This window comes from Triticum aestivum, chromosome 4A (genome assembly GCF_018294505.1).
Source record: "Triticum aestivum cultivar Chinese Spring chromosome 4A, IWGSC CS RefSeq v2.1, whole genome shotgun sequence".
NCBI classification, from domain to species: Eukaryota; Viridiplantae; Streptophyta; class Magnoliopsida; order Poales; family Poaceae; genus Triticum; species Triticum aestivum.
In genome coordinates this window covers 115679827-115751915 of record NC_057803.1, presented here as the reverse complement: position 1 = coordinate 115751915, position 72089 = coordinate 115679827, and the positions used below count along the sequence as shown (strand labels likewise).

The 72089-nt window shown below is 48.3% G+C and overlaps 2 protein-coding genes across 2 annotated transcripts; one reads left to right on the top strand and one right to left on the bottom strand.

Moving 5' to 3' along the window:
* Positions 1-32853: 32853 nt before the first annotated feature.
* Positions 32854-38727, top strand: LOC123085497 (calcium-transporting ATPase 4, endoplasmic reticulum-type). The gene is made up of 8 exons (XM_044507139.1): positions 32854-34459; positions 34629-34695; positions 34800-34924; positions 35367-35645; positions 35746-36123; positions 36932-37041; positions 37145-37373; positions 37894-38727. The coding sequence occupies exons 1-8, from the start codon at positions 33035-33037 to the stop codon at positions 38467-38469; spliced, it is 3189 nt and encodes a 1062-aa protein (XP_044363074.1). The 5' UTR covers positions 32854-33034; the 3' UTR covers positions 38470-38727.
* A 134-nt stretch (positions 38728-38861) lies between these two features.
* Positions 38862-41857, bottom strand: LOC123085498 (receptor-like protein kinase HERK 1). Its single transcript, XM_044507140.1, has one exon. It carries the CDS (start codon positions 41597-41599, stop codon positions 39050-39052), a length of 2550 nt encoding a protein of 849 aa, XP_044363075.1. The 5' UTR covers positions 41600-41857; the 3' UTR covers positions 38862-39049.
* Positions 41858-72089: the final 30232 nt, after the last annotated feature.

Here is a 72089-nt window from a genome sequence, read left to right as displayed (position 1 = left end):
CTGACACGGAGTTTTTTTAGTCCCTACACCAAAATGTCCCTGTAAACAAACACCATCTAATAATGACATTGGAAAATTGATGCAATGCCACAGTTAAAAGCAAATTACATGTTTAACGACTTTTATTGTTAATATAATCTCTATGTTAATATTAATCAATGCCACCGTTTGAGAAATGTTACTGTCTTGCTTTCTTTCCCATTTAGATAAGGTAGATGCTTCTTTTTGTTGGCTTTTGTGTCATCCACCATTATTGAACACTATTTGTTTCCTTTGCACCTCTGTGTAAACAAGGTTATCTACTTCACCTTGTTGCCATTGTGACCTTTTGTTGCATTGCACAAAACACTTTTGTTTTAAGAGTGTTTTGTGCAGTTCAACCAAAATGTCACACTGACAACGTTGCTTGATTGCTTGATCTTAGTGGAACTGCACAAGAGGAGATCTTACTTCCTATCCGTTAAGGCAAATTTGGTTCAGATCTTCTTCTTGTGAGTTGTTTGAATTCTGCATCATGAGAGGTCAGTACTAGCCTTCTTTCACATGATTCTGCAGTGTGCTTTCATATGTTGTGCTACTTGTACGATAATGTTGCTTGATTTTAGTGAACTGCACAAATGGAGACAAGACTTCCAATCTGTATGTGCACCGTAATATCCCATTGAGGTAAGATAAGGATATTTCACAACTACTGGCCTGTATTTTGCCACTTTCATCAGAAAATTAAGTTTAGTACTATACTTGTGCTCCCTAATTGACATGCCAAATCTTATATTGAAGGCGAAGCTTGTCTGTTATTGAACCAAGTGATGAAGGGGAAGAACAAGCGGAAGAAAAACAAAAATCAACTCCCGGTGTTGTAATGAAGCACTGGAACTGTGATGACACGAGTAATGATATAGTTTTGCATCTTAATTTATTGCTATGGATGGAACGAGCAATTGTTTTGCCACTGATTTGATGCCACTCTTAATGTAATATGTAATTATCTCTACTTGTGCAAACAAGGATCTTCTTTGAAGATACCATATATTTTAGTGGAACTGCACAAGAAGATGTTGGAAACATTAAACTGATCGAGGAGTATATAGTAAGCATGGCCACCACCATAGATAGCAACAGATGGTTCTGGAGAAGTGCTTCATCTGTATGCTCTATACAATAAGCCTCCTGACAAAGGTTGGTACTCGCCCACTGATTTCATCCATATGATTGAGCTTTGTCATCTCTATTGGTGTTGTGCTACTATTTAGATATTGTCATGAAAAAGTGGTATTGTCCTTGAGAAGTGCTTCATCTGTGTTGTTTTAAATATTTCCTTTCCTTTTTTTTCGAGCAAACAGGGATGCTAGCATTTAGTAGTCCTCTTGTCTTTGCACAACAGGATCATCTTCCTATGAAGAAGAATATGGAGTACGTGAAGTGACTAGTTCCGATTATGCCAGGATGAAGAAGCCCTGTCTATCTTCTCATCAGAAGGAGCAGTTGAAGGATGGTTACATTACTCCCCACAAAACCAAACTAACTTCAGCTCAGAAGGACTGACAAATCTCCATTTTTTTGTTGTGATGCGCGAGTACAATGTTGTTATAGGATTCTTTCTGGTGAGTTCCATTTTTCTAAAAGTGTGCTCTACATGGACCATGTATGTGCCTGTTGAAACTGTCAATTCATAGTATAGTTTGCTTTATACTAATCACTTTTTTGTATTTGTGCAAATAGGGGTGCTTAGCTTGATTTCAATGGGAACTGCACAAAATGTTCATGAATACATCGAATCATTCATTTCCACCACAAGAAAGGAGGTGCCAATAAGTTCAAGGCGTTGGAACATATAAGGGCGAAATCATACAAGCTACGCGCGAATTTGGTTGATTTTGGTGGAACTGCACAAAAAGAACAGTTGGTTTATTTAGCACGAGGTGCCATGTCAATGTCCTAACTGATGGCAAACCCTGCCCATTCCACAATCATATGCATTTGATATTTTGGAATGGGTCAACCTTGTTAAATTTTGCTCATTGATTTTAGCAAGACATGTGTTTGATATTTTCGAATGGGACGCCCTTTGCTGTTAGCAGCGTCGATCAATTTTTTCTTTATTCTTCAATTGTGAAGTAAATATTGCCTCTAACATGTGAGTCGCTGAGATGCATAATCATCGATTGTTTTGAATGTTCTCTATGAATTGCTAAGCCTGTGTGTTTGATTGCAATGTACAGAAACGCTAAAATGCTGCTCAAACTCTTTGTACTCCTTCTGTTCCTTTTTACTTCGCACATTGTGAAAGTGCATACTTTTTTGTATAAGATTGGTCAAAGTAGAGATACTTTGACTGCAGACAAAACTTCTATGCAAACTAGAAAGGACCGGAGGGAGTACATGTGAAACTGCTGCAAACGAGGTGATCACCCTGGGAATAATGCTAGTACGTATTGTTTTGCATGTTCATCCAATGCCAGTGATACGGGAATTTGAACTAATTGAAATAAATTCATTCATACATGGTCGGATTTCATATAAACATGCCGGATTTCATTACATTTCATACATTCTTCAACTAAAAAGGGGTGCGCTGGAGGTATAATTAATTAACCGAAGCTACCCACTGATAACCCACAAGTATAGGGGATCACAACAGTTTTCGAGGGTAGAGTATTCAACCCAAATTTATTGATTCGACACAATGGGAGCCAAATAATATTCTCAAGTATTAGCAGCTAAGTTGTCAATTCGACCACACCTGTAAACTTAATATCTGCAGCAAAGTGTTTAGTAGCAAAGTAATATGATAGTAGTAGTGATAACGGTAGCAAAAGGTAACAGTAGTAAAAGTAATGTTTTTGGTATTTTGTAGTGATGATAGCAATAACAACGGAAAAATAAATAAGCGAAGCACAATATATGGAAAGCTCGTAGGCAATGGATATGTGATAGAGAATTATGCCGGATGCGGTTCATCATGTAACAGTCATAACCTAGGGTGACACAGAACTAGCTCCAGTTCATTGATATAATGTAGGCAAGTATTCCGAACATAGTCATACGTGCTTATGGAAAAGAACTTGCATGACATCTTTTGTCCTACCCTCCTGTGGCAGCGGGGTCCTTACGGAAACTAAGGGATATTAAGGCCTCCTTTTAATAGAGAACCGGAACAAAGCATTAACACATAGTGAATACATGAACTCCTCAAACTACGGTCATCACCGGTAAGTATCCCGATTATTGTCACTTCGGGGTTAACGGATCATAACACATAATAGGTGACTATAGACTTGCAAGATAGGATCAAGAACACTCATATATTGATGAAAACATAATAGGTTCAGATCTGAAATCATGGCACTCAGGCCCTAGTGACAAGCATTAAGCATAGCAAAGTCATAGCAACATCAATCTCAGAACATAGTGGACACTAGGGATCAAACCCTAACAAAACTAACATGATTACATGATAGATCTCATCCAACCCATCACCGTCCAGCAAGCCTACGATGGAATTACTCACGCACGGCGGTGAGCATCATGAAATTGGTGATGGAGGATGGTTGATGATGATGATGGCGACGGATTCCCCTCTCCGGAGCCCCGAACAGACTCCAAATCAGCCTTCCTGAGAGGTTTTAGGGCTTGGCAGTGGCTCCGTATCGTAAAACGCGATGATTTCTTCTCTCTAATTTTTTTCTCTCCGTAACTCAATATATGGAGGTGGAGTCGGAGACGCAACAGGGGGCCCACGAGGTAGGGGGGCACGCCCCCACCCTCATGGAGAAACGGTGGGGCCCCTGGCCTTCATCTTTGGCAGGTATTTTTCTTATTTTCTGAAAAGTGTCTCCGTGAAGTTTCAGGTCATTCCGAGAACGCTTGCTCCTGCACATAAATAACACCATGGTAATTCTGCTGAAAACAGCGTCAGTCCGGGTTAGTTCCATTCAAATCATGCAAGTTAGAGTCCAAAACAAGGGCAAAAGTGTTTGGAAAAGTAGATACATTGGAGACGTATCAACTCCCCCAAGCTTAAACCTTTGCTTGTCCTCAAGCAATTCAGTTGAAAAACTGAAAGTGATAAAGAAAAACTTTTACAAACTCTGTTTGCTCTTGTTGTTGTAAATATGTAAAGCCAGCATTCAAGTTTTCAGCAAAGATTATAACTAACCACATTCGCAATAACGCATAGGTCTCAAATTACTCATATCAATAGCATAATCAACTAGCGAGCCATAATAATAAAACTCGGATGACAACACTTTCTCAAAACAATCATAATATGATATAACAAGGTGGTATCTCGCTAGCCCTTTCTAAGACCGCAAAACATAAATGCAGAGCACCTTTAAAGACCAAGGACTGACTAGACATTGTAACTCATGGTAAATGAGATCCAATCAAGTCATACTCAATGTAAATTAACAATAATGAATGCAAATGACAGCGGTGCTCTCCAACTGGTGCTTTTTAATAAGAGGATGATGACTCGGCATAAAAGTAAATAGATAGGCCCTTTGCAGAGGGAAGCAGGGATTTGTAGAGGTGCCAGAGCTTGGTTTTGAAATAGAGGTGAATAATATTTTGAGCGATATACTTTCATTGTCAACATAACAACCAAGAGATGGCGATATCTTCCATGCTACACACATTATAGGCGGTTCCCAAACAGAATGGTAAAGTTGATGCTCCCCCTTCCACCACAAGCATCAATCCATGGCTTGCTCGAAACGACGAGTGCCTCGAACTAACAAGATTCCTAGGGGGAGTTTTGTTTGCAATTATTTTGATTTAGTTTGCATAAAGCATGGGACTGGGCATCCCGGTGACCAGCCATTTTCTCGTGAGTGAGGAGCGGAGTCCACTCCTCTTGAGAATAACCCGCCTAACATGGAAGATACAAACAGCCCTAGTTGATACATGAGCTATTAGAGCATACAAAATAGGATATTTATTTGAAGGTTTAGAGTTTGGCACATACAAATTTACTTGGAACGGCTGGTATATACCGTATATAGGTAGGTATAGTGGACTCATATGGGATAACTTTGGGGTTTAAGGGATTGGATGCACAAGCAGTATTCCCGCTTAGTACAGGTGAAGGCTAGCAAAAGACTGGGAAGCGACCAGCTAGAGAGCGACAACAGTCATGAACATGCATTAAAATTAATCAACACTAAATGCAAGCATGAGTAGAATATAATCCATCATGAACATAAATATCGTGAAGGCTATGTTGATTTGGTTTCAACTACATGCGTGAACATGTGCCAAGTCAAGTCACTTAGATCATTTAGAGGAGGATACCACCCTATCATACCACATCATAACTGTTTTAATAGCATGTTGGCACGCAAGGTAAACCATTATAACTCACAGCTAATCAAGCATGGCACAAGAAACTATGATCTCTAATTGTCATTGCAAACATGTTTATTCATAATAGGCTGAATCAGGAACGATGAACTAATCATATTTACAAAAACAAAAGAAGCCGAGTTCATACCAGCTTTTCTCATCTCAGTCAGTCCATCATATATCATCATAATTGCCTTTCACTTGCACGACCGAACGATGTGAATAATAATAATAGTGCATGTGCATTGGACTAAGCTGGAATCTACAGGCATTCAATAAACAGGAGAAGACAAGGCAATATGGGCTCTATTGTCAGATCAATAGTAATGCATATAAGAGCCATTTCAACAATTTAATCATGGTCTTCTCCTATCGACCCCCAAAGAAAAGAAAAGAAATAAAACTATTTACACGGGAAAGCTCCCAACAAGCAAAAGAAGAACATGAAATCTTTTTGGGTTTTCTTTTTAATTACTACTACAAGCATGGAAAGTAAACTAATTAAAAGCTATAGCTAATTTTTTTTGGTTTTTTCTTAAGGTTTATCAAACACACAAGAAGAAAGCATAAAAAGGGAAATTAAACTAGCATGGATGATACAATGAAAAAGTATGAGCACCGACATCTAGCAATGAGTGTGTGAACATAAATATAATGTCGGTGGGAAATACGTACTCCCCCAAGCTTAGGCTTTTGGACTAAGTTGGTCTATGGCCACGGCTGGCCTGGCGGATATCCATAATAGTAGCTGGGGTCATACTGTGATGTAGATGAGGAAGGTTACGATTGCCACTGGCTCACAATCATCTCCGGATCCCACTGGTAATTAGACTGTCGTGAAGGATCGAACTGTGGTTCCGGCTCTGGCTCCTCGGCTGGTGCAGGGTTTCGGTAGGCGTGGATAACCGTCAACGGAACAAGGTACGTGCCTACAGTCAAATCAAACAAAGAAGGAGCGGGCAAGGTAATAGTCTTAGGATGATGTTTATTAAAGAACAATTGATATTTAAGCTCTCCTTCCCTATTCTTAACAGTAAAATCATGTGCTACCATACTTTTATAATCTAGATAAACACGGGGCAGCACTTTTTCTTCCTTCTCATAATGCCTAATAGGTATGTTAAAATGTGCAGCTAGGCGTGTAGCATAGATGCCTCCAAAGATGGGGCCCTTGGTACGGTTCAGACTTAACCGTTTGGCAATAATGCTGCCCATACTAAAAGAGTTATCACCGTATAAACTGTGGTGCAAAATAATAATATCAGGGATACTCAGGTTTCCACAGTTTCCGCAACCAATTAAGCAACGACTAGCAAATAATGCTAAATAGTGTAAAATAGGGAAATGTATGCTAGTGATTTGTGCATCGGAAACCTTCCTTGTTTCCCCTACAGTGATAGTGTCAATAAATCCCCACATCATCACGATGTGGTTCTTCTGTCTTGCCCCCAAAAGGGACTAAATAGATCCGACAAAAATCATAAAGTGACATCTCCTTATGCTCATCATATAAATGAAACTCCACCGTAGGTGGTGAGTTCCTAGAATGAAAATGAAAGTTTTGCACAAAGGTATTTGTGAGCAAGAGATACTGATCGCATTGGTCGTGGAGGAAAATGGTAAGGCCTGCAGTCTGAGCCAACTCATGAAAATCTTCATAAATCCCGGTTGCTCTCAAGAAATCCTCGGAAGGCCATTCACACGCCCGAACCTCCGTGGTGCGAGGTAAATTATACTTAGGCTTCGGTGCCTTCTCCTTCGAGCTTTGCCTCGATGAGCCCCTCAAAAGTCTCCTCATCATTTTCGGAAAAATTCTGAAATTTTTAGTAACTTCAAAATAAAAGTAAACCAAACTCAATAATATTGATAGTAACTACTCCTACAAGTGCCTAGGGCCTATATCATGCATCAAAACTACTTGGAACCATATAAATTTGACATGCAAGCTCAAGAACCGGGTCACCTAAGCAGCAAAAATTTGCAATGAATAAAGCACTAAAACAAAAACTAATTGGACCAATGGAGGAGTCACATACCAAGGAACAATCTCCCCAAGCAGTTTTGTGAGAGGTGCTTTGAGCAAGGAGATCGAAAATGGCAGCAAAGTGAGCTTGGACTCGGCTTTGAGCTGGTTATTCGTGTTTGGGGAGGAAGATGAAGTGTGTGGGTGCAGGAATAAGTGGAGGAGGGCCACCGTGGGCCCACGAGGCAGGGGGGCACGCCCTAAGGGGTGGGCGCGCCCTCCACCCTCGTGGCAAGGTGGTTGGCCCCCCTGGTGTGTATTCAGTTCCATAAATCCTCAAATATTCTAGAAAAAAAATCATATTTAATGTAACATCCCAAATTTTCAATTTGGAATGTTATACATTAGATCATCATGCATATTTTAGTTTTCTTGCATTTTGGTCGATCCTAGAAATTTCACGCAACTCAAGGACCTTCGGAGAGAGTTGGAGATTTCGTTATTTTCATATTTGAGAGTTTTCTCGAATTTTAAAAGAGGATCATTTGATTTATTTATTTCATCTTCAATTATTTTTCCGATATCAAAATATGAGAGAGGGAATAATATGACTTTCCCAAAATTTAGGAAAAATGAAGATTTAATAAATAGATCAATTTTGGTTTTGCCGGAGTTTATTTGCTTTTTTTGGATAGGGAAAAATGCGTGTTTTCAAAAATTGCATTTTAGGTCTGGAGTAAAGTTCATTTTGTTCGACTCATTTTTAGGAGTCGGGGAAAATTTACTTTAGAAATTTTGGAGTTCGTTTAGATTTTCTTTTCTTTTGTTTTCTGCGCGCGAAACCGATTTAAAAAAAAGGAGCCAGGCCAGCCGGGCCAAGGCCCAGGCCAGCCGCCCCAGCGGGACTCCAGGAGCCGGCCGCCCCTCCCTTGCCCCTTGGCCAAGTCGGTAGCCCCTACCCTTTCCTTTGTTTCGTTTTCTTTTCATCTAGGATTCCTTTTCCTATTCTATTTCTTGTCCCCTACCCCAAGAAAACCCCTCCCCTCCCCAATATAAATACCCCCATAGACCCCCCTCTCCTCACACCAAAAACCCAAACCCCCTCTCCTCCCCAAGCCGCGCCCCACCCCACGCCCTACACCGCCACCGCGCCACCCCACACCCGCGCCGCCGCACCTTGCCCACACCCGCACCGCCGCCCTTGTGCCCTAGCGCCGCCGCCACCCCACACCCGCGCCGCCGCACCTTGCCCACACCCGCGTCGCCGCCCTTGTGCCCTAGCGCCGCCGCCGCACCTCGCCCACGCCGCCGCCTCCCAGCGCCGCCGCCGCCGCCCTAGCACGCCTCCGTCGCCACCGTTCGCCCCACCTCGCCGGAGGTAGCGCCGCGCCTCTCTTTTTCTCCCTCGGTTCAGTTTTCTTCTAAACCGTTCCGGTTCTTTTCTTAACCGTTCCGGTTTCTAGATCCGTTTTTTTCGTTTCGGTCTTTTTCCCCAAAAACCCTAGATCGGTTTTCGTTCTTCTTTCGGACCGTTCGTCTCAACGAACGTGATCACCGATTTTTTTCCCCGGTTAACGACGCCCGTTTGTTTAACCGTTCCTCTCTTTCTTTTCGTCGGATTTATTCCGCGATCGCGATCTCAGATCCGATCTTCGTTCTAGTTTATCTTCTCGCTCGTTTATCGGAATCAGGTGATTCAAGCGCCTGGAGTTTCGTCTCGAAACCGCCGTTCTGTCTAATCAACTTAAACAAGTTTTTGCCCCGGTAAAATTTGACTTAGATTCTACTTGCTAGAACCGAGTTGTTTTCTTCCACCGTTTGTTTTCCGTTTCTTTGTTGGTTCGTTCTTTCTTTGCAACCGGAGTTCTTAAGTTGAACTATCTGGTTTGTTCTCTTGTTCGAGTTTTACTTGTGCATTAGATGAGTACTTATTGTGTGGTTACTATTGCTTGCTTACGATAGATTGACCGGAGTGTGACGAGTAGATCTATCAAGAGATTTTGAGTGCGAATCGTCTTCATCAACCTTGCAGGCAAGTTCACACTTTGATCATACCTTTTGTACAAACCAGTTTTATTGCATTAGATCAATCCTCACACATTGCATGATTAGGATCTAATTAAATTGTGGGATGGGAAGTAGATGAGGTAGTACCTATTACCTGTATTACTATGAAACCTTTGGGAGTTACTTCTACGTTTGCTTATTATGCCATGCTATGCTAGTAGACGTGGATTGGGTGAGTGATATCCATGACAGATGTGAGTTGATAATTTTTAATGGTTTATCTAAGGTGGCAACTTAAACACACATCTGGGTGGATTGAGGCACCTGATGTCTATCAGGACTTGCCTGTTTTTTTTGGACCGCCACCCAGGCTCAAAGGGATCATAAGATCTTTCATGCTAGAAACTTCCGTGTGCAGCCACAAGCCATTATGGGCTCTGGCATAGTTGACTAAGTTGTGCGAACTCTTACAGTGGTAGACTAGCAGATGTAGGGGATGTAGGTGTACCGGTCTACCCATCGTAAGGTGCTAGTGCTTCTGAAAGACTGTGTCTCGGTCATCCGTCTTCTCAAACACCATGTAGTGCGAGAAATCAAACGGAGGCGATCGAGTCTTGTGGGGAAAAGTGGGCAAACCTCTGCAGAGTGTACAAACTAATCATGATTAGCCGTGTCCCCGGTTATGGACAACTTGAGTATCTAGTACTTGAATATCATGTGAATCTCAACATGTTACTTCTAATTAATGTTGTTGGGTTTTAATTATTTTTAATTGGGATTGAGAATGCTGTCAACCATTCTCAATGTTTAACAACCACCATGATAGTAATTAATCTTATTCCTTTGCAGTAGGGAAAAATTGGCTTTACGCAAAAACCTTATAACCATAGAGCTTTTCCACCAGCCAAATATGCATGTAGTGATAGTCCTTATTCATTATTCTCTATGGTGTGAATTTGCCAGTACATTCAATGTACTGACCCTCTGTGGCTGCAACGTCTCATGTTGCAGGAGTATCTTACGACGAGTAAGTGATATGTTAGGGTTACGATTTCTACACTCAACTTTGCCGTTGGTGTTGATGGGAATCCACAACCTTGTTGCTTCCGCTATAAGGATTGAGGTAATAGTACTTACGTTACTTTATACATGTGATTTACCTCTGTTATAAATCCTTCGAGTACTGTGTGTGTCAGCATACTGATCCAGGGATGACACATAAGCACAGAGACTTGATCCATTCGGGTCGGGTCGCTACATTTAATTTTTAGGGCATTTGGAGAACTTTTATTTTCGAGGTATTTTTATATTGCACGGATAATCAGATAACAGACAGAAAAATATTTATTTTTATTTAATTTAATATAAATAACAGAAAGTTAAAGTGCGGTACAGAAGTTGTGCCTTCTAGTTTCATCCTTCTCATGATCATCAAAAGGAAGCCACTAACAAGGTTGATCAAGTCTTGTTAACGAACTCATTCCGAATAACATGGAACCGGAGAAATTTCGAATAACACTATGTTACCTCAACGGGGATATGCACATCCCCAATAATAAGAATATCATATTTCTTCTTGACAGTAGGAAGAGGAAATTCAAAACCTCCAAATATAATTGATGGAATTCTTCCAATAGAGTTGATACTATGAACTTGAGGTTGTTTCCTCGGAAAGTGTACCGTATGCTCATTACCATTAACATGAAAAGTGGCATTGCCTTTAGTGCAATCAATAACAGCCCCTGCAGTATTTAAAAAGGGTCTTCCAAGAATAATGGACATACTATCGTCCTTGGGAATATCAAGAATAACAAAGTCCGTTAAAATAGTAACATTTGCAACTACAACAGGCACATCCTCAAAAATACCGACATGTATAGCAGTTGATTTATCACCCATTTGCAAAGATATTTCAGTAGGTTTTAACTTATTCAAATCAAGTCTACGATATAAAGAGAGAGGCATAACACTAACACTGGCTCCAAGATCACATAAAGCAGTTTTAACATAGTTTCTTTTAATGGAGCATGGTATAGTAGGTACCCTGGATCTCCAAGTTTCTTTGGTATTCCACCCTTAAAAGTATAATTAGCAAGCATGGTGGAAATTTCAGCTTCCAGTATCTTTCTCTTATTTGTAATAATATCTTTCATATACTTAGCATAAAGATTGGTTTTGAGCATATCAGTTAATCGCATACGTAAAAAGATAGGTCTAATCATTTCAGCAAAGCACTCAAAATCCTCATCATCCTTTTTCTTGGATGGTTTGGGAGGAAAAGGCATGGGTTTCTGAACCCAAGGCTCTCTTTCTTTACCATGTTTCCTAGCAACAAAGTCTTTCTTATCATAACATTGATTCTTTGATTGTGGGTTATCAAGATCAACAACAGGTTCAATTTCTATGTCATTGTCATTACTAGGTTGAGCATCATTATGAACATTATCATTAACATTATCATTAGTTTCAGTTTCGTTACCAGGTTGTGTTTCAGCATCAGAAATAGAAATATCATTTGGATTGTCAGGTGTTTCAACAGTAGGATCACTAGAAGCATGCAAAGTCCTATCATTTTTCTTTTTCTTCTTTTTAGAATTGCTAAGTGCATCTAAATTATTTCTCTGAGAATCTTGCTCAATTCTTTTAGGATGGCCTTCAGGATACAAAGGTTCCCGAGTCATTCTACGAATTCTAGTAGCCACTCTAACAACATAATCATTATCTTTATTATTCAATTCATTGAGCAAATCATTTTGAGCTTTAAGTATTTGTTCTAATTGAGTGGTAACCATAGAAGCATGTTTACTAATAAGTTTAAGTTCACCTTTAACATTAGCCATATAATAACCCAAGTGTCCAAGAATATTTGAATTGTATTTTAATTGTCTACCAAAGTAAGTATTAAAATCTTCTTGCTTAGCCATGAATTTATCAAACTCATCTAAACATGGGCTAGCAATTTTAGTAAATGGGATTATAGCTTTATCATATCTATAGAGAGAATTTACCTTTACTACTTGTGTCGGGTTATCAAGAACATGAGTTTCTTCAATAGGTAAAGGATTGAGATTATATGTTTCTTCAACATGCGGTAAATTAAGACCATGTATTTCTTCAATAGGAGGTAAATTCTTAACATCTTCAGCTTTAATACCCTTTTCTTTCATAGATTTCTTTGCCTCTTGCATATCTTCAGGACTGAGAAATAGAATACCCCTCTTCTTCTGAGTTGGTTTAGGAATAGGCTCAGGAATTGACCCCGGAGATGTCCAATTATTTTCATTTGTCAACATATTATTCAATAGAATTTCAGCTTCATCCGGTGTTCTTTCCCTGAAAACAGAACCATCACAACTATCCAGGTAATCTCTGGAGGCATCGGTTAGTCCATTATAAAAGATATCAATTATTTCATTTTTCTTAAGAGGATGATCAGGCAAAGCATTAAGTAATTGGAGAAGCCTCCCCCAAGCTTGTGGGAGACTATCTTCTTCAATTTGCACAAAATTATATATATCCCTTAAAGCAGCTTGCTTCTTATGAGCAGAGAAATATTTAGCAGAGAAGTAATAAATCATATCCTGGGGACTACGCACAAAACCAGGATCAAGAGAATTAAACCATATCTTAGCATCACCCTTTAATGAGAACGGAAATATTTTAAGGATGTAAAAGTAACGAGTTCTCTCATCTTTAGTGAACAGGGTGGCTATATCATTCAATTTAGTAAGATGTGCCACAACAGTTTCAGATTCATAACCATGAAAAGGATCAGATTCAACCAAAGTAATTATATTAGGATCAACTGAGAATTCATAATCCTTATCAGTAACAAAGATAGGTGAAGTAGCAAAAGCAGGGTCAGGTTTCATTCTAGCATTTAAAGATTGCTTACTCCATTTAGCTAATAATCGTTTGGGTTCAGTTCTATTTTGGAACGCTAAAATAGCTAACGAAGCTTCTTGATCAAAGACATAACCCTTAGGAATAATAAGTGATTCTTCATCATCATTTTCATCAGTATCATAAGATTCAATATTTTCAATCTCTCTAGCCCTAGCAAGTTGTTCATCAAGAAAATCACTAAGTGGCATAGTAGTATCAGGCATAGAGGTAGTTTCATCATAAGTATCATGCATAGCAGAAGTGGCATCATCAATAACATGCGACATATCAGAACGAACAGCAGAAGCAGGTGTAGGTGTCGCAAACTTACTCATAACAGAAGGTGAATCAAGTGCAGAGCTAGATGGCAGTTCCTTACCCCCCCCCCCTCGTAGTTGAGGGATAGATCTTGGTTTTTTGATCTCTCAAGTTCTTCATAATGATAAGCAGATATATATCCCAAGTGACTCAAAGAATAGAGCTATGCTCCCCGGCAACGGCGCCAGAAAATGGTCTTGATAACCCACAAGTATAGGGGATCGCAACAGTTTTCGAGGGTAGAGTATTCAACCCAAATTTATTGATTCGACACAAGGGGAGCCAAAGAATATTCTCAAGTATTAGCAACTGAGTTGTCAATTCAACCACACCTGGAAACTTAATATCTGCAGCAAAGTGCTTAGTAGCAAAGTAATATGATAGTAGTAGTGATAACAGTAGCAAAAGGTAACAGTAGTAAAAGTAATGTTTTTGGTATTTTGTAGTGATGATAGCAATAGCAACGGAAAAGTAAATATGCGAAGCACAATATATGGAAAGCTCGTAGGCAATGGATCGGTGATAGAGAATTATGCCGGATGCGGTTCATCATGTAACAGTCATAACCTGGGGTGACACAGAACTAGCTCCAGTTCATTGATATAATGTAGGCATGTATTCCGAACATAGTCATATGTGCTTATGGAAAAGAACTTGCATGACATCTTTTGTCCTACCCTCCCGTGGCAGCGGGGTCCTTACCGAAACTAACGGATATTAAGGCCTCCTTTTAATAGAGAACCGGAACAAAGCATTAACACATAGTGAATACATGAACTCCTCAAACTACGGGCATCACCGGTAAGTATCCCGATTATTGTCACTTCGGGGTTAACGGATCATAACACATAATAGGTGACTATAGACTTGCAAGATAGGATCAAGAACACGCATATATTGATGAAAACATAATAGGTTCAGATATGAAATCATGGCACTCGGGCCCTAGTGACAAGCATTAAGCATAGCAAAGTCATAACAACATCAATCTCAGAACATAGTGGACACTAGGGATCAAACCCTAACAAAACTAACTCGATTACATGATAGATCCCATCCAACCCATCACCGTCCAGCAAGCCTACGATGGAATTACTCACGCACAGCGGTGAGCATCATGAAATTGGTGATGGAGGATGGTTAATGATGACGATGGCGATGGATTCCCCTCTCCGGAGCCCCGAACGGACTCCAAATCAGCCCTCCCGAGAGGTTTTAGGGCTTGGCGGCGGCTCCATATCGTAAAACGCGATGATTTCTTCTCTCTGATTTTTTTCTCTCCGGAACTCAATATATGGAGGTGGAGTTGGAGTCGAAGACGCAACAGGGGGCCCACGAGGTAGGGGGCGCGCCCCCCACCCTCGTGGAGAGACGGTGGGCCCCCTGGCCTTCATCTTTGGCACGTATTTTTCTTATTTTCTGAAAAGTGTCTCCGTGAAGTTTCAGGTCATTCCGAGAACGTTTGCTCTTGCACATAAATAACACCATGGTAATTCTGCTGAAAACAACGTCAGTCTGGGTTAGTTCCATTCAAATCATGCAAGTTAGAGTCCAAAATAAGGGCAAAAGTGTTTGGAAAAGTAGATACGTTGGAGACGTATCACCCACCTGTGTCTCGCTGAGCCGAACAGAATCTTCAGTGACTTAACTACAGGTGCAGTTGCGTAACTGACATGTGGCCTGTTGGGCCCACATGTCAGTCAGCCAACTGCACCAGCAGTTAAGTAGAAGCAGCGTTCTTCTCCAGCGCGGCTCTCTGACTCCACGTCGCCGCCAAGAAGCTAACCGGCTGTCAATGGTCAACCCGCCTAGCTTGGCTTCAACCGGAGGGTAGCAACGGTGGCCTTACTTGGACCCGAGCGGCGGCGACCTACCGTGTTCTACTCTTCCTTGTTTTCTATGTGGCGCGGCCTCGTTGGCGTCGGGGCGGGGCCTCGGCGGAGCCGGCGATGTCCTCTGTCTTGTTGCCGGCAGGGTGGGCCTCGGCTAAACTGGCGATGTCCTTTGCCTCGTTGTTGGCGGGGCAGGGCCTCGATGGAGCCGGCGGTGTCCTCTGCCTCGTTATTGGCGCCGCGGGGCCTCGTCGACGCCAGCGGAGCGGGGACTCGTCGGAGCCGGCATTGTCCTCTACCTCGTCCTCGGTCTCGCCAAACAGCCTCACCCGCTTCATCGCCCTTTTTGCTAGCCTCTTTGTAGGCGGGCGCAACCTCTGCCACCTGCATGCGGTACCGCTAGCGCTCGAGGCGGCCCTTGCGAGCGGAGCAGTATGAGTCGAGCAGCGCCTCCTGCTCCGCCCGCTCCACGGCGATCTGCTCCTCCGCCTGTAGGTGCTCCTGGAGGAGATGGTGGTTGTAGGCGGCGGTGGCTTGCGCCTCCCAGAACTGCTCCTCACGCATCTGCCTCACCCTGTCCATATATTGGGCACAGGTCTCACCGATGGTCATGGTGCAATGCACCGGCGAGGATGGCGCGAAGGAGGGGGTTGGCACCAGATCGTCGACTACCATGTTCTCCATTGGGACGTCGTCGTCCTCCGACTGCCTGCCGGCCAGCCGGTCGACAACAATGGCTGCCATCTCCTTGTGGTCCGTCGTCCGCCCGTCCCGAAGAGCGCTGGAGCGCGAGGAAGCCATGGTGGGCAGTAGCGGTGTGGACAGGAGAAAGGGAATGGATGCGGATGACTGCGACTATGGCCGACGCAGCAGTTTATATTGCAATGGTGGGCGAGCGAAGGGACGGACGTGTGGCGCCGGAGTAGCCACCTCGGCAACCGCATATCATTAATGTGGGCGGTAGATGGATGGACGGACAACACTTGTGTCGTTTGAAGGCGGAGCAATCACCTGCACCGGGAAGCAGGGCGGGCGGGGCTGACTGTTTCGGACGGAAAGCGCGCACGGGCAGGAGATGACTTTACTTGAAGAGGATGAGAATGGGGACCCACCAGGTCCATAGCCTCACGTACGCAAGTGCCTCCTTATAATATATATGTATATAATTTATTTATTTTCCTCCTGGTTTCCTAACATCACGGTCCCACACCATTGTCAACCTATGTAGTAGTAAATAAACGAGAGAATTGCACAAGAAGCGGCCGACAACTAGGACCAAGCAGCTCGAGCAGTATTTGTGTTTTTGAGGTGTGAGCACTGCAGAGTTTTTCGATGTTTAGCCCAGATATTAATTTTTCTCCTCCGAACAACAACGAAAACATCGCTGTAGGTATTAACTGGGCGGGCTGTGGCCCGTCTAGCCCAAGCCAGATATCCAGCCCAGATATTATTTTTTTTCAAGCTAAAAATGGCTAGCCCAACTATACTTTTTTAAAGGAATACCCAGGCAAGGTCAAGTTGTTATTCTCCACCCCGTTGGGCTGCAAATCTTTCCTAGGAGGGATGCATTAGGCTTAACAAGAAAATGGGCTTTAAGAAATAATAAATGGATGTAATTATAAAAACTAGGCAGTAACTACAAAAAATGCACCAAACACATGATTACTTTATAAAATATTATTTTTGGATATTGAAAATTTTAATTTCATTAATTGTTGCGAGCGCAATGTTTCTTGAATTTTTACGTAATATAAATTTATATTAAAATTGTATTTAATCTGACTAGAAATTTCGGGATAAAAATATTTTGGATCCCATCAAAATGTGGGAAATTTTATTGAATTCTGTTTTGAACGGTTGGTTGAAATGGGTTGTAGTAAATTCCATTAGAATTCAAAAATGGACTACACATTCTTACAAATCTCAAATGGGCTATAAGTTCTCTGCCACACACTTCTGGCCTTACTAAGTTGATGCGTCCCAAAAAAACAGAGTTGACGCGTATGCAAGGCTTTGTCAACTTATAGTCAACACACGGTTCTAGCAGCAGTGGCTGTTGGATGTCCATCCAACGGAGCCGTGCTTCTTCTTCAATCTCGGATATTCTAGCTTCACCCGCCCCAAAAATGATTCCTCCCCCTGATATCTGGGGTGCACCGTTTCGGAAGCTGACCTATGGGCCTACTAAGTTGACGTATCAAGGGCTTTGTCAACTTAGTCAATATAAACGATTAGCTGCACTGACCGTATGATGTTCATCCAACGGTCGTCGTGCTTTTTCAACCTCTGGTCTTCTTGCTACAGCCGCTTAAAGCAGCGCCGGTCGTGCCGCCTGCTCCTGCCTCCCATGGCCGGCTGTGCTGCCGCGGAGGCCTCACCGCCCCCTACTACTCCCACCGCTGGCCAGGCCATACCTCCACTCACCCACACCCCCTGTTATTCTGCGACGACGGCAGCGCAGCCGAACCAGTGAACCCTTGTACTCCTCTCCGCATGTGCATCCACTGTCGCGTCTTCCCCGGCTCTGCGTCCTCCCCTTCTTAGGCCTCGCCGTCGTCCACCGCCCTGGTGCTCTCGGCGCAGCGTGGTCAACATGGTCAAGGAACGACTTTCATCGGACGTGGACTGTACGTGGAGAGGCTGACAGCTGGGTCCATGGCAGCCGCAAGGAAGTGCCTCCTTATTACGCACAAAATAATTATTCCTCCACCTGACAGCGGGGACCCACCGGACGGGCCACCGTATTTCGTGAAAAAAATGATTCGCCCCCTGACTACTGGGACCCATGAGCTACATCTTCACACGCAAGGAAGTGCGTCCGAAAAAAAACGATTCGCCCCCCTGACTGCTGGGACCCACCAGCTACATCTTTGCATGCAAGGAAGTGCGTCCGAAAAAAAACAATCTGCCCCCTGAGGGAGTCCTGGATTAGGGGGTCTCCGGACAGCCGGACTATATCCTTTGGCCGGACTGTTGGACTATGAAGATATGAGATTGAAGACTTCGTCCGTGTTCAGATGAGACTCTACTTGGCGTGGAAGGCAAGCTAGGCAATACGGATATGCATATCTCCTCCTTTGTAACCGACCTTGTGTAACCCTAGCCTCCTCCGGTGTCTATATAAACCGGAGGGTTTTAGTCCGTAGGACAAAAAACAATCATACCATAGGCTAGCTTTTAGGGTTTAGCCTCTCCAGTCTCGTGGTAGATCAACTCTTGTACTACTCATATTATCAAGAATAATCAAGCAGGACGTAGGGTTTTACCTCCATCAAGAGGGCCCGAACCTGGGTAAAACATCGTGTCCCCTGCCTCCTGTTACCATCCGCCTTAGACGCACAGTTCGGGACCCCCTACCCGAGATCCACCGATTTTGACACCGACATTGGTGCTTTCATTGAGAGTTCCTCTGTGTCGTCATCATTAGGCTTGATGGCTCCTTCAATCATCGATAGCGATGCAGTCCAGGGTGAGATTTTTCTCCCCGGACAGATCTCTGTATTCGGCGGCTCCGCACTGTGGGCCAACTCGCTTGGCCATCTAGAGCACATCGAGAGCTACGCCCCTGGCTATCAGGTCGGATTTGGAAACTTAAACTACACAGCCGACATCCACGGAGACTTGATCTTCGACGGATTCGAGCCCTTGCCGAGTGCACCGCACGGTCACGATGAGCATGATTTAGCTCTACCATCGGACAGTGTTTGGGAGATCGCACTGGAGACCGCTCCGACCCTCAATTCAGAGCCAATTGCACCATCCAGGGACGGGTGGATAGACCCCGCCACGAAGGCCGCATTTTCATTGGCGATCGAGCCGAGTATCGACCTTATCCTTCACGAGAGCCGTGGCACCAAACTGCCGGATTCTTCCCCGGCCACGGACTCTGAACCGCCTGCGCCCGTACCTATCGGATCCGATTGGGCAGCGATCATGGAGTTCACCTCCGCGGATATCTTTTAGCGCTCGCCCTTCGGTGACATACTGAGCTCATTAAGGTCTCTCTCCCTGTCAGGAGAGTCCTGGCCGAACTATGTTCGGCAGGATTGGGATGCGGATGACGAAGAAATTCGCTGCCCACCCACCACCCACTTAGTAGCCACCATCGACGATTTGACCGACATGCTCGACTTCGACTCTGAAGACATCGATGGAATGGACGACGATGCGGGAGACGAACAGGAACCACTGCCCACAGGGCACTGGAAGCCCACTTCATCATATGATGTATACATGGTGGACACACCCAAAGAAAACGACGACAAGGAATGGAAGGATGCAACGAAGGATTGTTTCCTCGAGAAGCAGTCAAAGCGGCGGTGTAAGCGCCGCTCCAAATCCCGCATCGGCAGAAACAACGATCATATAGACCCAGCGATAGAGCAAGGTGAACCATCGCCCGACCACGGCAACACGGAGAATCAAACCGAACAACCCGACTCCGTCGAAGATAACAGTCCGGACGACATCACACCGGACAGGCACCCAGAGCAACAGAATGCCCATCAAAGGCTTGTTGCCACTGTGAGGAGTCTGAAAAAGCAGAAGCAAAGGCTTAGGGCTGCACAAGACACACTCAGAATCAGATGGAGTGAAGTACTCAACACTACAGCGAAGTACGGCAGTAATCGCCACACCAAGAGCTACCCGAAGCGAAAGTTGCTACCGGAATTCGATGAGGAGGCCTTAGATCCCCTGCAACCAAAAAACAAAACGGCCATCCGGTCGGATAGACGACCTCGTGGCCAACATAGAGCGGCAAACGACGCCGCACATAAGCGAGTACGCGATCCACGTGAGGGCTCGCATCAAAAGGATGGCACAACCAGATCCATCTACGGGCCACGCAAGCGCGCTCCAGCATGCAATGCGACACAACAAACATCCCAACACCACGGTACACCCAAATACAGGGGTGCCGCACACCCCCTATGTTTCACCGATGAGGTGCTGGACCATGAATTTTCAGAGGGATTCAAACCCGTAAACATAGAGGCGTACGACAGAATGACATACCCTGGGGTCTGGATTGAGGACTACATCCTCCATATCCATATGGCTCGAGGAGATGATCTCCACGCCATCAAGTACTTACCCCTCAAGCTCAAAGGGCCAGCTCGGCACTGGCTTAAAAGCCTCCCCGAAAACTCCATTGGAAGCTGGGAAGAGCTCGAAGATGCCTTTCGGGCAAATTTTCAAGGGACCTATGTCCGACCACCGGATGCAGACGACTTAAGTCATATAACTCAACAACCCGGAGAGTCAGCCCGAAAGCTTTGGAACAGGTTCCTCACTAAAAAGAACCAAATAGTCGACTGTCCAGACGCCGAAGTCTTAGCAGCTTTCAAGCACAGCGTTCGAGATGAATGACTTGCCAGACACCTCGGCCAAGAAAAGCCAAGAACAATGGCAGCATTAACAAGCCTCATGACCCGCTTTTGCGCGGGCGAGGACAGCTAGTTAGCCCGATGCAGCACCAGCGACCCAAGTACATCCGAAGTCAGGGACGGAAACGGGAAATCACGACGCAGCAAAAACAAGCGCCAAAATAAAGAAGACAACCCGAAGAGCACGGCGGTAAACGCCGGATTCAGAAGCTTTCGGCCAGTTCAGCAAAAGTTGCCCTCCAAAGGCAACAGAGACGAATTGTCCAGCCTAAACAAGATTCTGGACCAAATATGTCAGATCCATAGCACCCTCGATAAACCTGCAAATCATACCCATAGAGAATGTTGGGTCTTCAAGCAGTCGGGCAAGCGCAACGCCGAACATAAAGGGCAGGATACACCAAGCGAAGACGAGGACGAGCCTCACAAGCAAAGCACTGGGGAACAAAAGAAATTCCCACCAGAAGTCAAAACAGTAAATGTGTTACATGTGACAAAGGGGAGAAACAAAGCGGCACTCCTAGAGACACATGCCCCAGGGCCTATCACCGCGGAGTTCTGCCACTGGTCGTCTCAACCGACCACCTTCGACCATCAGGATTACTCGGCAACTATCCGGCGTGCAGGATGAGCTGCCTTGGTATTAGACCCAATAATTGATGGATACCACTTCACACGAGTCCTGATGGACGGCGGCAGCAGTCTAAACCTGATATATCAGGACACAGACCGCAAAATGGGGATAGACCCAACAAAAATTAGCCACAACAATACTACCTTTAAAGGAGTAACGTCGGGCCCATAGGCCCATTGCACAGGCTCCCTGCTACTAGAGGTTATATTCGGCTTTCCCGATAACTCCCGCAGCGAAAATTTAACGTTCCACATCGCTCCGTTCCAAAGTGGTTATCAAGCATTACTCGGACGCGAAGCTTTCGCTCGCTTTAACGCAATACCACATTACACTTCTCTCATGCTTAAGATGCCCGGTCCACGTGGCATCATTACAATAAATGGAAATATTGAGCGCTCCTTGCGCGCGAAAGATCGTGCGGCTGCCTTGGGAGCCGCACACTAAACGGCCTCACCAACTAAAGCATCTGATAGGTCGTTAAGACCACGGACGCAGTTAGACGAGTCCGACGCAGCTATATATGTAATTGATACAAGTTTGATGGCTATACCCCTATTACAATACAAGGGGCTCAACGCGCGCAAACAAGTGGCAATTAGGCTCAACCTTACTCATTTTGAACTGTACATGGTTTATTTAGTATAACCTACCTTTCGCACGACAACTTTTCAATTAAGTTCCTTTATTTTTCAGATGACCATCATGCTACACCGATCCAGAATACGGCACAACGGAGACACATGCGCAGACGTGCAGCAGGGACCCGTTCCAAGGATTCTTTTTAGATTAAGACCCTGCGTAAACCTTTTTTACTGTCTTTTGTTGATACACATCCCTCGGATTCTCAGTACAATTGAGAAGGATGTTGACGTATTGGCATGTGGCCACGTCAGAATATTGCACGTACCTGGACACCAGGGGCTTATTACAAAGGGCATTGTTTAGGCCCAGTTTACATCATAAAGACCGAATACCTTAGGGAGTGTTCGACGTCGCGAGTTTGGCCTTATACGCATCAGCTCCGAATCATGTCTTTGGTCAAATGTTGGGTTTGCCCAGCTCCTGTGTTTTGCTGCCTTACGTTCTGCTCTATCGGCTAAGGAGGCACCATAAGAACTACTGCGATTGTGCCCTGGTTAATCCGGATGAGCACCTCAGTAGAGAAAGCCGAAAACTGACTGTCATGATATAGCATGAGACTGGTCAACCACTCGATGACCTAGCGGAATCTTCGGGATTCCTCCGCCTTAACAAAGGGTCGTTTCTCGGCCAGGCATGTACGCGCCCCGAATCCGGATGAGCTCGGAGCCACCAGGGGCTATATAGTAGCCCCACTGTCAAACTCCTCTGCCTAAGTGAAAGTGTTAAAGCATTATAGTCCGGTTGCCTAGTTCACTGCGCTATCACCTCCTTAATGGACCAAGACGTTGGATCAAGTGTGAACATGTGTCTTCTGCGAACACCCCCGCATTATATGCGTGGGGTCTGAAGCCGACGACTGCCATCTTTCAGGTTATATACATATGTACATAAACGGCCGCACAGGAGGCATCATAGCACTTTCGGGCAAAAGTATAAATACAGCCTTAATAAATTCAATAAAACATTGTTTGTACAATGGGACTACATGTCACTGGAAAATAATATTCTTCGAGCACTGAGCCTCTATCGAACGAGCGCCTTTAAGGACTTCTTTAAAGTAGTGCTTGGCAGCCACTCGGCCTATGGCCGAACCCTGTGCCGCAACAGTGGTGGCCTCCATCTCCGCCCAGTATGTTTTGACACGGGTAAGGGCCATCCGCGCACCTTCTATGCATGCTGATCTCTTTACAGCATCGATGCGTAGCACAGCTTCAAGGAATTGTTGCACTAAGCTAAAGTAGCTACTAGGCCTTGGCCCTCCTGGCCACAGGTGATCCACAACGGACCTCATGGCAAGTCCAGACAACCTATGGAGCTCGGCCCAACCGGTCAATCGCTCATTCAGCAGCAGCGGACGGACTGGAGCGTGAAACTGTGACCAGAACAACTTTTCCACTTCGGGACCTTTCTGATCCTTGAAGTACTCGGCTGCATCAGCAGCACTTGCAGCCAAATCCATGTACGCGTCCGCAGAACTCCATAGCCGGTCCAGAGGAGCATACTTCGGATCTCCGAACTAAGTCTGCAACAAGAAGGGCTTCCCAGACACGATATCTGCAGCTTGATTCAGCTCCTCCTTCGTCGCTCTAATTTTGGAGTGGGCTTCCTTTGCAGCCACCCGGGCCTTCTCTAGGTCCGTCGCCTTCGCCCGGTTTTCCTCTTTAAGAAGCCGGTAACGGTCAGCAGCATCTTTTAACTCCACGACCATCTTGGCAATTTTTTTTGCTCTCGCAATGTGCGGCCTGTTCGGCCCTTAACTCTTCGGCCACCTGTAAAGCGGCCACATTGCTACTCCTTGCTTGCTCCTTGGCTCGGGCAAGCTTCGTCCGAAGGGTCTCCATGGTGGCGGCTCCATCTGCAGTCACAACATATTAAAGATACTGACATCATGTTGCTCTTATTATGTGACGATCACCAGAAAAATCACTCACCCTGTGCCTCGTCAAGCCACTTGTCGACAAGCACGATGTCGGCATCTGCTGCATCCAGTTGCCACTTTAGTTTGGCAAACCCATCAGTCCGGCTAGCCACCGGAGCTTCAACCACCTGCACATAAAGGCGGTCTGGTTATTACCTGGGACTATGATCCTCTGTTCGCCGCCGTTCTCGACGACAACCAGAGTCTCAGGGGCTACTATCTGCATGGGCATACCTAATGTATGTGATACTATTAAAGGCATACATTATTTTACGTACCTCGAAGCCTTTCAGCAGACTCATAAAAGCTTTGTGCAAACCGCTTTCGGCCGATAAAATCCTTTCAATTACCGTACCCATTAGCGTACGATGCGCTTCCGAGACGACAGCTTTCCCCAGAAGATCCTTCAGCACATCCGACCGCACACAGTACGGACCCTTGTTGTCGCCCTCCTCAGGAGCCGGATACTGGGGATGCCGGGCAGCCAAAGGGTTATCCTCTGGCGATATTGGATCCGGAGATACCCTTCGCGACGACACTTCAAGGTCGCCCACTTCTTGATCTGGGGAGTCCGGGGGAGGCGTTTCGCTCTCCATCATCTACGGAAGAAGATCCCCCGAAGATGAACTCTGTCGAGAAGGGCTGCGATCCGGACTACAATTTACAAGTATCGGTTATTGTCTTCGGAAGTAAGGTAGGATATCTTCACTATTAAGTACTTTTTGATTATTTACAACTCGGTAGAGGGCTGATCCCCGCGCGGACATTGTGCGGCAAGAATACCCTCCGAGGCAGGACCCTCTGGCGGAGATTTCTTCTCCTGTTTGGAAACCTTAGTTTCCGGATCTTCAGAGGTAGTCCTCTTCCTTCCCCGGGGAGAGAGAATGTCAGATTCTTCCCCTTGGTTATCCTCCCTCGCGGAGGCACTCATTTCCTCGATTGGAATAGGTAGCGATGGGGGACCGCTTTCGCCCTCTTTATTCCCCCCTTCATCTTCCTTTGAGGGCACTAGACAAGGTGCTGGCTCGAGCATCTTTTCCAACACCGGATTGTCCAAGCCTTCAGGAAGGGGGGCCGAACACCGGATCATCTTCGCCTTTGTTATCCAGTCCTGGTCAAAGAGCGATTCTTCAGAATGATGTCATGATAACTAAAAGGACAGTGTGTTCGGCCATGGGATTACTTACTTGGGCAGTGGGGCGGTTGCAGCTCAGGCCCACATCCTCGGTAGTGTCCGGACACTCTATTTGGGGTCCGAAGAACGATTTGTACATCTCCTCGTGCGTCATGCTGAGGAAATTCTGAATAGTGCGCGGTCCTTCCAGGTTGAATTCCCACATGTGGAGGGGCCGACATTTGCAAGGCTGGACTCGACGAACCAGCATAACTTGCATTACCATAACCAGACGTAAAACCACTCCCATTGCCACAATCTGGACACCTCTAGAAAGGAACCCTTTGGCCATGGAGGGTCAGCAATTTTGCTTATTAGAGCACCTCCACACGTTGCGTACTGCCCCTCGACCATCTTTGGCTTCACATCGAAGGTCTTGAGCCACATGCCGAAGTGAGGGGTAATGCAGAGGAAGGCCTCACAAACGACAATAAATGACGAGATGTGAAGAAGGGAATCCGGGGCCAGATCGTGAAAATCCAGCCCGTAATAGAACATAAGACCCCTAACAATGGGATCCAGAGCGAGGCCTAGTCCTCGGAGGAAGTGGGAGACGAACACAACGCTCTCGTTGGGTTCGGGAGTAGGGACGACATGCCCTCGGGCGGGCAGCCTATGCGAAATTTCAGCGGTCAGATATTTGGCCTCCCTCAACTTCTTGATGTCCTCCTCCGTGACGAAGGAAGGCATCCACCGGCCTTGAAGGCTGGATCCGGACATGATTGAAGGTCCGAAGCACCTGACCTGGGCTTTGGGTGTTAGAACTCGAGGCGGGGGAAGGATTCGATTGAGCATGGGAGGGAAAAAAGAAAAAGCCTTGTCCCTTTATGAAGGGGATGAATATCAGGCGTCCTCCTCATGGCCGTTCGAGACTTACCTAAGATCTAGGAGTCATACCAATAGGCATGGTTGGGTTACCACGTTTGTATTGATGAGAATCCCGTGATAAGGAGAACATGATCTCTGCTTTGACAAGACGTGTCAAGAAACCGCCTCGCGTTATGTGCGAGGCTGGTTAAAGAAAAACGGTTCAAATAATTACTGGGCCGTGGCGTGATGTCATGCTGCCAAAACGTGTCAGCAGATTAAATTTGTGGAAATATTATTCTCTCTACGGTGGTATGTGTAACTTATTTTGCAGGGTCGGACACTATTCTTGTATTCAAACTCTTCCGTGGTGTATTTGGAGGAGGAACCCGCCTTGCAATGCCGAAGACAACACTGCACGCCGGACTCGTCGTCATTGAAGCCTGGTTCAGGGGCTACTGAGGGAGTCCTGGATTAGGGGGTCTCCGGACAGCCAGACTATATCCTTTGGCCGGACTGTTGGACTATGAAGATACGAGATTGAAGACTTCGTCCCGTGTTCGGATGGGACTCTACTTGGCGTGGAAGGCAAGCTAGGCAATACGGATATGCATATCTTCTCCTTTGTAACCGACCTTGTGTAACCCTAGCCTCCTCCGGTGTCTATATAAACCGGAGGGTTTTAGTCCGTAGGACAAAAAACAATCATACCATAGGCTAGCTTTTAGAGTTTAGCCTCTCCGATCTCGTGGTAGATCAACTCTTGTACTACTCATATTATTAAGCATAATCAAGCAGGACATAGGGTTTTACCTCCATCAAGAGGGCCTGAACCTGGGTAAAACATCGTGTCCCCTGCCTCCTGTTACCATCCGCCTTAGACGCACAGTTCGGGACCCCCTACCCGAGATCCGCCGATTTTGACACCGACACTCCCCGACTGCTGGGACCCACCAGCTACACTTTCACACGCAAGGAAGTGCGTCCGGGCAAAAAAAACGATTCGCCCCCTGACTGTTGGGACCCAGTAGCTACACCTTCGCACACAAGGAAGTGCGTCCGGGCAAAAAAACAATTCGCCCCCTGACTGCTGGGACCCACCAGCTACATCTTCGCACGCAAGAAAGTGCCTGACAGTCGGGACCCACCTGGTCGAAGCGTACGTAGCGTTGTCATTCTGGTCGCGAACGTGTACGTACATACTGGTCGATGTAGAGGCACGCACGTGTCGTAGTAGAGGCGTGCACGTGTCGTAGTAGAGGCGCGCACGTAGCATGTACACGTACGTACATTGGCCAGGGTGCAAGAAAGAAAATACGGCACATATGTGTACATACGGGCAGAGTCTCGAACGCCTACTCGCGCATACGTACGGCCAGGGCTCGTGTACATGGCTGGGTCGGAACAGAGAAACAACATCGTTGTCGTGTTCATGGGGAGGCAACGGAATGCGTCGTGTTCATGGGGAGGCAACGGAATGCGTCGTGTTCATGGGTAGGCAACGGAATGCGTCGTGTTCATCGGGAGGCAACGAAATGCGTCGTGTTCATCGGGAGGCAACGGAACACGTGGGAGCCAACCGGCTAGGTCGGAACGGAATGCGTGGTCGTGTTCATCGGGAGGGCTTGGACGGAACATGCGATGGAAACGAGGCCCGGCGTACCGCAGAACGGAGGAAACGGACCTCCTACGGTCGAAACGGGGGTCCTGTTGATCGAGAGGGGTGTGGTGTACCGCAAAATGGAGGAAACAGACCTCCTACGGTTGAAACGGGGGTCATGTTGATCGGGAGGGGTGTGGCGTACCGCAAAATGGACGAAATGGACCTCCTACGGTCGAAACGGGGGTCTTGTTCATCGGGAGGGGTGTGGCGTACCACAAAACGGGACTCCACGGGATACTGTTCATCTCCACCGTCGACCTCCTCCAGCCTCCACGGGCTACCGTCGACCTCCTCCAGCCTCCACGGGCTCCTATTCATCCAGCCTCCACCGCGCGCTACTCCACCGGCTACTGTTCAACCACCCCTCCACCGTCTACTGTTCATCCAACCCTCCACACCACGGGGTCCTATTCAACCACCCCTCCACGGGCACCCCTCCACCGTCTACTGTTCATCCAGCCCTCCACACCACGGGGTCCTGTTCATCCAGAGGCAACGCCACCGCTCACTGTTCATCCACCCCCCCCGCAACACTCACTGTTCATCCAATCAATCGGCTTTAGTTAGCAGCAGTAGCGAAGGAATCGCTCGATCGGGTTCAGTTAACAGCCATCGATCGATCGCTCGGGTTCAGTAACGCGTAGCCTGCAGTGCAATTGCTCGGGTTCAGTTAGAGCCCAACGCCTCGCACACACGTGCGTACGTGTACGAGAGAAACGCGCATCGCTCGGCCCCCGACCTCCCACCGTAACCGGGAACTCCCCGAAATTTTCCTCGCCCTCGCTTCTACCATGGTTTTTTGTGTCATGGACGGTCTAAAAAATGTCATGCAGCTGCGTCTCCGGCCCGCCGAGGACGAAAAGCCCATTTTCTGTCATGATTTTTTTTCATAGAAGTAGGAGCCCACCACATCTATGATGATACCGGGTTTTGTCATAATTATTGTCATAGAAGTGTCATATGTATGACATATTTTTTTTCGTTCGGCCCAAAATGTCACGGATGTGTCTTTTTTGTAGTGTATGTTCTGAGATTGATGTTGCTATGACTTTGCTATGCTTAATGCTTGTCACTAGGGCCCGAGTGCCATGATTTCAGATCTGAACCTATTATGTTTTCATGAATATATGTGAGTTCTTGATCCTATCTTGCAAGTCTATAGTCACCTATTATGTGTTATGATTCGTTAACCTCGAAGTGACAATAATCGGGATACTTACTGGTGATGACCGTAGTTTGAGGAGTTCATGTATTCACTAAGTGTTAATGCTTTGGTCTGGTACTTCTATTAAAAGAAGGCCTTAATATCCGTTAGTTTTTAATAGGACCCCGCTGCCACGGGAGGGTAGGACAAAAGATGTCATGCAAGTTCTTTTTCATAAGCATGTATGACTATATTTGGAATACATGCCTACATTACATCGATGAACTGGAGCTAGTTCTGTATCACCCTATGTTATAATTGTTGCATGAGGAATCACATCCGACATAATTATCCATCACTGATCCATTGCCTACGAGCTTTTCACATATTGATCTTTGCTTAGTTACTTTTCCGTTGCCACTGTTACAATCACTACGAAACCAATACTGTTATTTTTGCCACTGTTACCGCTACTATCATACTACTTTGCTACTCAATACTTTGCTGCAGATATTAAGTCTTTCAGGTGCGGTTGAATTTACAACTAAACCGTTAATACTTGAGAATATTGTTTGGCTCCCCTTGTGTCGAATCAATAAATTTGGGTTGAATACTCTACCCTCAAAAACTGTTGCGATCCCCTATACTTGTGGGTTATCACCTATAGATCATCTTTATGATCACCCAGTTACGTTGTGAAGTTTGATAGCACACAAGGTATTCCTACGGTATCCGGGAGTTGCATGATCTCATGGTCGAAGGAACATGTATTTGATATTAAGAAAGCAGTACCAATAAACTGAACGATCATATGCTAAGCTAACAGATGGGTCTTGTCCATCACATCATTCTCCTAAAAATGTGATCCCGTTATCAAATGACAACTCATGTCTATGGTCAGGAAACCTTAACCATCTTCGATCAACGAGTAGTCTAGTAGAGGCTCACTAGGGACACGATATTTGTTTATGAATCCACACATGTATTTAAGTTTCCGGTCAATACAATTCTAGCATGAATAATAAACCTTTTATCATGATTAAGGAAATATAATAATAACCATTTTATTATTGCCAATAGGGCATATTTCCATCAGATGGGACGCCTACGCATGTCCACACGTAATGTTGACCGACAGGATGTATGCGCCTCATCGCCATGTGGGCTGGTGGATGTGACTGGTCTAAGCTAATGCCAAACCAGACTATCATGAATCACCAAGCGTGGGAAAACTTTACGACTAAGGAACTACAACGCGGAGAGATTCCCGATGTCCAAAATAACATGAACCCAATGAAAAGTTTGGCAAGGACGAAATTGCTGAAGCACCTCGAATATGGACTCGTTATCGAACAAATGGAGACTCATTGAACCAGTTTTCAAGACCGGCGACTAAAGAATGAAGAACAGACTGGAAGATCCGAGGAGTGTCTCTGACTTGAAGACTGGTTCAAGAGCTGCTAACGGTGTACCCCCTGGCACCTATATAAACCAAGGGGTAGGGCTCGTAGAGAACACACAACTATCTCGAGGTAGATCACCTGTACTTTGTACTCCACACCAAATCAATACAACAAAAGCAACACGTAGGGTTTTATCTCTTAGGAGAGTCCGAACTTGGGTAAAACACGTGTCTTTGTTACCATCGTGATAAGGCTACTAGATCGGGACCCCCTACCCGAGATCTGCCGCAATCAACTCCGTGAGCCGTTGACAATGAAGTTGCACAACGGCAATTCCCCATTACAAAGTCTCCTGAACATGGGAGATCACTGAAGCACATTGATGTCGTTGTGAGAACGAGACATTTCAAAGAAAGCATACAAAATCTACAAGTCATGTGATGCCACTGCTTTTAATATGAAAGCATACCAAACCCTTATTGTTGATACATCCCACCCAAAACCTTTTGGGTAGTTCTTTCATTGTCAATGCATGCAATCAATTGAATCAAGCGTACATGGAAAACCTCTCGCCTCTCCAATAGCCAGCAACTTTTCTGTGTCCTCCTCATTTGGTTCTCTTAGATATTCTGCTCCAAACACCTCCACCACGCCGCGAACAAACTTGATAGTTTCTCTGGGCATGTGCTTTCCCCTATTCGGACCATCTCACCAACGACATCGACAACGGTACCAAGTGCAAGAATCCTCATAGCAGCCGTGCATTTCTGCTTGGTAGAGAACGATGGTTTTCTGCAACAATCCATGGCGAGCTTTAAGTAGGGATAGTGTGCCTCCACTCCCTCCACCACGTGCAAGAATAAGGGTTTGCGCATACATAAGCGTTAAGGAAACCATTCATCTCGGAATGTTGGTCCGGGATCAACCTTGTAGAGCAGCCATGCTCCAAAGACTTGATCCCGGTTCAAAACTCTTCTTGCTTTGATCGAACCCTTGATGTTTAGAATGTGTTCCACCTCTCGGTCCATTTCCCCAAGGACGCTCATGATCACAATCATCTCCACTTCTTCGCCTGAATCCGATGAATCAAAGAACTACTTCTTTTGAATTAATTCATCAAGCTCCGTTGGTCCATACTTCTCATCCGATGAACCATTGTCTTGCCTACAAACCAATCACCCAAAACTGGTTGGACAATGTGCAGAACACATTGAGGGCACGATGCAGTCCAAAAGGAGCCGGAAGTGCCACGGCGGCGTCTAGGCCAGCAAGAGTGTCCGCGGCGGCGAGAGTGAAGGGGAGGAGTGTTGTGACGGTGCTGACGGTTGAGGGCTCGATATGGCGGTGGAGCCAGGGGTAGGCCAGCACGGATAAGGAAGAAGAGATAGATGAGAAGAAAATGGCTGGTCCGACAGGCAGGGGTGGATTTGCCTCCCCACTATCTCGCAATATCTTTTCCTTTTGGCCTGCTGCCCCAGCACAGCCGTGTCACGGCCATGCGTCCGATTCGATCCCGTGTGCAACCCGAGGCCACGGCATGTGCGCTCCTGGCTGGCTCCCACGGACGGCGAACCGTGCCCCCACGGTACGGGGGCATCGGCTCCCTTCGTACTGTACTGTACCCGCCGTACTGCAGCTACGCGGAAGCTGCGAAATCCGCGATCCACGCCTGTGCGGTCTCCGTTTCCCCGTAAAATATTTATCCAGATCTCGCACCACTCCTGCCTGCCTGCCTGCCTGCAGAAAAGGAATCGACGACAGCGAGGAGGTCACCCGCATATACAAGCTCCACTACACCACTGTACGTACCACTTGACACCCTCTGCGCTGCGCTTCGGGAGCAACGTGGTGCGCGGCGTGCCTGACCCGACCCCGAACCCGATCTCTGCGCCGCTGCCCCCGGTGCCCGTACGTAGCAGGTTCGGCTGATTCCCCGCTCGTGCACACTGCACGGCGATGGCAGCGCACGGCACGGCAACGGAACGTGCAGGGCGCAGCCGAAGCTGCTGCGTGCGCGACTGCCCGTGCCTCCCAGCGCGGGACCTTCCAGAATTCCTCTTTTGCAGCCCGGGAGGGAGCCCGATAAAATCAGGAGGCGCGGGGTACACGTGGCGTGCCGCGATTGGCCGGAGGTGCGTCATTAGCGGCTGCGCTCGGACGGACCGCCCAGCGCCGTGCGATGGTTGGCCCGACTGACGTCACGCCACCACTCGCCGGAAAGATTCCTCGCACCCCGATCCGCGCAAAGCGGTCCCGGCAGCCACAAAAGCGGCACGCCCCTCTCAATGCGTGTGGGTCAAGGCTCGAGGCGGCCCCAGGGTACAGTGGCACATACCCGTTGGAGGCGCACACGCGGCAGCACGGCGCGTCGCCTGGTGACGTGGCCTCCGCTCCGGGTCAAGCAAGGCATCTCTCCATCAAGAACCCCATACCTTACCGGTTAATTAATTAACCATTCGCCACATATCATATCGAAAGTGGAGTACTAGCCGCCACGATAACGACCCCCTCGCTCGCTGACGAAAGGTCCCAGCTCATACGCATCCCCACCCGCAGACACACAAAGGTCCAAGACGACGAACCACCCGGAGCGTGCGCAGCGTACTATTTCTTCCCTGTCGCGATCGATTTGGAGTAAGAAAATAGTTTACGCCATAAAGAAAAGCGGAAAAACAAAGGCAAAAGCCCCCCGTCCTTCCCCAGCCTGCTTTCGAATCCACACCACCAATCGCCCTCTTCTTCTCCCACCCAGCCCAGTCCCCGCTCCCCTCCCCTACCCCTCCCCGCCGCCTCCTCCATCCCCTTCTAGGGTTAAGGGTTCCATGCGATCTCGCCGCGGCGGCGACGGACGGGAACCCTAGGTAGGAGCGCCTCCTCTCCGTTCGAATCTCGAGTCGTCACCACAAAACAAATGGGCAAGGGCGGGCAGGACGAGGCCGCGCGGCCGGATGGATCCGGTTCCCCCGGGGCCGACCCCGACGTGCCCGTCTTCCCCTTCTGGGCGCGCACCCCGAGCGACTGCCTGGCGGAGCTCGGCGTCTCGGCGGACCGCGGCCTCAGCTCCGACGACGCGGCGGCGCGGCTGCACAAGTACGGGCCCAACGAGCTGGAGCGCCACGCGCCGCCTTCCCTGTGGAAGCTGGTGCTCGAGCAGTTCAACGACACGCTCGTGCGCATCCTCCTCGCCGCCGCCGTCGTCTCCTTCGTGCTCGCGCTCTACGACGGCGCCGAGGGCGGCGAGGTCAGGGCCACCGCCTTCGTCGAGCCGCTCGTCATCTTCCTCATCCTCATCGTCAACGCCGTCGTCGGGGTCTGGCAGGAGAGCAACGCCGAGAAGGCGCTCGAGGCGCTCAAGGAGATCCAGTCCGAGCACGCCACCGTCAAGCGCGACGGCCGCTGGAAGCATGGGCTCCCCGCGCGCGACCTCGTCATCGGAGACATCGTCGAGCTCCGCGTGGGCGACAAGGTCCCCGCCGACATGCGTGTGCTCCAGCTTATCAGCTCTACCCTCCGTGTTGAGCAGGGATCACTCACTGGCGAGACCTCTTCGGTTAACAAGACCAGCCACAAGATTCATCTCGAGGACACAGATATCCAGGGGAAGGAGTGCATGGTCTTTGCTGGCACCACCATTGTCAACGGCAGTGCAGTCTGTGTGGTGACCGGAACTGGCATGGCCACTGAAATAGGCAAGATCCATTCGCAGATCCAGGAGGCATCACAGGAGGAGGATGACACGCCGCTGAAAAAGAAGCTCAATGAGTTCGGTGAGGCGCTCACCGCCATTATTGGAGTGATATGTATCTTGGTTTGGCTCATTAACGTGAAGTATTTCCTTACCTGGGAGTATGTGGATGGGTGGCCGGCGAATTTTAAGTTCTCATTCGAGAAGTGCACATATTACTTTGAGATTGCAGTGGCACTGGCTGTTGCTGCCATTCCAGAGGGCCTGCCTGCTGTGATCACCACATGCTTGGCACTAGGCACCAGGAAGATGGCTCAGAAGAATGCACTTGTGAGAAAGTTACCCAGTGTTGAGACATTAGGTTGCACAACAGTGATTTGCTCCGATAAGACAGGAACCCTGACCACCAACCAGATGTCAGCGGTGAGGCTTGTGGCAATTGGGAGGTGGCCTGATACACTTAGGAACTTTAAGGTTGATGGAACCACTTATGATCCAAGTGATGGCAAGATACATGACTGGCCAACTTTGAACATGGATGATAACCTCCAGATGATTGCGAAGATAGCTGCACTCTGCAATGATGCAAGTATTGCACACTCTGAGCATCAGTATGTTGCTACTGGGATGCCCACAGAGGCTGCATTAAAGGTATGATTTGTTAATGAACCAAGATATATACATATGTTGCATGTTGCTTCTACTTGCCAATTCTACACTCTAATTTGAATGCTTTTTAAGACGACACTGTCTCTATTTCATTAACTCACGGTAATTTTATCACTTGTACTGTTGAGTGATTGTATTATGCACGTGCTAGGTTTTGGTCGAGAAAATGGGGCTCCCTGGTGGATATACCCCATCTCTGGATTCATCCGATTTGCTAAGTATGTTGATTTCTTTTGTAAAATTATATAGTCTGATTGCATTATTAGCTTTTTATGTAGACAGAAAATATCTGACATAATTTGTGTATCTATGTTGTTTGAAGGGTGCTGTCAATGGTGGAACAACGATGCTAAAAGAGTAGGGACTCTGGAATTTGATCGCACTAGAAAATCAATGGGAGTTATTGTGAAAAAAGCAGAGACTGGAAAGAATTTGCTGCTTGTGAAGGTATTTGGAATAATTCATATCGCTTAGTTCTGTTGTGGATTATCATATGTTGCACTTCTGTATTTCAAGTTGTCTAGTGTGTACAAATGTTATTTTTCTGGAATTTGGCTTACTAACATTTTATTCTTTGTAACGCTGGAAATAACATACCATATATTGTCATTGTCCACCGTACCAGTTTTTGTGCCTTCCTTTTCTCTTGAAACTAGGGCTCATCTTTGCCATATCGGCAAATGTTAATTCTCTTTAACTAGTTATCAATGCATATTTACTTTCTTTCAGTCAGTTGGTTATAGATTCAGCTACAATGTGGCATTGAGTTTCTTATTTGCTTCTGTGAGTAGCAAGTACCATGTATTCATGTCATATTGCTGCTTCCAATGTTTCTGGTCATGTCATTTTCTCTCCTACGAATATTTATGGTAAAAGTATACTCTTGCAGGGAGCAGTAGAAAATTTGCTAGAGAGAAGTGCCTATATTCAGTTGCTCGATGGATCCGTCGTGCTCTTGGATGAGGGTGCCAAGGCACTCGTATTGTCAACACTTCGTGAAATGTCTGGCAGTGCATTGCGCTGTTTGGGCTTTGCATACAAGGAAGATCTGGCAGACTTTGCAACATATGATGGAGAAGAGCATCCCGCTCACAAATATCTACTTGATCCTGCATACTACTCTTCCATAGAGAGTAGTCTGATATTCTGTGGTTTTGTTGGTCTGAGGGTGAGACCTTCTCACTCCATGGAAACTCTGTAAATAAATATGCGGTCCTAATTCGGAAACTGCATGTGTCTTTAACATCATTATTACTATACTACCACAGGATCCTCCACGAGAAGAAGTCCACAAAGCAATTGAAGATTGCAGGGCTGCTGGTATACGTGTTATGGTGATAACAGGTGATAACAAAGAAACAGCTGAGGCAATATGCCGTGAGATTGGGGTTTTTGGTCCCAGTGAAAACATTAGCTCAAAGAGCTTTGCAGGGAAGGAATTTATGGCTCTTCCTGATAGAAAGAAGATTTTGAGGCAAACAGGTGGCCTTCTCTTCTCAAGAGCAGAGCCAAAACATAAGCAGGAAATTGTTAGGCTGCTCAAAGAAGATGGTGAAGTTGTTGCAATGACTGGTGATGGAGTGAATGATGCACCGGCTCTGAAATTAGCTGATATTGGAATCGCGATGGGCATTACAGGGACTGAGGTCTGCCTTCTTTCTCTTCTTTAAATCAGTCGTTCTTTTTAGTTCTATTTTTAAGATCCATTCCTATTTTGTGTAATTCATTGTTAGCTTATTTGGTTATTTCCATAGAAAAATGTCACCTTCTGACATCTCAAGAGTACGGTTTTAGGCTGCACCTAATCACTTTACATGTGCAATTGAATCCATTTTGTTAGTGTCTGATTGTCTTCTATCACTTAAGGTGCTTCTACTTGCAATTATTATTATTATCATTATTGTTTAGCGTTTGCTATAGTTGTTTTATGTAATGTTTGCTGCAACATCACAATGATCTGTTACTCATCAACCCCTAAGGCTACTTTACTGCTGAATAATCCATGTTAGTAACACTCAAGATACACAAAATAAGTCTGCGATAATGATATGATTCCTATTGCCTTCATTAGATTTTCATTGCTTTTTCATTCACCTTTCTGTTTTGATTTAATGGTGCTCCCTGTCCTGCCTCTACTGTATCCTTTTTGTGAAATGTGTTACTCATGATGACCTTCTGTGAATGCATGCTATGTTTGTTAACATGGTGTGGATAGAACCCTAACTTAATGAAAGGTATAAATCGACACGTATTCATGCATTGCGGGCATGAGCAGAGATGAAAACAACAAAGACGACATAATGGTGAAAAATCTGTTTCACTTGTCTGCCTGGCCAAAGTTTTGGAAGTTGGAACACATTTTTTCTGAGTTCCTAAAGGCGTGTTTTTGTTAGCCGTTCTCACATGCGCAGAGTGGACTTGTGACCTTTTCCCTTTCTCCTTATGATGTGTTAGGTTGCAAAAGAAGCTTCAGATATGGTGCTTGCAGATGATAACTTCAGTACAATTGTCTCAGCTGTTGGTGAAGGAAGGTCCATTTACAACAACATGAAGGCTTTTATAAGGTACATCTTTTTTGCTAGCTATGTTTTAACCATTTCGTTTGCTAATTACTTGAAACATAAAAAACAAATGCAACAAGTTCATATGATCCATGTGGCACTGCAGATATATGATATCTTCGAACATTGGAGAAGTTGCGTCCATATTCCTCACGTCGGCTTTAGGTATCCCAGAAGGCCTCATTCCAGTACAACTTCTGTGGGTCAATCTTGTTACGGATGGCCCTCCTGCAACAGCTTTGGGATTCAATCCACCAGATAAGGATATCATGAAGAAACCTCCTAGAAGAAGTGATGATTCATTAATCACTCCTTGGATCCTGTTCCGCTACATGGTATGTTTTCCTGTATATTGTGCACTTCCTCAAGTATCCTCATCTTAAATCAATTGCTTTGAAGCCCTCACAGTGAATTAATTTACTGTGTTCTACGTAGCTTTTCGGCAATAGTAATTATGGTATATACAGTTTTAAACACCTTATAAAGAGTCAGCACTTCCACAACAAGCATTTCGTTAGTATTTATATCCAGACATTAAAACGAGAGTTCATTCTTAATTAAATCAACTGGGAGATGCTTCTCTAGAGTGTCCCATATATGTCTTGTATCTTCCATGCGAAAACTGTCAATTCTCATAAGTTCTTCAATCTTACTCAAAAGGTCCAATAGTAATAAAGTTGTATACATTGAGGACTTACGAAAATGATTTTTCCCAGCATAGCTTCCACATGATGTGGTCTTTTGGCACATCATTATGGCTCTTCTAGCCCTATTGATTTGTGCACTTGCATAGAATATTAATTTATGAATGGATGCAGTTGTACTTCTGTTTGAAATTTATGAACATGTGTGTAGGTTATTGGGCTGTATGTTGGGATTGCAACGGTTGGAATCTTTATCATCTGGTACACCCATGGCTCTTTCCTGGGAATTGATCTGGCTAGTGATGGTCACACTCTTGTTTCATACTCCCAGCTCTCAAACTGGGGCCAGTGCCCCTCATGGGAGGGTTTCAATGTGTCATCATTCACAGCAGGGGCAAGGACATTCAACTTTGATGAGAACCCTTGCGATTACTTCCAGGGCGGCAAAATAAAAGCAACAACCCTCTCCCTTTCTGTCTTGGTGTCCATTGAGATGTTCAACTCACTGAATGCCCTGTCTGAGGATGGCAGCCTTCTGAGCATGCCTCCATGGGTGAACCCCTGGCTTCTTCTGGCAATGTCGGTGTCTTTTGGGCTTCATTTCTTGATCCTCTACGTGCCTTTCCTTACCCAAATCTTCGGGATTGTGCCCCTCAGTTTCAATGAATGGCTTTTGGTCGTAGCAGTTGCATTCCCAGTGGTTCTCATCGACGAGGTTCTCAAGTTTGTGGGACGGTGCTTGACAGCTCGGGCCAGAAAGCAATTAGGAAAGCGGAAGGAAGAGTAGAGGGTAGTGATTGAGTATTAGATGGCCACGGGGGAGTAGACGTCTGGTGAGACCCCATTATTTTTCTCGAGATCCGAGGGCACTGCTCTTTGTTGAGCATGAAGGAAGTTAGGGTACTCTATAGAACTCATAATCATGCCTCGAGTTTAACAGACTCATTTATTCGTTTGTAACAAAAATTGGTGTTATGAATGTGCTGGAGATACAGCATGATTTCTTGCCCATTTACTGCAGTAATCTTCACTTATATCCATGAAATATTCTGCCCTGAATGCAGTGACACCTCCTGGTTTATGTATTTTTGTCTCGGCCTTGTTCACATGGCGATTCTGCTTATACTCATCCTGGAGTATAAGCCGCTGCCTCTCTGCCGATCATATACATATCCATGGTGAGGTTACTTTTGTGAAATCAGGAGAATCTGTTCCTCCTTATTGGTACGTTATACATCACTACCTGATATAACTTTCTTCTACGTGAAAGTTTGTACATCGTTTGTCATGTACTACATGCTATAAACACAAAATTGACATATACATGTGCTTCAGCTTGTACAACGTCGACGAAGCATCTTTTGGCTTCACCTGACCTCGTCGCTCTTGATCATCTTCGAGAATACTCCGCTCAGGGACATTCCGTCTAGATCACCCAAGTTGGTGGTCATGGCAGCAGCGTCGGTCGCCATGGTAGCGGCGGACAGGCTACGCTGAACCTCTGGCGTTTTCACGGGCACAGGCGGCGCCGGCGGCAACATGGTGTCGACGTCCGAGCCGTCTGACGACCCCACCTGCAGCTGCAGCGCGAACTCGAGGCACCAGAGCACGTCCCCCATGGTGGGCCGCTCCACCCCGTACTCGGCGAGGCACTTCTCGGCCGTGTCCGCGAGCTTCTTGAGCGACCCCGGCCGTATCGTCCCGGCGATCCTCTGGTCGACGATCTGGTCGAGCCGACCGTTCCTGAGACACGGCGTCGCCCACTCGGCCAGGCTCACCATCTCCCGGGGCAGCGTCGGGTCGATGACCGTGCGGGCGCACAGCACCTCCAGCAGGACCACGCCGAAGGAGTAGACGTCCGACTTCTCCGTCAGCATCTGCCGCCGGAAGTACTCCGGGTCCAGGTACCCGAAGCTGCCCTTCACCTTGGTGCTCACGTGCGTCTTGTCCAGCTCCGGCCCGTTCTTGGACAGCCCGAAGTCGGCCACCTTGGCCATGAAGCTCTCGTCCAGGAGGATGTTGGCCGACTTGACGTCCCGGTGGATGATCGCCTTGGCGGAGCCGGTGTGGAGGTAGTGCAGCCCCCGCGCGGCGCCGATGCAGGCCTCGAGCCTCTGCTCCCACGACAGCGGCGGGAGGCCGGCGCCGTACAGGTGGCTCCGCAGCGTGCCCATGGCCATGTACTCGTACACCAGGATCATCTCCCCGCGCTCGTCGCAGTAGCCGATGAGCGAGACCAGGTGGCGGTGGCGCAGCCGGGACAGCATCTCGATCTCCGTGTGGAACTCGTGCAGCCCCTGCTGCGTCCGCCGGTTGCCGCGCTTCACGGCCACCAGCGTCTCGTCGCGCATCGTGCCCTTGTACACCTTCCCGAACCCGCCCTCGCCGATGACCATCGCCTCGTCGAACCCGTCGGTCGCCTCCTGGAGCGCCGCGAACGGGATCCTGTACCCGGCGCCGGCGCCGTTCTGCCCGAGCAGGACGGTGTTCCCGTTGCTCTTGGAGAAGCTCCGGGAGCGCGAGCGAGAGCCCAGCGCGCTCGCCGAGAAGGGCGACCAGGTGTCGGACGGCTGCTTCTTCTCCGGCTCCCTCCCGCGCAGCGTCCTGAAGGCGATGAACCCGAGCACCATCACCAGCGTGGCCCCGCAGACGGCCGAGCCGGCGATGATCCCGATTTTGACCTTTGAACTGCGCGCGGACGCGGCGGGAGCGCCGGCGCCGGCGCTCCCGACTACCCTCATGATCTCGAGGCCGTTGAGGAAGCCGTCGGGCAACGCGTTGTCCTCGGTCGACGACCCGATGCTCACGGTGATGGCGCCCTTGGCGTCCTTGGCGCCCAGGAGGAAGTCCTTGTACACCGGTATGGACAGCCGGTTGAACGTGTCACGCGAAATCTCGTAGTTTTCGAGCACCACCGACCCGCCGACGTAGACGTTGAAGGCCATTCCCATGGCCGCCTTGCTGACGATGTCGCACCAGTGGAACCGGAGCAGGTAATCCGACCCGGCCGGGGCGTCGAACCTCCAGCTGATGTTGAACTGCACGTTGATGGTGCTGGTCTCGCCCGCCGTGCTCAGCCTCGTCGCCGTCGCGTAGACCTCCGCCGGCGCCGTGTACGCGGAGGAGAGCGCCGACTTCTCGTCGTATTTGATCGTCAAGGGCTTGGCGTCTTTATGCTGCGCTAGGTTGGTGTTGAGCTGGAAGCTCTGGTCCGGCAGCCACGTCCTCCCCAGCGTGTCGTTGCCGGGCGTGATCTTGGGGACGCCCATGTTGATCCGGTGGATCGTCTCCAGCGCCTGCGTCGACAGCCCGGTGTACTGGACGGCCCCGCCCACCATCCTGGCCGTGTCGGCGATGAGCTCGTCGGGGACCGACACGACCTCGATGGCGTTCACGAACGCGAGCTTCCCCGTCGGCGCGAAGGCGATCACCAGCGTGGCACCGGTGACGTTCAGCGAGAACTCCCTGAGCTCCGCCGTGCCGTTCTTGGGCGCGTACCCGTTGACGAGCACCGCGCCCTGCACGGACACGTTGAACGCGGCGTCCGCGGCCATGTCGTAGGACCGGTACGGGAAGGGGAAGAAGTGGAGGCGCACGAAGTGCCGGCCGGGCTGCTTGACGGCGAACGTGTAGGAAGCCGGCGCGGTGAAGACGCGCGCGGACCGGTAAAGCTGCGACTCGCCGGACGGGACGACCGCGGTCAGCGACGTGTTGGCCTCGACGCTCTGCGGCGCGGCCAGCGACTTGGCGGGCAGACGGGCGTCCCCGACGAACGTCCGTCCCGCGGCAACGGTGGCGCTCGCCGACGTGCCGCAGAGGACGAGGTAGGTGTCCGCGGGGGTAAACGCGCCACTGGCTGCGCCGAGCAGCACGGACGCGACGAGGAGCCGCACGAGCATGTCAGGAACCGGCGGCATGGTGCAAGAATTCCGGCCAAAGCATCGGCGATCGGCACGGGGCACTAGAAGGAGGCCACGGAGGTCTTCATCGACAGGGATGGCGGCACAAACCAGAGAGCATCACCAGAGTGCACGATTGCTTTTGTAGAGGTGGTGTTGAGAGTTGACACTTGTTGCTTGAAACGAGATGAGCAGAGGGAGTTAGCGACTGCTGCTAATACCCACAGGAAGGACAGTGAATCGATGCTTGGTTTTGACGAGCTCTTGGATGTGGTGGGGGTATTTGATTAGCTGGGGAGCACTGCGTATTGCGGTGTCATTTTCTCAGGATCTCATCTCAGGTGGAGAGATAGGCTTGAATTTCATATATTATCGGGAGCTTTTTCCTTGTTTGCGGGGGAATTCAGGAGCTTTCTAATGCCGTCATTTTCTTGGTTTACAGATTGTCTGGCATATATTCGATTCGGTAAATTTCTCGTGTGATCCTCTCTGAAGAAACGTCAACATGTATATTGTTAAACAAAGACAAGGCGAAAGTTTTTTGCGACGTGTGATGAACGGACCGGGTGCCTCCTAGGCTCTTTTACTGTCAAGTGTCAACAACTGGGTTCTTATTGTCATGTTCCGTGGCACTAGGAATTACTGTACTGTAGTACCAACACTGAGGCCAGAGAAAAGGTTCGACGAGAGCAGCAGGCACCTTTTCTGTTGTGGCCTCCCGGGACATGTCAAATCCCACGGTGACACACTCGCAGATGAAAACGACTGCGAGGAAAATCCACGCATTTTGTCGTGTGAATCGTGTGGCCCTTTGTTTAGGAACGTAAAGGGGAACGATTTGTTCCCTCGACCATTGTGCTGTGGCTCGGCTCGGTGGGAAGGAAAGGGCCGAGGAAGTCTCCAACCACCTCCGTCGACCACCGCACGCGACCGGAGCAGCCGTCGTTTTCGTACCACCGTCGTGCGCGCCACCACGACCGGGCGCAATTCGTACATTCCTTTTCTTTTCCCGGCCGGTGGTGTATGTACGCGTCTCGGGCGCTTACTGGACAGCACTCCTGCTGAGATGGCCAACATTCAGTCTCATCTCTGGACTTTGCAAGGGAAAACGTATACTCCAGCGCAAGTGTGAGACACTAGTACAGTGTGAACAACTTGATCTCGTACGATGGCGGCGTCACTGCGGATTAGAAGATCATCATCAAGGCGATCAAGATGGTATGTTCCTGTACTCCTGTACACGCAGGTGTAGGGACGCTGTCATCGTGTTCGTGTACGTAGGAGACAGAAAGGGGGATGCACGGGGTGGGCATCCATCTACCACACGGCAGGATAATGTTGCAAGTAGAGGCATGATTGGCATCGCCGTCGCCGTCGATACGGTACGCGTCGGCGCGGCGACGGAAGCATGCATCGCATTCGAGGGCCAGCTGTGTGCTACAGCTGCATGCAGCGCCCCCGGGTTGACCCGATCGCTTTGGGGAGGGAAGGAGCGAACCAACGGCTGGAGGTGGAGGTGGGGATGAGCGTGGCGGAGAGGGACGGGTTACGCGGTGCCGGTCCAGCCCGTTTCCCTTGACCCGGTCCCTCCACGGCGTACTTGAATATTAGGTACTGGATCGCGTACGTGCGCGCTCCTGTTTTCTTTGGAGATGTGGTCGCCTAATAATGAGTTCGTGTTCGATTGCTTGCGTTGGTGATCGAGTTGATGAATGTTGGCTTGGTCTTTCCGGAGTGCACGGCTCCACGTTGTGGGACGCCATGTCGCCGTCTCTCTAACAACCAACACAAAACAGAGTTGGTGACCCGCAGAAATGGAAAAAACAAAAAGAGTTGATCAAGTGAGCTGTTACATCGGGGATGCGTGTAGGAACGTGGTTACTAGGAAGGAGTATAATACTCTCAGGTCGGATGACCATGGGACAAGTGGCACATTTTTTTCTTCAAGCTTTTCGAAATTGGAATTCTTGTTTGGGGAGAGCGGCAGCTCCAACGCTCACTTGTAAATTTGCTCTCGTATCCATCTGCGGGCAGGGACCAGTCTACGGACATGAATTCAACATACATTTCAAATTAAGTTTCAACTAAGCAGACAAAATTATACAAACACGGTGGATTTTTATATAAACCTGTCGAAATTCATTATATTTCAAACTTTTTTCATAAAAAAGCAGCCGGACCCTTAACCTATCCTACGGCGGTGCCCTCGTTCACTTTCTTTGTATTCCGCATCGACAACCACGTCCTCCACCTACCATCTACATGAACGGCGGCGGGATTCAAGACCCGTGAAGTGAACATGGGAGACATACCGGCCCACTTGGGACACAATGCCCTGCCGCCTCCCATGTCCTACACATCCTCGGAGGAGTCCGCAACCAGTTCGTCGCTGGCGTCGGTGGACATGAGGTCGATGATGGACGTGGATGGCCCGTTACTGTCGACCTGCCACATGCGCCCTCGAAAGTTGGACGACGACGTTTGAGTTCTCGACCGCTAGCACCGCCATCGCGTGTGCGGTCTCGCAGAACGCCCGCTACTCCGTAACGAAGTTCGGGTTTGCCGCAGCCGTGGCAGCCACGACCGCCACGCTTGCGTGTTAGCCGTAGATTTGGCTCTTCGCCAGCCGGTGCTGCTGTAGGAGGAACATGTTGTACCTTTGCTCCTCCTACGCCTGTCGGAACGCCGACATAGGAGCCGGCGCAGGCTCCTCCTCCTCCGCCATGGCAACATTGTAGTGCTCCTGTGCCTACTCTATGGTCAAGCCGGCATGCACCGGTGCGGGTCAGGCGTCGTATCGTCGTCGAGCCCTAGGGTCGTCGTCAGAGACCTCGTGCGAGCTGGCCGGCATGCCGTGCTCGATCCGCCAGGCGCGATGGGTCTGCCAGGTGGCTGCATGGGAGGCTGATGACCCACAAGTATAGGGGATCAATCGTAGTCCTTGCAATAAGTAAGAGTGTCTGACCTAGCGAGGAGCAGAATGAATTGATAAGCAGTTTTTAGCAAGGTATTCGCTGCAAGTGCTGTAAGTTAATAGTAACAGATAATTTGATAGCAAGATAATTGTAACAAGTAACAAGTAGCAAAAATAACAAGGTGCAGCAAGGTGGCCCAATCATTAATATTTCTAAAGACAATTCGGAAGTACTTCCTAGAGTGATCAAGCGTTCCCGAGGACACATGCGAATTCATCTAGTTACGTTCACATGTTACATTGATGCATGTTCATTACTTTGATAAATTGTTACGTGGGTGGACCGGTGCTAAGGCGCTGTTCTTACTTGAACAAACAACCTACATTTGATTACCCCATCTCACAAGCATATGCAAATACAAGAGAAGAACTAAGATAAATCTAACTGTAGCATTAAACAAAAGGATCCAAATTAGCCCCTTACGGAATAGCTCATAAACTAGGTGTCAGCGTAAAAATTGGTAGACCTCGGGGTAGGGGGTCCCGAGCTGTGGATCTCGGATGGATGGTAACAGGAACAGAGAGGCGACATTTTACCCAGTTTCGGGCCCTCTTGATGGAGGTAAAACCCTACATCCTGCTCTTGTTTATATTAATGGGGATGTATCAAGTGCAAAGTTGATCTACCTCGAGATCGTAAGATGTGGTCTAACTCCAGGGCTAGGTGAATGATATTGCGTTGATGTCCCCTCTACGGGCTAAACCCCATGGCTTATACACACACAAGGTAGGGTATGTAGGGTTACAAGGTCGGTATCTAGGCATAAGGCGGCATGAGAAATCTTGGAGTATACGACAAGTCTTCCATGGAGGTAGTCTCGATCATGCCTCCAGCATTCTGCCTCCGGAGTCCATCTTGAGTACGAATGAGGGCCCATCGGCCCAACCCGAGGAGCATGGGCCGACTAGGTTAGCACCCCCTAATCTAGGACACCGTCAGTAGCCCCTGAACTGGTCTTCTACGCCGAGGACGACTTCTTAACGAAAGCCACCTCGGATCTGGAGTCCTCGGCTCGACAGACGAGTTCCCCTTTGTAATTCTCGAACCACTCCTCCAAAGGAGCGATGCCAACCGAGGCTCAGCTGAGCTTGTACCCTGCCCGAAGAGATTGGATATCTTAGCCTCGAAGGCCAACCATCTAGGTATGAACAGTGCCACCTAGTATGACAACTTTATCGAAGTGGCTCACCAATCATCTACTCACTAATCCTGAAATGCCTTCCCCTAGGACCAAACATGGTGAAGTGTCATGTAGTCGGTGTTCACACGACACCAATAGAGGAAGAACAACATAACACATCATCAAAACATTAAATGAATACCAACTTCACATGATTACTTATAACAAGACTTCTGCCATGCCCTCAAGAACAAATGAAACTACTCACATAGCATGTTTATGTGCATGGTCAGAGGAGCTAAATATGTAAATAAAAGTCTGGGCATATGATATTCCACCAAGTAAACCAACTAGCATCAACTACAAGATGTAATCAACACAACTAGCACCCCCAGGTACCAATCTAAGGTTTGAACAAAGATTGAAAACAAGGGAAGAACTAGGGTTTGAAGATGAGATGTTGTTGGTGAAGATGTTGATGGAGGTGAGTCCTCCCACGACAAGAGGAGCGTTGGTGATGACCATGTCTTTGATTTCCCCTCCTGGAGGGAAGTTTCTCCGACGGAATCGCTCCACAGGAGAGCAAAAGTGCTCCTTCCCAGGTTCCGGCTCAAGGGCGGCGACGCTTCCTCCCAAAAGTGTTCTCTTATTTTTTTCTAGGGAAAATGCCTTTATATAGCAGAAGATGGGCATCGGTTGACCTCTATGGCCCCACAAGGCACCTAGGCGTGCCCTGGGGGTAGGGTGTGTTCCCTTCCTTGTGGGCCCATAAAGGCTCTTCTCCATTACTTCTTTCTTGCAATATTTTTATATATTCCAAAATAAATCTCTGTAAAATTTCAGGTCATTTGGAGCTCTGGAGAATAGCTATCTCTACTGTAGCTTTTTCAAGCTCTGAATTCTAGCCGTTAGCAATCTCCCTCTTTTGGTGTATGATGACCCACAAGTATAGGGGATCAATTGTAGTCCTTTCAGTAAGTAAGGGTGTCGAACCCAATGAGGAGCAAAAGGAAATGACAAGAGGTTTTTAGCAAGATATTCTCTGCAAGCACTAAAATTATTGGTAACAGATAGTTTGATAGAAAGGTAATTTGTAACGAGCAGCAAGTGCCAATTGTAACAAAGGTGCAGTAAGGTAGCTGAAAGGATCAATATAGTTGACTAGAGGGGGTGAATAGGCAACTAACAATTTTTAGCTTTACTTTACCAATTTAAACTTTGCATCAAAGTAGGTTGTCTAGATATGCAACTAGATGAGCAACCTATACGATGCAACAACAACAAGCACACGAGCAAACAAGGGAAGCAACACAATATAAGCTTGCGCAAGTAAAGGTACGAGATAACCAAGAGTGGAGCCGGTGAAGACGAGGATGTGTTACCGAAGTTCCTTCCCTTTGAGAGGAAGTACGTCTCCGTTGGAGCGGTGTGGAGGCACAATGCTCCCCAAGAAGCCACTAGGGCCACCGTATTCTCCTCACGCCCTCACACGATGCAAGATGCCGTGATTCCACTATTGGTGCCCTTGGAGGCGGCGACCGGACCTTTACAAACAAGGTTGGGGCAATGTCCACAACTTAATTGGAGTCTCCCAACGACACCACGAAGCTTCATCACAATGGAATATGGCTCCGCGGTGACCTCAACCATCTAGGGTTCTCAAACACCCAAGAGTAACAAGATCCGCAAGGGATTAGTGGGGGAATCAAATTTCTCTTGGTGGAAGTGTAGATCGAGGCCTTCTCAACCAATCCCTAGAAAATCAACAAGTTCGATTGGCTAAGGAGAGAGATCGAGTGAAAATGGAGCTTGGGGATGGAAGAGGCGGTCAACTCAGATAAGAAGACTCCCCTTTTATAGTGATAGGACAAATCCAACCGTTATTCACTTACTCAGCTCGCGACGTGTGGTACTACTGTCGTGGTTCTAAGTTTGATAGTAGATTAGGGGTTACGTAAGATGAGGCAAGATCCTAGCTACGATGAGGTTGTGCATGCAAGGCTTACGAGTTCAGGCCCTTCTCGGAGGAAGTAATAGCCCTACGTCTCGGTGTCCTGAGGCAGTCAACTAGATTATGCGTGAAGTTACAGGGGGTGCAAACCCTTGTCTTAGTGGAGGGGGGTGGCTTATATAGAGTGCGCCAAGACCCCAGCCAGCCCACATTACAAGGAGTTCAATGTACATAAAGGTGAGGCGTTACTGGTAACGCCATCAATAAAGACATATAAATGATCATTAACACTACAGAGTGAACACCTGACCGTTGCCATCCAGAGTGACTTTAGATCTTCTATACTCCGAGTTGTTTCTTGTTCGGTCGAGTGATGATATACTGGTCGAATGGAATTGGGTTATCCAAGTGGAGTTGTTGATCGAGTGGGTTGCACTCTGAGGTGATTCCAGTTAGTGGAAACTGCTGTGCTTTGAATGCTGTTGATCTTAGGGTAGTGACCTTGGGGAGGGCGTCTAGGTCAGGCCTATTACCCTACACTAGGTACATGTCCTCGTCATTAGCCCCCGAATGGATCAAGGTCCGAGGGGAGAAGAGGTTTAAGATGGTTCCGACCCAGTTCTCATGCTTCGGGGGCATCTTATTTGTGTTGGTGAACCATGCTAGACCTTCAACTTTATTTTCAATCGCCTTGATCCATTCAGAATTTTGTCAAGTAAAATTATCCTGGTATGCTTTGAGTGTTTGAGGGGTATGAAATCTTGGGCGTGACTGGTTGCGCTGCCATTCCCAGATCTCACAGGATTCGAAATTTGGGGAAGCGTGCGGGGCGGAGAGTGCCGCAGTAAACGAGACGGATTAGGTAGGGGCACCTCGATCTCCGCATCACCTTTTTTGCCACGTACCGAGCGCGAAGCTGTTGCGGGATTTGACAGGATCTCTCGGGCCCGCATGTCAGCCACTCGGAAGCGGGCAAATAAAAGGCTCCGCAGCCGGTGCGTCTGCACAACGCATCCCATTCTCCTTCTCCTTCCTAAGTTTCTCCACCTCGTCCTCTGTCGCTCTCGACGCCCCTGCACCATCCGTGAGTAGCCCACGGCGATGAGGAAGGACAAGATGGCGACCCTCGAGCGTGCCAAGAAGGCGACGACGACGGGGAAGCCAAAGGGTAAGAAGACGAGTCGGGGCTTGGGGGGGGGAGTCTTCCTCGAGGTTTGGCCTGCCGCCCAGCTGGATCCAGGGCGACTGGATTCGGTCCATGATTCAGCTGGAGGATGTGGAAGGTCTGGTCGCAGGGGGCTTGATTGCCCACGAATCTTGGAGGCTGCCTCGCAACAAGACCGAGCTGCAGCCGTAGGACGGTGAGTGCGTCCTCCTCGCGACCCATGTTGACCGTGGTTTCTCTTTGCCCCCTCATCCTTTCTTCTGGGGTTTTCTGAACTTTTTTGGAGCCCAACTTCACCACTTTACCCCCAACACCATCACGTACCTCGCTGCATTCGTTTCCATGTGTGAAAATTTCCTGGGCTGTCGATCGCATTGGGGTCTCTTCAAACACATCTTTACATGTCGCTCTCAGTCTGTGAAAAAGGCTAATCCAAGTGATGAGAGGATGCATGTGATCTAGATGTGTGGAGGTCTAGGTATTCAGATGAGAAGCAAAAGTACTTTTCCAGCTGTGATTCTTCCCGAGTCAATTAGAGGGTGGCAGTCGACCTGGTTCTACTGCAAGCACCAACCGACTCCTGGCCAGTCGACCGGTCTCCCTCCCTTCTCCATGGAGTGAGTCCAGCAGCCCACTTCTTTGAAAGTAACTCCAGCAGAGAAAGCAGAGGTGAACATGCTGATGGAGCGAGTAGTCCAATTAGTCCAAGACGGCGCGACTGGTATGGACTTGCTGAAAGTGTTTCTCAGTCGACGCGTCCAGCCACTCGAGGCCCGCGATCATCCTATGTGGATGTGCTCGGGCATTGAGGACACCCCTCGGATCCACCCGGAGGAGGTTACCGAGGAGACAGTGGAGCAGTGGTTGCAGGGCATCACTGGAAACAAAGATAACCCCCGGGGGTCCAGAAGAGTCCAACCATTCTGCGTTGGCCATGAACCTGAAAAGGTCTGTCCTTTACTGTTGAGTGTTTCTTCATTCTGATTTGCAACTGTCTTCGTGTCTGACTGATGTCTATGTTATTCTTTGCCTTGCAAATTTACACTGATACGTACTCGATGCCCAATGGAGAGCAGGACCAGGAAGGAGAGGCGAGTGGAGGCGAAAGTGGTGACTGGAAATCCAATGACGAGGACGAGGAGGAGAGTGAGGACTCAAGCGACGGCGAGGAGGTCGACTCCCCACCCCGCACTGAAAGGCGTTCCAAGCAGACCCATGACCCCATGAGTATCTGTGGCAAGGCAGTCGCGCAGACCTTAAAGCACACTCGGACTTCCTCCCCCGTTTCGACTGAGAAGGCACCGAAGCAACCCAAGATTGCGGCTCCCAAGCCTCGGAAGACCCTACCTAAGATCAAGATTGACGTTCCCATCGCCTCCGGGTAAGCGTTTTGTTTTCTCTTTTTATTCAAGAACTTCTTAAGTAGTCGTTGACTTGCTTTCTTGCTTGACCGAGGGAGTTCGGGAACTTGCAGTGTTGCTACTTCTGGGACTTACGTGGATATTTACATGAATGAGGATGATGCGGAAATGGAAGATGCGGCCACCTCCAAAGCAGGTGTGACTCTGCCATCTTGCCTCCAATTTATCAATTGATTTGCACGTCGACTGATATATTACGGTCGAATCTTTTGCAGCGCCGTAACATGTGATTAAACTTCCAAACGACGATGAAGATGTGCCATTGAGGCCTATGGGAAGGAGAGGCAGGAGCTCGGGCAGGAAGGCGTCGACCGGCAAGACAACTCAGACGACATGAGTACTCGAACCGGTGATCCAGCAGACTGGAGACCTCATTGGGCCTCTGTCACTTTTGCCGATCCTGTGTCTACTGAACGTCCATCAGCGTTGACTTCCCAAGATCCTGCTTCATATGTTCAATTCCATACTTCAGACCCTCAGATTGCTGCGACTATTCCACCGTCTCTGTTGTTCGTCACCCATCATGTCCCGGAGGATTAGGTGAGTGCTGCTAAAGAAGCGATACTCCAAGCATGCCTTATGATGGAACGGATGAAGATGGTGCATGAGACCAGCCAAGCCGCCTATGACGCCAGTGCAGCTCTCCGAGCCAACGTCCAGGTTAGTTGATTTCCGACTGATCTTCTAACTTGATACTTGAGAACTGCTACTTTATTACTCGTAAGTGAAAGTGCAACTATCCCTAGGTGGTTTTGGTAATTCATAACAACATATAGCTCATTGAGCTAATGCTATTCCAAGATGATTATTTCAGGAAAGCTCAATGATTGGCATGGCATGGATGTGAAAGTGGAACCCTCAAAATGCTAAGGAAAAAGGATTGGCTCAAGCTCAAAAGCTCAAGACTCTTCATTTTATATTTTAGTGATCCAAGATCACATTGAGTCTTTAGGAAAAGCCAATACTATCAAGGAGGGATGAGGTGTTGCTTAATGAGCCTCTTGCTTCATGTGCTTAGTGATATGCTCCAAAAACCCTCAACTACTTTCCCATATCCACATATGACCTAAACCCTAAGCCAAACTCGGTCCTACCGATTCTTCCTATCCGGCGCCACTGAGTTTCACTTGTCATTAGCCACTGCCAAACCCTAGCAATTCGGTTCTACCGATAGGGATCTCGGTCTCACCGAGATGGGATTGCAAACTCTCTGTTTCCCTTTTGTAACTTTTTGGTCTCATCGAAAGAGTGAATCGGTCCCACCGAGATTGCAATGTAAATTCAGTGTTTCCCCTTTGTAACTTTTCGGTCTCACCGAAAGAGCAAATCGGTCCCACCAAGTTTGCCTGACCAACTCTCTGGTTAGCTAATTACCAAATTCGGTCTCACCGAGTTTGTGTAATCGGTCTCATCAAGATTACGTTATGCCCAAACCCTAACCATATCGGTCCTACCGAGTTGCATGTTAGTCCCACCGAAAATCTCTAACGGTCACTAGGTTTACATTTTCGGTCCGACCGAGTTTGTTGATTCGGTCCCATCGAGATTGGAAAACTGTGTGTAACGGTTGGATTTTGTGTGTAGGCTATATATACCCCTCCACCTCCTTTGCATTCAGTGAGAGAGCCATCAGAACACATACACCATTCCAACTCGTATGTTCTGAGAGAGAACCACCTACTCATGTGTTGAGACCAAGATATTCCATTCCTACCATATGAATCTTGATCTCTAGCCTTCCCAAGTTGCTTTCCACTCAAATCTTCTTTCCACCAAATCCAAATCCTATGAGAGAGAGTTGAGTGTTGGGGAGACTATCATTTGAAGCACAAGAGCAAGGAGTTCATTACCTACACACCATTTGTTACTTCTTGGAGAGTGGTGTCTCCTAGATAGGCTAGGTGTCACTTGGAAGCCTCCGACAAGATTGTGGAGTTGAACCAAGAAGTTTGTAAGGGCAAGGAGATCACCTACTTCGTGAAGATCTACCGCTAGTGAGGCAAGTCCTGTGTGGGCGATGGCCATGGTGGGATAGACAAGGTTGCTTCTTCGTGGACCCTTTGTGGGTGGTTGCTTCTTCGTGGACCCTTCGTGGGTGGAGCCCTGTGTGGACTCGCGCAACCATTACCCTTTGTGGGTGGAGCCCTGTGTGGACTCTCGCAACCGTTACCCTTTGTGGGTTGAAGTCTCCATCAACGTGGATGTAGGATAGCACCACCTATCCGAACCACGGGAAAAACATCCGTGTCTCATATTGCGTTTGAATTCTCCAAACCCTTCCCTTTACATTCTTGCAAGTTGCATGCTTTACTTTCCGCTGCCAATATACTCTTTGCATGCTTGCTTGAACTATGTGATGATTGCTTGACTTGTCCTAAAATAGCTAAAATCTGCCAAGAACTAAAATTGGGAAAAGGTTAAGCTTTTATTTGGTCAAGTAGTCTAATCACCCCCCTCTAGACATACTTCAATCCTACAAGTGGTATCAGAGCTTTGGTCTCCATTTGCTTTGATCTCCATAGCTTTGGTGGTCATAGCCTTGGTTTCACAACCTAGGAGAGTATGGTGTCTAGCGAAGGAAATTACCACCGTAGAGGTCCCTACTTTGATGGTACTAATTTTGCTAGTTGGAAGCATAAAATGAAAATGCATATTCTTGGACATAACCCCGCCGTTTGGGCTATTGTGTGTGTTGGTTTGCAAGGTGACTTCTTTGATGGGAGAGAACCAAACCGTGAAGCTACCGCGGATGAGTTGAAGATGTTGCAACACAATGCTCAAGCTTGTGATATTCTCTTCAACGGATTGTGCCCCGAAGAATTCAACAAAATCAGCCGTCTTGAGAATGCGAAGGAAATTTGGGACACTTTGATTGATATGCACGAAGGTACCGACTTCGTCAGGGAATCCAAGTTGGATGTGCTTCAAAGCCAACTTGACAAGTTCAATATGAAGGATGGTGAAGGTGTCGCTGAAATGTACTCTAGGCTTGCTCTCATCACAAATGAGATTGCCGGCTTAGGAAGTGAAGAGATGACCGACAGATTCATCATCAAGAAGATTCTTAGAGCCTTGGATGGAAAATATGATACCGTGTGCACATTGATCCAAATGATGCCCAATTACAAAGATCTCAAGCCAACGGAGGTGATTGGAAGAATTGTTGCTCATGAGATGTCACTTAAGGATAAAGAGGAACTTCACAACAAATCAAGTGGTGCCTATAAAGCCTCATGTGAAGCCCCTACATCATCAAGTGAGAAACAAGACTTCAATGAAGAATTGAGCTTAATGGTGAAGAACTTCAACAAGTTCTACAAGAGTAGAAGCAAAGATAGAAGCTTCAAGTCAAGGTCCTACAATGACAAAAGATCTTCTAGTCGAGAGCGAAACTGCTACAGTTGTGGAAGACCCGGACACTATTCCAATGAGTGTATGGCTCCCTACAAGAGAAGAGAAGATTCTCCAAAAATAAGAAGCAAAGAATCACCACCAAGAGAAAGGAGGAGTAGAGATGATCGTTATGAACGAAGATACTCACGGAGAAGCAAGGATTCGGAAAGGAAGGAAAAATCATCAAGGAGCTACACAAGACGAAGACATCAAGCTCATGTTGGTGAATGGGTATCCGGCTCCGACTCCGACAGCCACTCCGAGAGAAGTTATCACTCCGACTCTGAAGATACTCAAGATGAAGGTGTTGCCGGTCTAGCACTTGTGTCAACCAACTCCTACGACATATTTGACTCAAAAAATGAAGGAATTGGAAGATGCTTCATGGCCAAAGGTCCTAAGGTAACACACCCCGAGTATGTTGATTTCAATAGTGATGAAGATGACTTGTTAGGTGATGATTTGCTTGTTGACAACTCTAGTGATGAATACTATGATGAAACGTCAATTAAACATGCTAATCAAGATAAAACGAATGACAATGATAAGGAGAAGATTGAGGCTCTAACTAAAGAACTAAACACTCTTAAGTTAGCTCATGAAACTATCTTCGAAGATCATCGAGAACTTTTAAGAGCTCATGAGAAATTACGCTTTGAAAAGCTCAATCTTGAGCAAGAGCATGAGTTCTTAAAAGCAATCAATGATGATCTCCGCAAGAAAAGCTCTTCTTACATTGCCAAGCGTTTACTCTTATCCACTTACATGCCTCAAGTCAAGTCTAGTAACAAGAACAAGAAAGATTCTTCCTCTAGCAGTAACAATGATCATGCTAAATCCAATATTGTTGCTTCTAGTAGTTCTCTTGATTCCACTAATGATTCTCTTAGCCAAGTTACACTTGAGCAAGAAAATAGTTTATTGAAGGGAATTATAGAGAAAGGAGTGTACAAAAGCCTTGCCGGGAGTAAGCAATTCGAGGAAATCGTGCGCAAGCAAGGAATGCACCGGAAGAATCAAGGTGTTGGTTTTGAACGAAAGTTCAATGCCAATGGAGTTGAGTGGGAAGAAGATCAATACCCCAAGACAAAGTTTGTTCCTCAACAAGAGAAGTATACTTCTTTCAAGGGGACACAAGCTCAAGATGATCTTCCACCACAAGACTACAAGCAAAAAGGCAAGGACAAGCTTCAAGAGGAAATTGACGCATTTGAAGAAGCTCCTAAGACCTTAGTCAAGTGGATTCCCAAGACTACTTCAAGTTCCACTTCATCAAGTACGACTACAACTCCAAGGATTCCCATCAAGATGATGTGGATCCAAAAGAAGAAGAACTAGAGAGTTCTTGAGGGTGACTCTGCCAACATACTTCACTCTTATCATTTTGGCAAGAACAAGTGCAATCAACTTCCACATCTTGCACTAGTTCAAGGAGTCACAAACCCTCTTGTTGGTAAGACAAGGGACAAGGTAACCTAAAAGTTTTCATGGACATCATCGTTTGTGTGCATCACTCTATGTCTATGGATATCCTTGTTTGTTCCTTGTGGGACTAACCCATGTAGGTATTGAAAGTGCAATTCACTCAAATGGATAGCTCCAAGTGATCTACATCAACATTGAGCATCCACATCTTCAACATCTACATGAAGTCATCATCGACAAAACCCAAGGTTAGTTCATCCCTCTTAGGGGGGATATCACATCTAGGGGGAGCTTTACTCTAAGACTTGAGCTAAAGCAACTCTAAAGATGTGAACACAACAATGCTTTATGTAAAAGTGGTAACCCCACTTGAGCTTAAACGATGAGTATGACCTATGATCAAGTGCTCTCACTTGACCCCTAAGTCAATATACTCATATATAGATGACCTTGTCATCGCAAATTGCTTGATAGATGCTAGAATTGATTGTGCATGCCTTGCCACATATTTCATTTGCCATCTTATTGTGTGAGCATGCTGGTTGCATATTTTGCTCATTCGAGGACATCCACTTGTTGTTTTGATTGTTTGGTTTTATTTTCTTTTGCCAAGTGGATGGACAAGAATGCCTAAGTACCTCCTCTAGCTATCTATGCTTTTCTCGTCTCAAACTCTATTCATGCTGCATCACAAAATTTGATCAAGTCAGATTTGAACCACTCTGTGTGAGGAGCGCTCGGAGTCCCCGATTCGTCATAGACTTAAACTTCCAAAACCTCTTTATGATTCTCGGTCTGACCGATACCCCACTTTCGGTCCTACCGAGATCATTAAGTTGATCTAGGTTTTCGATCTCGGTGCAACCGATTTGAACATTTCAGCCACACCGAGTTTCAGTAACTGCCTGCAGTTATGAATCTCGGTGCCACCGAGTTGTTCCACTCGGTCACACCGATAGGGTCGGGCTATATATAGTCACGGGCAAAATTTGGAAATTTCTCCGAACCCCTTCGCCCGCGCGATAGCCTGCTCTGGCAACGTGGTCTCCGGATCGTCTTCTCGCCGCCAGCCGCCTCCAGTCACTGGTCTCCGTCGCCGTCAACGGGAATTCTGCCCCGCCGTTGCCGCCGTAGCGAGTCTCCGCCGAACTAGGGTATGGACTCGATCACAGTGCTATTCCCCGTCCGATTCCTAGCACATTGTGTTCTTCATGATTCTTGCCACGATTGAAACACTCCTATCCAGTCAATACGCCCGTAGATTAGCTTTGATTCGAAAATTTTAGGGTTAGGTTTCCGCCGAAACCATCTTGGACCCACCGAGTTGAAAAACTCGGTCCCACCGATTTGGCTTATGCCATTGCACAAGTGAGACTCGGTCTGACCGAGAATTACTTATCGGTGTGACCGATTTTGGAACTCTGTGAAACCCTAGCAGTCTCGGTGCCACCGAACTGTGACTCGGTCCTACCGAGTTCACTAGTTTAGGTTCCAAAACTGCTTCGGTATCACCGAGTTTGAAAATCCGTAGATCCGAGATGATTTCAGTGGGAAACTAAAACTAAGTTTTTGGATCATTCTTTTGCAAAAATCTCTGCATTTTGTGATGCTCATCTTTTCTACCTCATCTATAAACTGTTCACAGGGTCAGCAGTCAGAGTTTGCAGCATGTTTGATCAAAGTGACAGCCAGAACATGTCAGAGCAGCAGGTGCACATGAGTGAGGGCACTAGTCCCTCTAACTCTTCAGATGAGGGCAGCAGGAGCACCCCTAGCAACTTACCAAAAGCTGCCACCAGACAGAGGAAGAAGAGAACTTCTGATTTCGAAGATGAAGATTATGTGGTAGAGGAAGAGGCCACATCAAAGAGAGTTGAGCCAGCTCAAGGCACAAAGCCAGGGCTGAAAATCAAAAGGCCAGCAGGCAGGCAGCCCATGTCAAAGGCAAGAGCTTCAACTGAGAAGCCTGCACCCAAAGAGCCAGTTGCTGCTGAGGGAAAGAAAAGAAAGGAAAGGGTCAAGAAGACCGTAGCCAGAGTGCTAGGAAAGGCTTCCATCATGGAAGAGGAAGAGGAAGAAGAGGTAGATGCACCAGCACCCAAGGCACCCAAGCTGATGGGTGATGCCATAAGATCAGGGGCTACTGCATCTAAGCCCAAAGCTGCCTCCAAGCCAAAACCAAAGAGGAATACAAGGAGCATTCCTGTAGCTGAGAAGAACAAGGCCCCAATGCCTGAGACTGTTGCTGAAGAAGAGGATGAAGAGCACGTTCTGAGAAAGCTCAAGCCCAAGATCCCAGACCACAACGGTGCGCATCCTGTGGCTGAGGACATGAAGCTCAGGAGAGATTCAGGGCTGAGGAAGTGGAGAGAAGCAGACCCGTATGCTTCAAGGAGGAGGACTGCTGTTGACTACAGATTCCACACTAAGGAACAGCAGGACTTCTATGAGACAGTGCTGCTTGATAAGAAGCCAATAGTCTGTGATATGAGATAGGTTGACTGGCAGTACATCAAGGACAATGAGGAGCACTATCCTGGAGTGCAAGACAGCTTCATAGCTTGTGGAGTAGCTGACTTTGTTGGGCAGAAGCTCACAAAGTGGAATGAGGAGCTTATAATGCAGTTCTACTCCGCAGCACATTTTTATTCAGATGGGAGGATCACATGGATGTCTGAGGGTACAAGGTACCAATCCACAGTTGCTGAGTGGGCACAGATCATTAATGCCCCAGAGGAGCATGATGATGACTTGGACATATATGCCAAGAAGAAGATGGACCATAACTCTATGTCCAATATGTACAAGGAAATTTCCAATGAAGCTCTTGACACCTTCAAATTTGGGTATGTACATTACCTTCTGTCAGGGCTACAAACTATCAATTGGATCTTGAGGCACACCTTATTGCCCAAGTCTGGAGATCACAAGATGATCAGAGGCCATGCTATCAACTTGCTACATGTTTTTGATGTGCCTCAGAAGTTCAAGGTGATGAGCCTCATAGTGGAAACTATCAAAAGGACTGCAGCAGATCAGAAGAGGAGTTGCGGATATGCCCCTCAGATCCAGGAGCTCATTAACTCCAAGATGGGCACGTACATATATTTATTGGACAAGGAACACCTGCCCATCCGTCTAGATTTTGAGGACAATCAAGTTGTCATGACTGAGAACGAGCCATCATCTGCCCAAGCATACGCAAAGAAGAAGGCAAGGAAGGAGAAAGCTGCCAAGATGCCAACTCAAGAGGAGGCATCTGAGTATTTCTTGAAGACCAAACAAGAGTAGCTTGGTTACCTGATTGCATTCACCCCGCGGATTGAGCAAGGACTAGCCACCCTAACTCAAAACTAGGCAAGCCTAGAGAGAATCATGGAACAAAAGTTCTATGACTTGGATGTCAAGGTAACGGAGATTCAGACTGCAGTGGAGCAGCTCCAAGATGATATGCAGGAGAGGAGAGGCAGGACTACCACTCATGCCTTTGCCAGAGTGCCACGAGGTCCGAGGTCGTCTGTCGTGCCAATTGCTGACACAAGAGCCACCACCTCAGCACCAGCTACAGCCTCAGTTCCACCAGCTCCAGCATCTACTTCAGCTCCAACTCCAGCGTCTACAGAAGCCTTCGTCCTTGGAGTGATCCGGACTCCACTACCACCAGAAGATCAAGCCTGAGCGTCGATCTAGTACTATGCATTTTCTAGGAACTTTTTGGTAACTTGTTGCCAAAGGGAGAGAAAAATGTATAGATCATAGGCTTCGAGAGAGAGAGAGAGAGTGTTGCTTTTCTCTCTTGCTTTATTTGGTGGTTTTTCAAACTTGTTTGCTTTTGAGTGCTTTAGATACTACGTCATTATTTGTGAGACATTGATGATCATGTGTTTGATCATAAGCTACACTTAATGCTTGCTTAATACTATTATCTTATCTACGTCATTATCTTGGTGATGAGTGCATGTATTTCATTCTTATCATTTTAAGCGCTCCACCAAGATATATGTGACATGGAAGAGTAACCCATGACTCTAACTCCTTGTGCATTTGCAGTCCAAAGCAAATTTTAAATATGCACAAATTTAGGGGGAGCTCTTACTTATCACATACTTCTCAAAGCGACGATATATGTCATGCTTATTATCATTTGTCGAAGCTTTGATCTATATGTTGTCATCAATTACCAAAAAGGGGGAGATTGAAAGTGCAACTATCCCTAGGTGGTTTTGGTAATTCATAACAACATATAGCTCATTGAGCTAATGCTATTCCAAGATGATTATTTCAGGAAAGCTCAATGATTGGCATGGCATGGATGTGAAAGTGGAACCCTCAAAATGCTAAGGAAAAAGGATTGGCTCAAGCTCAAAAGCTCAAGACTCTTCATTTTATATTTTAGTGATCCAAGATCACATTGAGTCTTTAGGAAAAGCCAATACTATCAAGGAGGGATGAGGTGTTGCTTAATGAGCCTCTTGCTTCATGTGCTTAGTGATATGCTCCAAAAACCCTCAACTACTTTCCCATATCCACATATGACCTAAACCCTAAGCCAAACTTGGTCCTACCGATTCTTCCTATCCGGCGCCACCGAGTTTCACTTGTCATTAGCCACTGCCAAACCCTAGCAATTCGGTTCTACCGATAGGGATCTTGGTCTCACCGAGATGGGATTGCAAACTCTCTGTTTCCCTTTCGTAACTTTTCGGTCTCACCGAAAGAGCGAATCGGTCCCACCGAGATTGCAATGTAAATTCAGTGTTTCCCCTTTGTAACTTTTCGGTCTCACCGAAAGAGCAAATCGGTCCCACCGAGTTTGCCTGACCAACTCTCTGGTTAGCTAATTACCAAATTCGGTCTCACCGAGTTTGTGTAATCGGTCTCACCGAGATTATATTATGCCCAAACCCTAACCATATCGGTCCTACCGAGTTGCATGTCAGTCCCACCGAAAATCTCTAACGGTCACTAGGTTTACATTTTCGGTCCGACCGAGTTTGTTGATTCGGTCCCACCGAGATTGGAAAACTGTGTGTAACGGTTGGATTTTGTGTGGAGGCTATATATACCCCTCCACCTCCTCTTCATTCAGTGAGAGAGCCATCAGAACACATACACCATTCCAACTCGTATGTTCTGAGAGAGAACCACCTACTCATGTGTTGAGACCAAGATATTCCATTCCTACCATATGAATCTTGATCTCTAGCCTTCCCAAGTTGCTTTCCACTCAAATCTTCTTTCCACCAAATCCAAATCCTATGAGAGAGAGTTGAGTGTTGGGGAGACTATCATTTGAAGCACAAGAGCAAGGAGTTCATTACCTACACACCATTTGTTACTTCTTGGAGAGTGGTGTCTCCTAGATTGGCTAGGTGTCACTTGGGAGCCTCCGAAAAGATTGTGGAGTTGAACCAAGAAGTTTGTAAGGGCAAGGAGATCGCCTACTTCGTGAAGATCTACCGCTAGTGAGGCAAGTCCTGTGTGGGCGATGGCCATGGTGGGATAGACAAGGTTGCTTCTTCGTGGACCCTTTGTGGGTGGTTGCTTCTTCGTGGACCCTTCGTGGGTGGAGCCCTGTGTGGACTCGCGCAACCATTACCCTTTGTGGGTGGAGCCCTGTGTGGACTCCCGCAACCGTTACCCTTTGTGGGTTGAAGTCTCCATCAACGTGGATGTAGGATAGCACCACCTATCCGAACCACGGGAAAAACATCCGTGTCTCATATTGCGTTTGAATTCTCCAAACCCTTCCCTTTACATTCTTGCAAGTTGCATGCTTTACTTTCCGCTGCCAATATACTCTTTGCATGCTTGCTTGAATTATGTGATGATTGCTTGACTTGTCCTAAAATAGCTAAAATCTGCCAAGAACTAAAATTGGGAAAAGGTTAAGCTTTTATTTGGTCAAGTAGTCTAATCACCCCCCTCTAGACATACTTCGATCCTACAGTAAGATGTCCGTGGATGAGCGTTTTCAAACTTCGTGTGCATGTGTTCACCCACTGGGTGCATTCTTTTACTTTGCATTCTTCTTCACTTGAGTCGATGTCGAGTGAACTTTTGAATCAGTGGGGGCATGCAGAGTGCACCCACTGGGTGTAGTCCCCAAGACCGTCGTCGAATTTTTGATCCGGCGGGGGTCTTAGATCTTTGTTGATAATAAATCCACTCGTCTCGAACAGATCCTGTCGAGTGAACTCTTAAACCAGTGGGGGCACGCCAAGTGCACCCACTGGGTGTAGTCCCTGAGACCGCGGTCGACTGTGGGCAGTCGGCGGTGGTCTGAGAACCAATATTGCTGTTGCTTTTCTCTTTTTTTTGGGTGAGTAGACTGATCAAGTCGAGTATCGAACCAAACTAGTGCGGGCATGCTAAGTGCACCCACTGGGTGTAGTCCCCGAGGCTACTGTTGGATGTTTGATTCTGCAGTAGTCTTAGAACTCTTTTTGTCATAATATCCACAATTTGTACTTCATCACTCCAGAGCAAATAATCTTCGATTCTGTCAACTGATATATCTTATTTGCTGACTTTAGAAATCCTGTGAGCTCATATCCCAATTTGCTGAATTCGAGATGAAGCAGATCCAGCTCAATCTTGACCTGGACTTGGCCAAGCAGAACTTGCAGAAGGCCAAGGACGAAATAGCTGGTATGGAAGGTAAAAACTTGCCGACTCTGAGATTAGACTGTCTCCCGAGTCATCTTTCCGTTCTTCTTTCTGAACCGAGTGTTGTTTATTGTTTTTAGAGAAAATGAGGCAGGCTCTGGCATAGAAGGACCTTGATCTTGCAGCGACACAGAAAGAGGCCCAAGAGAAAACAACACTTGCCGACGAGAAGTTGGCTTCAGTTGGGACATTAGAGGAAGACAACGCCAAGCTGAAGATTGCTCTTGCCAAAGCTAACAAGGAAGTGACACGTCTAAAGAAGGACAAGGTAGCCCCGAACGACAAGATTGAAGATCTCTCTCAAAAGAGGAATGAGCTGGAGGCTTATCTGGGGGGACTTGCCAAGAAGTTATTCCTCATGCTTGAAGGTATTTTCTCCTGGTCGCCTAGTTTCTCTTGACAGTTGTTGATTCTTCAGACGGCTCTTCGACTCATTATTTTGGCCGTGTTGTGCAGAATTTTGCCAAAACTTCAAAGAAGAGACTGGGCGGATCGAAACGAACTTGGACCCCATCAACTCTCCTATTAAGGATGAAGCCGCCATGAACGTACTCCGATTGGAATCTCGTCTTGCCAGTGTCGTGGATTATCTGGCTCGACTGAAGGTAGCGGTTTCCCGAGTCGAGACGGAGCTCTGGCCGAAGGAGAGGTTCCAGAATGACCCCGAGTCTCTGATGACTCGACTTAATGAGATCCTCGGCCGAGTGCAAGCATGGAAGAAGTCCTCCGCCCGGTGTGGTGCTGATGTGGCTCTGTGTTTGGTTCATATCCACTTCAAAGAGGCCAAGGAAGAGAAGCTAGCAGCGCTCAAGGTTGCCAACACCAAGCATCACCAGTTCTAGTCCTTCATGGAGACCTTCATTGAAGCAGCCACTTGCATCGCGGACGGAATTGACCTGGACGAGTTCGTCGAGCCAGCCAGTCCTCCTCCAGAGGAGTGAACAAACTTTAAGCCTTAATTAAATTTGCCTCGGAATGCCGAGTGATTTTTGTAACCGTTAAAACTCCTTCGGGCCTGATGCCCGAGCACTTTTATCTGCAGTTCTGAACCCTGCGAGATTTATCTGAACTTTGTTTTTCTTTGAATATGTTTGTCTTCATCTTTGCTGCTTTTGAATCTCTTGACTCCGAGTGAAACTTGATTCTTCAGTCAGAATTGTCATTGACTTTGTGATGCAGCTCTGTCGAGTGGGTCATGGACAAGGGCACTTGGTGCTATGCACGACCTGCACTTTGTCGTCCTTGCGGATCGGGATGGAGCAGATGTTGTACTTGTGGCGCAACTCCGTCGAGTGGGTCATGGAGAAGAACACTAGGTGTTGTGCACGACCTGCACTTCGTCGTCCTTGCGGATCGGGATGGAGCGGACGTTGTACTTGTGGCGCAGCTCCGTCGAGTGGGTCATGGACAAGAGCACTAGGTGCTGTGCACGGCTTGCACTTCGCCGTCCTTGCGGATCAGGATGGTTTTTAACTTAGGCGAGTACGATGCCCGATCGTGGTGCCCGCTTGTGGCTCCTGAACCTGCCTCTAGGCTCCATCTCTTCCTAGAACGAGATGCGCGACCGCTTCGTTGCCAACTTCCAGGGCACTCGCGACCGCCCCACGGCCGCGGGTGACCTGCGCCGCGTCAAGCAACAACCAGGGAAGACCCTCCAGAAGTACATCCAGCGCTTCAACAACGTTCGTCTCAAGATCCCCAAGGTGACAGATGAAGCCATCATCTCCGTGTTCTCCAATGGCATCCGTGACGTCAAGATGAAGGAGGAGCTCGCCATCCACGAGGAGCTGTGCACATCCCTGGAGCTGTTCAACCTGGGACCAAGTGCGCGAGGGCTGAGGAAGGGCGCCTTTCCCTTCTCGAGCTCCCGGCTGCCGATTTGGAGGAGAAGAAAGCCAAGGCCAAGGACATGAAGCGCAAGGGAGCGGCCGTACTCGCAGAAGATCCAGACACGAAGAGCGGCAGGGACAGCCTGAGTCATCTAAGAGTAGCCGACCGTTCCGCGCCTTCCATAACGTACACGGCCACAACACCAACGATTGTCAAGAGCTCAGAGCCATGCACGACAGACGCTTCGGTCGAAGCCCCGAGCGCAACGATCGGGGCTACGGCTGAGGAGGAGGACGCGACGGAGGATGCTGGGATGACTGGGGCCCACGCCAGGAGTGGCGCGACCGGCCTCGTGAGGACCGCTGGCAGGATTAGCCTCGCGAGGACCGTCCTCAGGGAAATGCTGGGCTTCCTCCACTGCCGCCACCACCAAGAAGGAACGACGACCACCACCAAGACGAGGGGGCTGGGGGTTTCCAGGAGCCGCGTGCTATCACCTGCATCTTGGGCGGAGCTCAAGCCCCAACCTCATAGCGTATCTTCAAGCAGTTTGCTCGCGAGGTGAACGCAGCCCTCCCCAAGATCGAGGCTACACGCCCGCTCAGGTGGTCCAAACGCGCTATTACCTTCAGCTCAGCAGACCAGCTCAAGTGCGCGGCCACCGCCGGCACTCTCCCGATGCTCTGTTCACCTGTCATCAGCAATGTGCAAGTCACCAAGACTCTCATTGACGGCGGCGTAGGGCTTAACGTCCTGTCCGTCGAGATGTTCGACAACCTTCAAGTGCCCTACGATCAGCTTCAGCCTACCAAGCCTTTCTCAGGAGTGACCGACGGCTCCACCACCCCGATAGGACAGGTCCGCCTCCCAGTCACCTTCGGACGGCGTGACAACTACCGCACCGAGCTCATTGACTTCGACGTCGCCCACATCTGTCTGCCGTACAATGCCATCCTTGGGTATCTAGCCCTGGCTAAGTTCATGGCGGTGACCCACCACGGCTACAACATCCTCAAGATGCCAGGAAACGGCAGAATAATCACAGTCCCCTGCGAAGAAAGAGACGCGATGTGCTCCCTCGAGCGTGCCTTCCAAGCTACAGCAATCGACGACCCCGACAGCAAGGGCGAGTACCCTCCTGAGGCCATCCCCAAGAAGAAGAAGAAGAAGCAGTTGCTCCATGCTGGGCCTCAGGAGAACGGCGCCGCAAGTGGCGCCACGTCAGGATCAGCGTCCGCACCTGGGATGCCTCCCTCTGTCGCATAGCAAGGCGCGCCCGGCGCCCTCCTCGGGCAGGGCTCGGGGGCTCTCTTTTGGAAGGCCTCAGACCTTGCCAACATTACGAGGGAGGCGCTCGGGCACCATTTGGAGGCGTGCTTCATGGAACGTTTCCCTCAGGAGGACACAGGGCGAGGAGCGCCCAGCGCTCAAGAGTTCATTACCAAGACCACTCAGGAACTGCAGGATGTGAGGGCCATGCGCGGCGACCACCGCCCACCTGGCGCTGCTCCCCACCCCCACGAGGGTGGTGATCTACGCATCTGCATCAACATCCCAGGGCTCAACCGGGCCGCATCTCAGGAGCGCTTCTGGCCTTCGCGTGCTGTACGCTGCGAGGGTCCACCTCACAGCTACATTCGCATGCCGTTGGGCCTGCCGAGCATGGCTGCTGCCTTCCAACGCAACTTGCGGCGCATCCTGGCGGCTTAGGAGGGCAGGCATCACGCAGTCCTGGCAGAGATGGCAATGGTCCTCAAGGAACCGCCTGGACCCCCAGATCCTCCCGAGGCTCAGGGCCCCGGTGGCTCGTGAGGAGCAACCCCTTCGCCGCGTACCTTTAGCTGCCGTCGGTGTAAAAACCGGCGGATCTCGGGTAGGGTGTCCCAAACTGTGCGTCTAAGGCTGATGGTAACAGGAGGCAGGGGACACAGTGTTTACCCAGGTTTAGGCCCTCTCGATGGAGGTAATACCCTACTTCCTGCTTGATTGATCTTGATGATATGAGTATTACAAGAGTTGATCTACCACGAGATCGTAGAGGCTAAACCCTAGAAGCTAGCCTATGAATATGATTGTTCTTGTCCTACGGACTAAACCCTCTGGTTTATATAGACACCGAAGGAGGCTAGGGTTACATAGAGTCGGTTACAGAGAAGGAGATCTACATATCCGAATCGCCAAGCTTGCCTTCCACGCAAAGGAGAGTCCCACGCGGCCACGAGACGAAGCCTTCAATCTTGTACCTTCATAGTCCAACAGTCTAGCCAAACTATATAGTCCGGCTGTCCGAGGACCCCCTAATCCAGGACTCCCTCAGTAGCCCCTGAACCAGGCTTCAATGACGATGAGTCCGGCACGCGGATTGTCTTCGACATTGCAAGGCGGGTTCCTTCTCCGAATACTCAATAGAAGATTTTGAACACAAGGATCGTGTCCGGCTCTGCGAAACAAATTCCACATACCACCGTAGAGAGTGCAATATTCTAAAAATCCAATCTGCTGACAACCTTTTGTAACGTGACAGCACGCCACGACCCGGTCTTTATTCAAACCGTTTTCCTCAACCAGCTGCTGCACATGTTGCGAGGCGGTTTCCTTGGCACGTCTTGTCGAAGCAGAGATCGTGTCCCCTTATCACGGGATTCTCATCAATATGGGTATGGGTAACCCAACCGTGCCATCAATCGCGACGCTTGGGGAATAAGCAATTTTATGGGGCAAGTGGGGAGGCGCACAATTTCTACCGCCTTTATAAAGGGACAAGGATTCCTCTTTTTCACCCACGCCTTATTCTTCCCCTGCCCATCCATTCTCGCGCACTCGAGCTCCAGCGCCCAAGTTCTCATCTTCTCTGCAAAGCCATTCCAAACATGTCCGGAGTGGGAGGCAAGTGGATGGTCTCCTCCGTTACGAAGGAGGACATTACGAAGCTCCGGGAAGTCGGATACCTGGCTGCAGACATAGCGCATCGGCTCCCAGACGTGGGACAGATCGTCCCTACTCCAGAACCCTATGAGAGGGTGGTATTCCTCACCCACTTCATCCGCGGACTGGGATTTCCCCTCCACCCATTTGTCCGCGGGCTCATGTTCTACTACAGGCTGGACTTCCATGATCTGGCCCCCAATTTCATCCTCAACATCTCGGCGTTTATCGTTGTGTGCGAGGACTTCCTCCGCATCGAGCCCCACTTCGGCCTATGGCTGAAGACCTTCAACGTGAAACCGAAGGTGGTGGTCGGCCAGCAAGCGGAGTGCGGAGGCGCCATGGTGGGCAAAATGCCCAACGTCACCTGGCTCGAAGGCTCCTATGTGGAGACCGTGAAGGGGTGGCAATCGGGGTGGTTCTACATCACCGAGCCGCGCAACACCAACTGGGTGGCGGTCCCCGAATTTCGATCCGGCATCCCCATGCGGCTCACCTCCTAGAAAGAGAAGGGCCTATCCTGGGGTTCATCGGTGGAGCTGACCGGACTCCAGAGCTGTGTCAAAAATATGATAAGCAAGAAAATCAAGCTTGTCAACGTGGTCCAGGTCATGCTCTTCCGCCGGATCCTTCCGTGTCAAAGACGGGCATTTAATATGTGGGAGTTCGACCCAGCCAAGCACCAGACGCTGCGAGAGCTTTTCGACACGACACACAAAGACGTCTGGAAGGTGCTATTCAAGTCCGCCGAGGTACCTCCTTGTCGGTGTCAAAACCGGCGGATCTCGGGTAGGGGGTCCCGAACTGTGCGTCTAGGCCAGATGGTAACAGGAGACAAGGGACATGAAGTTTTACCTAGGTTTGGGCCCTCTCGATGGAGGTAAAACCCTACGTCCTGCTTGATTAATATTGATGATATGGATAGTACAAGAGTAGATCTACCACGAGATCGAAGAGGCTAAACCCTAGAAGCTAGCCTATGGTATGATTTTTGATGTGTACGTTGTCCTACGGACTAAAACCCTCCGGTTTATATAGACACCGGAGAGGGTTAGGGTTACACAAAGTCGGTTACAATGGTAGGAGATCTTCATATCCGTATCGCCAAGCTTGCCTTCCATGCCAAGGAAAGTCCCTTCCGGACACGGGACGGAGTCTTCAATCTTGTATCTTCATAGTCCAGGAGTCCGGCTGAAGGTATAGTCCGGCTATCCGAACACCCCCTAATCCAGGACTCCCTCAGTAGCCCCTGAACCAGGCTTCAATGACGACGAGTCCGGCACGCAGATTGTCTTCAGCATTGCAAGGCGGGTTCCTCCTCCAAGTACTTCGTAGAAGATTTTGAACACAAAGGTAGTGTCCGGCTCTACAAAATAAGTTTCCACATATTGCTATAGAGAGAATAACATTTACACCAATCTAATCTGCTGACGTATTTCGTAGCGTGACACACCACGGCCAAGCCTCTATCCGAGTCGTTTCATTATCGCTCCTCAGCGCGTTATGCGAGGCGGTTTCCTTGGCATGTCTTGTTAAAGCATAGATCGTGTCCCCTTATCCCGGGATTCTCATCAATACGGGCGTGGGTAACCCAACCGCACCATTGATTATGGCGCTTGGAGATAAGCGAGTCTTACCAGGCCGGTGGGGACATGTAGTTGCGTCCACCCATATAAGGGGATAAAGATCCACCTTTTCACCTATGCCTTCTTCCTCCTTCGCCTATCCATTCTTGCGCACTCGAGCTCCAGCGCCCAAGTCCGCACTCCCCACCTCAACCTTCTCCAGCCATGCCCGGAGCGGGAGGCAAGTGGATGGTCTCCTCCGTCACGGATGGACATATCAAAAAGCTGAGGAAGGCCGGATACCTGTCTAACGACATCGCATACTGGCTCCCCGAAAAGGGGCAGCTCATCCCCACCCCTAGGCCCCATGAGAGGGTGGTGTTCCTCCCCCATTTCCTCCACGGACTCGGCTTCCCTCTCCACCCATTTGTCCGGGGGCTCATGTTCTACTATGGCTTGGATTTCCATGATCTGGCCCCGAACTTCGTCCTCAACATCTCGGCGTTTATCGTCGTGTGCGAGGCCTTCCTCCGCATCCGCCCCCATTTCGGGCTATGGCTCAAGACTTTCAACGTCAAGCCAAAGGTGGTGCGCGGCAACCAGGCGGAGTGCAGAGGTGCCATGGTGGGTAAGATGGCCAACATCCTACGGCTCGAGGGCTCCTTTGTGGAGACACTGAAGGGGTGGCAATCGGGGTGGTTTTACATCACCGAGCCGCGCAACGCCGAATGGGTCGCACCCCCCGAGTTTCGATCCAGACCCCCCACGCGGCTCACCTCCTGGAAGGAGACGGGCCTGTCTTGGGGTAAAAAAGGAGAGCTGACCGGACTCCAAACATGCATCCAAACCCTGGCGGACAAGAAGCTCAAGCTTGTCAACGTAGTCCAAGTTATGCTCATCCGCCTGATCCTCCCGTGTCAACAACAGGCTTTCAACCTGTGGGAGTTCTACCCGGCGCGACACCAAACTCTAAGCAGGCTCTTCGACACGACGTACGAAGATGCCTGGAAGGTGCTTTTCAAAGGCGCCGAGGCTCCCGCATCCGCTACCGAGGATCGCGGATTTAGTGCGCAGCGTCACGCTCTCGCGGTAAGCTGTTTTTTTCCTTTTATAGGGTATCGGTTTTTCATAGTTTGACTCCATGCGGGATCTAAGCTCCCTTACCTTTGACAGGATCGGCATGTGACGTCCAGATAGATCAACTGTCCGGCTCCTTTGCCCGAAGGCCCAGCAGACGCTCGCTTGGCGAAGCTGTTGGTTCCGGCACCCTATGTGGTGCCGGAGAAGAAGGCCGCAAAAAAGGCCGCGGGGACTTGAAAGAGTGCCCGGCGCCAGGAGGTGTCGGATCCATCATCCGATGGTTCCAAGGCGCATTCCTCCCGTGAAGACGAGGAGGAAGAAGAGGAGAACTCTCCCCCTCCAGCGGGAGGAGAGAAGAAAAGGAAGGCCGCCCTCTTTGGGGAGGCTGGAGGGTCCAAGAAGGGGAAAACCCTTCCTCCGGACTACTCCACCGATGCCGACGGCGGAGAGGAGTGGCAGCCCAGGGCCAAGCCCCTGACAAAATCGTAAGTATCCAGATACCAGAGTAATTCATAGTATTCGTTTATTGCATAGCTTTCCCTTACGTTGAATATGTTTATGCAGCCCACCCAAAGACCGGCTCGACGCGTTGTCGAGCGGCTCACTGGACTCGTTGGATGTGAACTCGCTTCCGACGGCTTCCTCCCCCCGCCCTATGGACGACACCGAAGTGTTGTCCCAACAGGTTCCAAGCTGGGAGGAGGTGGTCCTGGAGGCGTCGCAAGGCGACCTCCCGGACTCCAAGAGTAAAGGGGATGAATCCCCCCAGGGCTGCAAGTCCGGCTCTAGGCCGGACACCGCTCCGGAACCTTCAAAGGTTCCAGAGTCCGGTGGGGGACCTCCTTCCAAGAGGAGCAAGTCCACCGTGCCGGTGGCCCCCGTCCAACCGGAGGCGCCGAACAATATGTTGGAGGCGTTCCAAGGCGCCTCCATCGACGAGGAGCACCACACTATTATGAGTGCGGTGGTCCAGAAGGTTCAGTCCGCCAAGAGCGGACTAACTGAAGCTTGTACCAGCCTTTTGACAGGCTTTGAGGTAAGTAAAGAATGTGTAAATAATAGTACCACATAGACAGTAGCCCCTGATGCTCTGTTTGGCGTTTGGGAAGAAAATCCGAATAGAGGATCAAATAGAATTCGCAGGGAATCTAACAAAAATGAGTCAATATGCATATGCAGGCTTCCCTGCTTGCGACCGCTGCACTGACTGCGGAAGTGGACACGCTAAAGCAGAACCTCGAGCAGTCCGAGCAAGAGCTCGAGCGTGCCAAGAAGCAGCTCGAGGACAATGAAGGTAAGAAATACCTTGTTTTTAAATATATATAAAAAGGTGCAATTGCAAAGAATGACAGGATTATAGTGGCTATTTTAGGGGCCACGTCTGAAGTGGCAACCCTTAAGCAAGCGCTGGTCGAGGCCGAGAAGATGGCGGCCTCGGAGCGCACCGAGCGGGAGAAGTATGAGGCCGAGGTTGGCAAGGTGCGGCAAGAGCTCCAGGCTCTCATGAAAAAACATGAGAGTTTGGAGCTTGACTCGAAGATGCGAGCGTCCAAGCTCGCGGTAGCTATTGAAAATGCCAAATCTGCCAAGGCCGAATCCCAGAAGACCCTCCAGGAGTTGGATGAGGTGAAGAAGATAGCGGCGGGTAAGGCATTCTTTATGCAAAGCAAACACATAAATGTGAGTTACTTGTTACTTACCCGAATCCGGAGCTCTCCAGGAGCGTTCGCAGATCTTCCCCGGAGTGTGTCCGATGCCGCCGCATTCTATCCAGCCGAGGAGGGCAGCTTGACGGAGAAGGTGTTCTGGTCTCAGTACGCTGAGGCCGTACACCCCGTGCCCCTGAGCGACCAGCTGAAGCAACTGGTCGAGCTCCACAAGGCAGCCGAACAGGCCATGAAGGGCCTCATTGTTTGGCTGTGTCTTGGAGGGGATCTGCCTGGGAGCTATTTCGGGCTGGTGGAGTGGCTGGCAGAGGCCTGTCCAAGGCTCGAAGTCATCAAGCGCTCCGTCTGCATTGAGGGTGCCCGTAGGGCCCTTGCCCGTGCTAAGGTGCACTGGGGCAAGCTGGATGCTGAGAAGCTTGTGAAGGACGGGCCACCGCAGGGGAAAGAGCATCGCAAGCCCGAGAATTACTATAAGGATGTTCTGAAGGGTGCCTGCCTTGTGGCGGATGAATGTTCTAGGGATGTAATTTTTGAGTGAAACTTGCTTGTTTTGTCCTGTGCGCTGAAAACTTGTTTATATGCGCTAAGCAATGCTGTTGGAATTTAAAATATTACCTTCTGTGCAGCTGTTTATCAATTCTGAGAGATGGCGAGTCGTCGGCTTCTGCCCCCGTGCCGCTAGTGCCGGGGTGTTCGGGGATAAACCCGAGCGCTCTTTTTCCCATGTTTGGGTCCTTCGAGGGAGGCGCTCAGCCCAATGAACAAGGCAATCGGACTATAATGCGTGAACACTGTCACTTAGCCATAGAATTCTATAATTTTAAATTTCGGCGAAGCCCCTGGTATTCGGAAGACCGAGTTCGGGGCGCTATCCACACCTTGGCCGGACAGAGCCAGCTCCTCGCGCTAAGCGGCATAAGTCTTTAGGGACTCGAAAAAACCTCTCGAACAGCGACCAACTCTCGCTTCATCATGACAGTCAGTTTTAGCTTTCTCCACTGAGGTGCTCGACCCAGCTCAACTGGGGCACAATCGCAGTGGTTCTCCTAGTGCTACCTTAGCCGATAGAGCAGAACGTAAGGCACCAAAACATAGGAGCTGGGCAAACCCAACTATTGACCCAAGACATGATTCGGAGCTGATGCATATAATGCTATAAGTTCGGGGTGCCGCACTTTTTAAAGTGTTCATATCCGCACCGGAGAGGGTTAGGGTTACACAAAGTCGGTTACAATGGTAGGAGATCTTCATATCCGTATCACCAAGCTTGCCTTCCACGCCAAGGAAAGTCCCTTCCGGACACAGGACGGAGTCTTTAATCT

Coding starts and splice junctions, on each gene's coding strand:
- LOC123085497 (XM_044507139.1), top strand. CDS start 33,035: ATGGGCAAGGGCGGGCAGGACGAGGCCGCGCGGCCGGATGGATCCGGT. Junction 34,696..34,799: donor GGATTCATCCGATTTGCTAA/GTATGTTGATTT, acceptor TGTTGTTTGAAG/GGTGCTGTCAATGGTGGAAC. Junction 35,646..35,745: donor GTGGTTTTGTTGGTCTGAGG/GTGAGACCTTCT, acceptor ATACTACCACAG/GATCCTCCACGAGAAGAAGT.
- LOC123085498 (XM_044507140.1), bottom strand. CDS start 41,599: ATGCCGCCGGTTCCTGACATGCTCGTGCGGCTCCTCGTCGCGTCCGTG.